The sequence below is a fragment of the Salmo salar genome, chromosome ssa01 (genome assembly GCF_905237065.1).
Source record: "Salmo salar chromosome ssa01, Ssal_v3.1, whole genome shotgun sequence".
Taxonomy (NCBI): Eukaryota; Metazoa; Chordata; class Actinopteri; order Salmoniformes; family Salmonidae; genus Salmo; species Salmo salar.
In genome coordinates, this window is record NC_059442.1 from 8,717,017 (window position 1) to 8,767,665 (window position 50,649).

Sequence of the window (50,649 nt, forward strand, 5' to 3'; positions counted from 1 at the left end):
ACAATAACCATCATGAGATACCATCACTAATACAAAAATTGGCATCCTTAGAAATCAGTCTACTGTACAATAAATCAACATATTCGTTAAAGAATCGTATTGCCTTAATCTCTCTGCACAGCACCTTAACAGAATAAGACGACCGCTGACGGTGCTCTGCGGCTGCACCTGGGTATGTTTGGCAACATGAGTGAAGGATGCTTTGTTGCAAAATAGGAAGCCGATTCTAGATTTAATTTTGGATTGGAGATGCTTAATGTGAGTCTGGAAGGCGAGTTTACAGTCTAGCCAGACACCTTGGTGTTTGTAGTTGTCCACATATTTTAAGTCAGAACCGTCCAGAGTAGTGATGCTGGACGTGTGGGCAGTGATCGGTTGAAGAGCATGCATTTAGTTTTACTTGCATATAAGTTGGAGGCCACGGAAGGAGAGTTATATGGCATTGAAGCTCGTCTGGAGGTTATTTAACACAGTGTCCAAAGAAGGGCTAGAAGTATACAGAATGGTGTCGTCTGTGTAGAGGTGGATCAGAGACTCACTAGCAGCAAGAGCGACATCATTGATGTATACAGAGAAAAGAGTCGGCCCGAGAATTGAACCCTGAGGCACCCCATAGAGACTGCCAGAGGTCCTGACAACATGCCCTCCGATTTGACACACTGAATTCTGTCTGAGAAGTAGTTGGTGAACCAGGCAAGGCAATCTTTTGAGAGACCAAGGCTGTTGAGTCTGCCGATAAGAATGTGGTGATTGACAGAGTCGAAGGCCTTGGCCAGGTCGATGAATACGGCTGCACCGTATTCATCGAAGAGGGGGATGACAGCAGCTGCTTTCCAATTTTTGGGGATCTCAGACGATACGAAAGAGAGGATGAACAGGCTAGTAATAGGGGTTGCAACGATTGCGGCAGATCATTTTAGAAAGAGAGGGTCCAGATTGTCTAGCCCAGCTGATTTGTAGGGGTCCAGATTTTGCAACTCTTTCAGAACATCAGCTATCTGGATTTGGGTGAAGGAGAAATGGGGGAGGCTTGGGCAAGTTCTCTCTTTTAATAAATATTTTTGGGATATTTGAAAACCATGGGTCTTTTAAAGCTTGGTGTGTTATGCGAAGTGAATTTTAAACTGCATGAGTAAACAGATTTTTAACATGCAGCTCAACGGCTGCGTTTAGTCAGGCAGACAAATTCTGATTTTTTTTCCCCACTGAACATAGCAAATGTGTGTCCTTCACTATTATCATGACAAACTTATGACTGTGTTTCTTTGAAGGCTTTGGTGTCTACATGGCACAGGGTCACCGAAGAGCCAACCCAAAGCCTAAACCCTGGGTAAAGAGGCTTAGTGAATTTGGCTTGGAACGTGTGCAGGAGAGTTGCTGTGTCTGAGGAGATGCTGTAAAAGGACAGAGTGCCAGCCGGCCAGTCCAGATACACTCCTACTCTGTTGGAGCAGGGGACAGGTATGAAAGTACACTTATTATTGTACAAGGCAGTGTACTTCTGATCAGAGCACAACATTCTCCAGGACTTGTCATTAAATCCAAACCCACAGTCTTTCCCCACTCCTTTCCTGCTGATTCCTTTATACGTTACTGCTATATCAACCACATCCCCGCTCCACTCTGCCTCCCAGTAGCAGCGCCCAGTCAGACCTTCTCTACAAAGCACCTGTGTCCAGTCCATAAATCTGTCCGGGTGATCAGGATACAGTTGCTCTTCTATCTCCCATGTCACCTTTCTGTTGTCCTCAGACAGAGAGAGATGTCTGTATGCTGTGTTCGGGTCCAGTGTTAGCTCACATGCAACTACTGAGGCTAATCAAGGAAGAACAGAGTATGTAAAAGTCATTATGCAATGCGCTGCAAGTATCCAGAACAATTTTCAAAACCTTAGTGAAGACGACCGACTTCATTTGTAATATGCCTGATAAATATACATGAAAAAAATGTGTTGTTCCTTCATACACTCTGCAATGAAAAATGACAAATTGAATTAAGTCATGGTTGGCCGTCCTTTACTAGTGTGCTGTTTTTTCATGCTTTTTGGATACTTAGTAATATGACCTATTCAAGATGTAAAAGCTTGATTTAACAGCAAATAACTTACATCTCTGAAACAGCAAAAACTCTTCACCGTGGCCACTGCAAGAAAAGCACAAGGACATGAAGTGACTCTGAAAACCTTATCGTATATTGTACACGTGTATACATTTGACAGATTAAAAACAGAACTGTTTTACCTGACTGTTTTGAGATGATACTGAGGATCCTCCAGGGCATCAGTGAGCAGCTCTACTCCTGGGTCTCCTAGATCTCCTGGTTGACTGTAACTCAGGTCCAGTTCTCTCAGTTGTGAGTTTGAGCTGAGAGTTGAGAAACATTCTTCCAAGTTTTTCTTTGTGATGTTACATCGGTTCAGCCTAAAAAAAAAAAAAAGAAGCTACATCTTAGTGGCTAATGTAATGAAGTGGAATTGTAATGTATTGGGGGCGGCCACTAACACTAGGGTTATCAGGAGGGTACTATTTACAGAGCTATTTGTTTTCTAAACAAATTGTTTCATATTCAGGACGATATATTTGATATTTGCTACAATTACATGTAAATAAATGTTGAACCGTAGCCAGGGAGAGCTCACTAGCCGCTACGCTAGTCAGAGAGCAAGATCGGCTACTTGATTTGATTTATTTCACCTTTATATAACCAGATAAACCAATTCACATTTGCAATAATGACCTACACTGAGAAACATACAGTGATACATATAACTACTCCTTCAACAACAGCAGCAATCACATCATGAGGTTGGAGTAAGATCTTCCATATACAGTGCCTTCAGAAAATATTCACACCCCTTGACTTTTTCCACATTTTGTTGTGTTACAAAGTGAGATTCAAATTGATATAATTGTTGTTGTTTTTTGTCAAAGGTCTACACAAAATACACACATTTCAAAGTGGAAGACAAATTCTAACATTTGTAAAAAAAATATATATATATATATATGAAAAATAAAACACTAATATATCTTGATTAGATAGTGTTCAACCCTCTGAATCAATACATATTAGAATATTGCCATAGATTTTAATTAGGCCACTCAGGAACATTCACTGTCTTATTGGTAAGGAACTCCAGTGTATATTTGACTTTGTGTTTTAGGTTATTGTACAGATGAAAAGTGAATTTTTCTCCCAGTGTCTGTCGGAAAGCAGACTGAACCAGGTTTTCCTCTAGGATTTTGCCTGTGCTTAGCTCTATTCCATTTATTTATATCCCCCCAAAAAACTCCCCAGTACTTAACAATGACATTCATACCCATAACATGAAGCAGCCACCACCATGCTTGAAAATATGATGAGTGGTACTCAGTGATGTGTTGGATTTGCCCCAAACATAACGCTTTATATTCAGAACATAAAATACATTTCTTTGCCACATGTTTTGCAGTTTTACGTTAGTGCCTTAATGCAAACATGATTATAATTCTATACAGGCTTCCTTCTTTTCACTCTGTCAATTAGGTTAGTATTGTGGAGTAACTACAATGTTGGCTGTGATAGTTTTCTCCTACAACAGTCATTAAACTCTGTAACTGTTTTAAAGTCCCCATTGGCCTCATGGTGAAATCCCTGAGCAGTTTCCTTCCTTACTGGCAACTGAGTTAGGAAGGATGCCTGTATCTTTGTAGTGACTTGGTGTATTGATACAGCATCCAAAGTGTAATTCATAACTTCACCATGGTGAAAGGGATATTCAATGTCTGTTTCTTTTCTTCTAAACCATCTACCAATAAGTGCCCTTATTTGCGATGCATTGGAAAACCTCCCTGGTCTTTGTGGTTGCTTGAAATTCACTGCTCGATTGAGGGTCCTTACAAATAATTGTATGTGTGGGGTACAGAGATGAGGTAGTCATTCAAAAATCATGTCAATGCAACTTATTATGTGACTTGTTAATCCAATTTTTACTCCTGAACTTATTTAGGCTTGCCATAACAAAGGGCTTGAATACTTATTGACTCAAGACATTTCAGCTTTTCATTTTATAGAAATGTTTTACATTTCAAGAAAAAAAAAAAAAAAACATTTTTGACATTATGGGGTATTGTATGTAGGCCGGTGACAGGAAATCTCAATTTAATCAATTTTAAATTTAGGCTGTAACACAACAAAATGTGGAAAAGTCAACCCTTTTTTAAATGTTAAGAAGAAACTTTGTATGTTTACCTAATAAAAAGATCTCCATGTGAAGCTATTTGTAAATATGTATGTATATATTATAGGTACTTAGTTGTACGAGTAGTTGCAGCAGTAGTTTAAATTAGTTGTACGAGTAGTTTCAGCAGTAGTTTATATTAGTTGTACGAGTAGTTTTAGCAGTAGTTTATATTAGTTGTACGAGTAGTTTTAGCAGTAGTTTATATTAGTTGTACGAGTAGTTTTAGCAGTAGTTTATATTAGTTGTACGAGTAGTTTTAGCAGTAGTTTATATTAGTTGTACGAGTAGTTTTAGCAGTAGTTTATATTAGTTGTACGAGTAGTTTTAGCAGTAGTTTATATTAGTTGTACGAGTAGTTTTAGCAGTAGTTTATATTAGTTGTACTAGTAGTTTTAGCAGTAGTTTATATTAGTTGTACTAGTAGTTGCAGCAGTAGTTTATATTAGTTGTACTAGTAGTTGCAGCAGTAGTTTATATTAGTTGTACTAGTAGTTGCAGCAGTAGTTTATATTAGTTGTACTAGTAGTTGCAGCAGTAGTTTATATTAGTTGTACTAGTAGTTGCAGCAGTAGTTTATATTAGTTGTACTAGTAGTTATCTTGCTCCTTTGCACCCCAGTATCTCTACTTGCACATTCATCTTCTGCACATCTACCATTCCAGTGTTTAATTGCTATATTGTAATTACTTTGCCACCATGGCCTATTTATTGCCTTAACTTACCTCATTTGCACTCACTGTATATAGACTTTTTGTTTTCTTTTGTTCTACTGTATTATTGACTGTATGTTTGTTTATTCCATGTGTAACTTTGTGTTGTTGTATGTGTCGAATTGCTATGCTTTATCTTGGCCAGGTCGCAGTTGTAAATGAGAACTTGTTCTCAACTAGCCTACCTGGTTAAATAAAGGTGAAATAAAATAAAATAAATAAGTTGTAGGTCTATTATTAGTTGTAAAATGTTTTTATGCTTTTATTTTTAAACTTTTTAGTGATATCCAAATTGGTAGGTACATTCTTGTCCCATCGATGCAACTCCGGTACGGACTCGGGAGAGGCAAAGGTCGAGAGCCATGTGTCCTACGAAACACGACCCTGCCAAGCCGCACTGCATCTTGACACACTTCTCGCTTAACCCAGAAGCCAGCCACACTAATGTGTCAGAGGAAACAACATACAACTGGCCACCGAAGTCAGCGTGCATGCGCCCGGCCCGCCACAAGCAGTCGCTAAAGCGCGAGGGGACAAGGACATCCCAGCAGGCCAAACCCTCCCCTAACCCGCCTCGTGTGTCTCCCGGTCGCGGCCATCTGCGACACAGCCTGGGATCGAACCCGGGTCTGTAGTAACGCCTCAAGCACGGCGATGCAGTGCCTTGGAACGCTACGCCACTCAGGAGAACCTTTATGCTTTAATGTAAGTTTTCATTTTTTATTATTAATATTATTTAATTGTTACTATTAGACATTGTCATGTTATGATTTAATTGTAATTAGACAGTAGTTGCCATATTATTTTATTATTATTGTTATTATTAGACAGTTGTTGCCATATTATTATTTAATAGTTATCATTATTAGACAGCAGTCACCATATTAATTGTTATTAGACATTGTCATATTATTATTTAACTGTAATTATTATTACAGTAGTTGCTATATTATTATTTAATTGTAATTAGACAGTAGTTGCCAAATTAGACAGTAGTTGCCATATTATGATCTTTTAATTGTTAGTTATTATTAGACTGTATCTACAATATTATTATTATTTAGTTGTTATTATTAGACAATAGTTGGCATATTATTATTTAATTGTTATTGTTATTAGACAGTAGTTACCATACTATTATTATTTAATTGTTATTAGACAGTAGTTACCATACTATTATTATTTAATTGTTATTAGACAGTAGTTACCATACTATTATTATTTAATTATTATTAGACAGTAGTTACCATACTATTATTATTTAATTGTTATTAGACAGTAGTTACCATACTATTATTATTTAATTGTTATTAGACAGTAGTTACCATACTATTATTATTTAATTGTTATTAGACAGTAGTTACCATACTATTATTATTTAATTGTTATTAGACAGTAGTTACCATACTATTATTATTTAATTGTTGTTAGACAGTAGTTACCATACTATTATTATTTAATTGTTATTAGACAGTAGTTACCATACTATTATTATTTAATTGTTATTAGACAGTAGTTACCATACTATTATTATTTAATTGTTATTAGACAGTAGTTACCATACTATTATTATTTAATTGTTATTGTTATTAGACAGTAGTTACCATACTATTATTATTTAATTGTTATTGTTATTAGACAGTAGTTACCATACTATTATTATTTAATTGTTATTAGACAGTAGTTACCATACTATTATTATTTAATTGTTATTAGACAGTAGTTACCATACTATTATTATTTAATTGTTATTAGACAGTAGTTACCATACTATTATTATTTAATTGTTATTAGACAGTAGTTACCATACTATTATTATTTAATTGTTATTAGACAGTAGTTACCATACTATTATTATTTAATTGTTATTGTTATTAGACAGTAGTTACCATACTATTATTATTTAATTGTTGTTAGACAGTAGTTACCATACTATTATTATTTAATTGTTATTATTATTAGACAGTAGTTACCATACTATTATTATTTAATTGTTGTTAGACAGTAGTTACCATACTATTATTATTTAATTATTATTAGACAGTAGTTACCATACTATTATTATTTAATTGTTGTTAGACAGTAGTTACCATACTATTATTATTTAATTGTTATTAGACAGTAGTTACCATACTATTATTATTTAATTGTTATTAGACAGTAGTTACCATACTATTATTATTTAATTGTTATTAGACAGTAGTTACCATACTATTATTATTTAATTGTTGTTAGACAGTAGTTACCATACTATTATTATTTAATTGTTATTAGACAGTAGTTACCATACTATTATTATTTAATTGTTATTAGACAGTAGTTACCATACTATTATTATTTAATTATTATTAGACAGTAGTTACCATACTATTATTATTTAATTGTTATTAGACAGTAGTTACCATACTATTATTATTTAATTGTTATTAGACAGTAGTTACCGTACTATTATTATTTAATTATTATTAGACAGTAGTTACCATACTATTATTATTTAATTGTTATTATTATTAGACAGTAGTTACCATACTATTATTATTTAATTGTTATTAGACAGTAGTTACCATACTATTATTATTTAATTGTTATTAGACAGTAGTTACCATACTATTATTATTTAATTGTTATTAGACAGTAGTTACCATACTATTATTATTTAATTGTTATTAGACAGTAGTTACCATACTATTATTATTTAATTGTTATTAGACAGTAGTTACCATACTATTATTATTTAATTGTTATTAGACAGTAGTTACCATACTATTATTATTTAATTGTTATTAGACAGTAGTTACCATACTATTATTATTTAATTGTTGTTAGACAGTAGTTACCATACTATTATTATTTAATTGTTGTTAGACAGTAGTTACCATACTATTATTATTTAATTGTTATTGAGACAGTAGTTACCATACTATTATTATTTAATTGTTATTAGACAGTAGTTACCATACTATTATTATTTAATTGTTATTGTTATTAGACAGTAGTTACCATACTATTATTATTTAATTGTTATTAGACAGTAGTTACCATACTATTATTATTTAATTGTTATTAGACAGTAGTTACCATACTATTATTATTTAATTGTTATTAGACAGTAGTTACCATACTATTATTATTTAATTGTTATTAGACAGTAGTTGCCATACTATTATTATTTAATTGTTATTAGACAGTAGTTACCATACTATTATTATTTAATTGTTATTGTTATTAGACAGTAGTTACCATACTATTATTATTTAATTATTATTAGACAGTAGCTACCATACTATTATTAATTGTAATTATTAGACAGTAGTTGCCATATTATTATCATTTAAATGTTATTAGACTGTAGCTACGATATTATTATTATTTAGTTAAAATTATTAGACAGTAGCTGCCATACTATTATTGTATTGTTATTAGACAGTAGTTACCATACTATTATTATTTAATTGTTATTTTTATTACAGTAGTAGCCATATAATTATCATTTAATGTTTTAAGAATCCACTGTTGTATGAACAGTAGAGCAGAAAAGATATATCAAGAGGTGACAGTAACAATTTGATATTCTATGTACAGACGTTCACTTGTTCACTAGTAAAACTGACTGTACGCACATCTCAGAGCAGACGTGGGATTCATTCGAACACACCATATGATCACGTTGATATTGATAAATACAGAATCTTGCGCGGAAATAAGCGAATGTCCATTTTACGATCAGTCACATTCATTTAATAAATGAGGGCCAAAGTTAATATATGGTTGTAAAGTCAAGTTGCTAAATAATTCACCTCAGTGACTCCAGTTTACATTGCAGACTCCCCAGTCCAGCAGACAGCAGCTCCACTCCTGAATCCTGCAGGTCATTGTCACTCAGATCCAGCTCTCTCAGGTGTGAGTTTGAGATGAGAACTGAGGCCAAATGTTCACAACATCTCTCTGTGAGTTTACATCTATTCAACCTAACAGAAAACAAGTTGGACAAAACTAATTGGATCAAAATTCACTTGTATTTGCACAGTGTAACACCAGAACTCCCTGAATATATATTTATTTCAAAAGCTTTCAAATAAATATTCTAAATTAAGGAATTCAACAAGGTTCTGCTCTTCAATAACGCCAGTAATACTGACCTCAGTGTTTGTAGTTTACAGGTTGGACTGCCCAGTCCGGCAGAGAGCAGCTTCACTCCTGAATCCTGCAGGTCATTCACACCCAAGTCCAGCTTTCTCAGGCATGAGGAATTTGAGCTAAGAACTGAGGCCAGTGCTTCACAACAATGCTCTGTGAGGTTACATCCATGTAGCCTATAATATAAATAAATTGTTGAAGTAATTACATTTTATACAGCATTTAGGCCTTGGTTTTCAATGCATTCTTCTTTTTGACAGTGTGCGGATCTCCATCTCTTCCAGAATTTGAATTTTAATAGCTACGCACCTGGAACAGACAGGATTTGGTATAAAGGACATTTAAAGAGTGCAGACGTCCTCCTATCACGTCCAGGGAAATGGGGTAGGATCATCTCATATTTAGGGGGTCTGCTAGTCTGTGAACAATTGTATTTTATTCATTGAGGAGTTGGACATACTGCATAGCTCATTCCCCGACCATGGCTGACCTCTGACCCTACTCGGAGACTTCAACCTCCCGACACCTTCGACTCAGTTCTTTCCACTTCTTTCCTTTTTTGACCTCACTCTTTCCCAGTTCCCTCCCAGGTAGGCAATGTAGTTGACCTCATCTTCACTACACTCTTAGAAAAAAGGTTATTCTGCTGTTCCCATAGGAGAACCCTTTTTAGTTTCAGGTAGAAAACTTTTTGGTTCTATGTAGAGCCCTTTCCACATTCCAATTCTCATTTACACAATAATGACCTGCATATGCTGAAAAGCAGACAGTGCCACATACTGTACAACAACATCATGGGGTGGGAGAATGATCTTTCAGATACAGTACAAAGTTTCTACTGACTGGAATCATTTACCCGTCGACATCAGGCATTAAAATAAACATAGTGAATTTAAGAAAGCCCTTTTTCTAATGTTAAGAACAAACTGTTTGTGTTTTAACTAATAAAAACATCCCTATATGAAGATACTTGTAAATATGTACAGTACCAGTCAAAAGTGTGGACACCTACTCATTCAAGGGTTTTTCTTTATTTTTACTATTTTCTACATTGTAGAATAACAGTGAAGACATCAAACTAGGAAATAACACACACGGAATCATGTAGTAATCAAAAACATGCAAAACAAAACAAATATATTTTAGAATTTAGATTCTTAAAAGTAGCCACCCTTTGCCTTGATGACAGCTTTGCACACTCTTGTCATTCTCTCAACCAGCTTCAATTGGAATGCTTTTCAACAGTCTTGAAGGAGTTCCCACATATGCTGATCACTTGTTGGATGCTTTTACTTCACTCCACGGTCCAACTCATCCCAAACCATCTCAATTGGGTTGAGGTCAGGTGATTGTGGAGACCAGGTCATCTGATGCAGCACTCCATCACTCTCCTCCTTGGTCAAGTAGCCCTTACACAGCCTGGAGGTGTGTTGGGTCATTGTCCTGTTGAAAAACAAATTATAGTCCCACTAAGCGCAAACCAGATGGGATGGCGTATCAATGCAGAATGCTGTGGTAGCCATGCTGGTTAAGTGTGCCATGAATTCTAAATAAATCCCTGACAGTGTCACCAACAAAGCACCCCCACACCATCACATCTCCTCCTCCATGCTTCACGGTGGGAACCACACATGCAGAGATCATCTGTTCGCCTACTCTGCGTCTCACAAAGACACAGCGGTTGAAACCAAAAATCTCAAATTTGATTAGCTGGTCAGGAGTCTTATGGTTTGGTGGTAGAAGTTGTTTAAGCAGCCTTTTGGACGTAGACTTACGAGCTCCGGTACTGCTTGCCATGCGGCAGCAGAGAGAACGGTTTATGACCAGGCCGGCTGGAGTCTTGATCATTTTTAGGGCCTTCCTCTGACACCACCTGGTATATAGGTCCTGGATGGCAGGAAGCTTTGCCCCAGTGATGTACTGGGCCGTACGCACTACCCTCTGTAGTGCCTTGCGGTCGGAGGCCGAGTAGTTGTCATACCAGGCAGTGATGCAACCAGTCAGGATGCTCTCGATGGTGCAGCTGTATAACTTTTTGAGGATCTGAGGACCCATGCCAAATCTTTTCAGTCTCCTGAGAGGAATAGGCTTGTCGTGCCCTCTTCATGACTGTCTTGGTGTGTTTGGACCATGATAGCTTGTTGGTGATGTGAACACCAAGGAACTTGAATCCCTCAACCTGCTCCACTATAGCCCCGTTGATGAGAATGGGGGTGTGCTCAGTCCTCCTTTTCCTGTAGTCCAATCATCTCCTTTTGTCTTGATCTCATTGAGGGAGAGGTTGTTATCCTGGTACCACACGGCCCGGTCTCTGACCTCCTCCCTATAGGTGATCAGGCCTACCACTGTTGTGTCATCTGCAAACTTAATGATGGTGTTGGAGTCGTGCCTGGCCATGCAGTCATGGGTGAACAGGGAGTACAGGAGGGGATTGAGCGTGCACCCCTGAGGGGCCCCCGTGTTGAGGATCAGCGTGGCAGATGTGTTGTTACCTAACCTTACCACCTGGGGGAGGCCCGTCAGGAAGTCCAGGATCCAGTTGCAGAGGGAGGTGTTTAGTCCCAGGATCCTTAGCTTAGTGATGAGCTTTGAGGGCACTATGGTGTTGAACGCTGAGCTGTAGTCAATAAACAGCATTCTCACGTAGGTGTTCCTTTTGTCCAGGTGGGAAAGGGCAGTGTGGGGTGCAATAGAGATTTAATCATCAATGGATCTGTTGGGGCTGTATGCAAATTGGAGTGGGTCTAGTGTTCCTGGGATAATGGTGTTGATGTGAGCCTTGACCAGCCTTTCAAAGCACTTCATGGCTACAGATGTGTGTGCTACGGGTCGGTAGACATTTAGGCAGGTTACCTTAGTGTTCTTGGGCATGGGGACTATGGTGGTCTGCTTGAAACATGTTGGTATTACAGACTCAGTTTGGGTCAGGTTGAAAATGTCAGTGAAGACACTTGCCAGTTGTCAGCGCATGCTCTGTGTACACGTCCTGGTAAACCATCTGGCCCCGCGGCATTGTGAATGTTGACCGGTTTAAAGGTCTTACTCACATCGGCTATGGAGAGCGTGATCACAAAGTTGTCCGGAACAGCTGATGCTCTCATGCATGCTTCCGTGTTGCTTGCCTTGAAGCGAGCAACATATGCCATATTATTATTATTTAATTGTTTTTTTTAAATTAGACAGTAGTTACCATATTATTATTATTATTTAATTGTTAATATTAACAAATTATTATCAGTCACATTCATTTAATAAATGAGGGCCAAAGTAAATATGGTTGTAAACTCAAGTGTTCAATAATTCACCTCAGTGTCTCCAGTTTACATTGCAGACTCCCCAGTCCAGCAGACAGCAGCTCCACTCCTGAATCCTGCAGGTCATTGTCACTCAGATCCAGCTCTCTCAGGTTTGAGTTTGAGATGAGAACTGAGGCCAAATGTTCACAACATCTCTCTGTGAGTTTACATCTATTCAACCTAAAATGAAACAAGTTGGACAGAACAAATTGGATACAAATCATCCACCACTTAGATTCTACTCATGAAACTCTTAGAAGCCAAAGTAACAGGCCATTATCACTTCAGAGGCATAACAATTGACTCATTAACCACGTTTCCATTCACAGTTTTTATGTGAATGGAATGGAAACAGGAAGTAATGGAAACAGGAAGTTTTGGTACAATTTTATAAATGCCAACAGATCATTTGTTCTCATGCTATTTTACATATTTTTCCATAAGTCTGTGAAAAAAAGTTGCTGTTTGAAAGAGGGGCCAATCAACATTTCTCTTAAGGCCTTAACACTTGTTGGACTATAATTGAAAAAATGAAAAGCCTTTTATGGTGTCTGACGAAGTTGACATAAATCCAGTTGTTTGCGTCTTATGTGTTTTATTTTTTTCTACAAAATTAGGTTGTTCCTTTACATGGTACGATAGCTGATACTTTGGTCTATCAAAATATATATTTAAAATGTTGTTAATATTGATTGTTTAATTCTAACATTAGATGATTCAAATATGTAATACAAAATTACAAACGTATATTTGTTTTGTTTTATAGTACTATTAAATGCTTCAGGGTTAATTTTGTTAGCATTTTGGCACATTTTTCAAGATTTAGAACATAATACAACATTTATAAAGCAAACACTATCTCTTAAGTCTAGCACAGAAAAGACATCAATTGTTTAAGTATATGTTGCAGAACAGTGATTTAATATTTTATTATTTTAGCAGAAAATATTCTATATATTCAATAGACCAACAAAATCAATCTGAAGGGTTAGCCATCAGTGATGGAGTTGACAAAAAGCCACTGACAGAGTAGACAACAGATACTCAAAACAAACATATTTTTTTGCATCTAAAAGTCCAATACGACCATTTGTAAAATTTGGAAAATTATTATTTTGAAAATCCCCAATAAAAAAAATAACTATTCTATCAGATCTTTCAGCACTCTTACGGAGTTGACATTAGAATAAAATCTGACTGTGTTGATGTTTTACGTAGTTGACAAAAATTGCATTTTCTTCTCATTCATGTGGTATACACAGTAGCAATTTAGTTTTTCCTCAGTTGTTTTATGACTCTTGAATCTAATTAAATGTAACATATTTGAAGCAAAACTCAAATTTGATCTTAATCCATCAGGCCAATGGAGTTGATAGTTTATGGTTGTGACCATGGGGATTCCAATATTGTTTGTTTAAATATATCAAAAGTAGAGTTAATGCACAAAATGTAATGAGGACATGAGGAAGGGGTCCTTGTGGTAAAGCTGAACTTGCTCATTCCTGATTAATCAGTTGAGTTGACCAAATCTCCTGACTCATCTTTTTGGAATCACAGTTTTTAGAGAAATATTCTGCCGCCTCAAGCAGCAGTTATTGGAAACGCGGAAAGAGTCAAAACAGGAAATGCAGTGCAAGGAGGTTGGTTGCGAGGGGCAATAGTGTGATACGCAGGACTCGTAATCCACGAGTGGCAGTGGTTCAGATCCAACAAAGGTGGGCAGCTGATTTATCAAAGTTTCGTATTTGATGGATCTGATTGTTATAGCAGAGTTCAATGTTTACCTGCATGCGACATGAAACAAACATAATTACACACCCTTACATCGCGATATTTGGGTAGGAAAATTCACTTTATGATCATATCAGCGCACCTTCATTTGATAAGGGCCAATGTACATAACTCACCTCAGTGTTTCCAGTTGACACTGTGGAATCCCCAGTCCAGCAGACAGCAGCTCCACTCCTGAATCCTGCAGGTCATTGTCACTCAGGTCCAGTTCTTTCAGTTGTGAAGAGTTTGAGCTGAGAGCGGATGCCAACTCTTTACAACATCTCTCTGTGAGTTTACATCTATTCAACCTGAATAGAACATCAATTGAAATTGAATCAACATAATGTGAACATTTTCAAACATAACTGCCAAAATATTAAGTCTAAAACACCCAGCCAAGTTATGAAACCATTATAAGTACTTACAGAGCTGTTCTGGAGGCTTTGACCACTGGCAGCAGCCTCAGAAGACCTTCCTCTGATCTGGAGAATCTATTTAGGTCAAAAACATCCAGCTCCTCTTCTGAAGTCAGCAACACAAAGATCAGAGCTGACCATTCTGTAGGTGACAATTTGGCTTCTGAGAGACTTCCTGAGTTCAAGTAGCTTTGGATCTCCCACACTAGATAGTGGTCATTCAGCTCATTCAGACAGTGGAACAGATTGATGCATTTCTCTGGTGAGGGATTCTCCCTTATCTTCTCGTTGATATATTTGACTGTTTCCACATTTGTCAGTGAGCTGCTCCCTGTTTGTGACAGTAGGCCTCGTAGGAGAGTCTGATTGGACTCAAGTGAAAGGCCCAGAAGGAAGCGAAGGAACAGATCCAGGTGTCCATTCTCGCTCTGTAAAGCTTTATCTACTGCACTGTTGTAGAAGTCGATTGTAGATTTGTGTCCGATTGATGATTCATGGTCCCTGAATGAAGATCTGTTTTTGACCAGTGGATTCTCTCTGCTTTGGTTGAATGTGAGAAACACATATAACGCAGCAAGAAACTCCTGGATGCTCAGATGCACAAAGCAGTACACATTCTTCTGGTACAGCCCACACTCCTCTCTGAAGATCTGCGTGCATACTCCTGAGTACACTGATGCTTCTCTGACATCAATGCCACACTCCCTTAGGTCTTCCTCATAGAAGATCAGATTGCCTTTTTCCAGTTGTTTGAGGGCCAGTTTTCCCAGAGAGAGAATTATCGTTTTATCCCAGTGTGGATCTCGGTCATGGTCTTCAAGATACTTCTGAATCCCTTGTTTGGTCTGAAATACCAGGAAGTGTGTGTACATTTGAGTCTGATTCCTGGGCATCTCTCCACTCTCTGCCTGACACAACAGTCTCTCTAGAACAGTGGCCGTAATCCAACTGAAGACTGGTATGTGGCACATGATGTGGAGGCTCCTTGATGACTTAATGTGTGTGATGATTCTGCTGGCCAGGTTCTCATCACTGATTCTATTCTTGAAGTACTCCTCCTTCTGTGGGTCGTTGAAACCTTGTACCTCTGTCACCTGGTCAACACACTCTGGAGGAATCTGATTGGCTGCTGCTGGTCGGGATGTTATCCAAACAAGAGCAGAGGGGAGCAGATTCCCCTTGATGAGATTTGTTAGCAGCACATCCACAGAGGTTGACTCTGTGACATCACAGCAGCTCTCGTTGTTCTTGAAGTCTAGAGGAAGTCGAAACTCATCCAGACCATCAAGGACAAACATAACTTTGTAGCTGTCAAAGTTGGATATTCCAGATTCTTTAATCTCAATGAAATAGTGATCTATAAGTTCATTCAAACAGATTTGTTTATTTTTCATGAAATTCAGCTCCCGAAAAGGAAGTGGAAATATGAACTGGACATCCTGATTAGCTTTTCCTTCAGCCCAGTCCAGAATGAACTTCTGCACAGAGACTGTTTTTCCAATGCCAGCAACTCCCTTTGTCAGCACAGTTTTGATAGGTTTGTCTTGTCCAGGTGAGGGTTTAAAGATGTCGTTACATTTGATTTTTGTCCCTTGTGCTGCTGATTTCCTGGAAGCTGTTTCAATCTGTCTCACCTCATGTTCGTTATTGACATCTCCGCTTCCACCCTCTGTGATGTAGAGCTCTGTGTAGATCTTATTGAGAAGGGTTGAGTGGCCTTGTTTAGCTATTCCCTCAAATATGCATTCATGTCTCTTCTTCAGGGTAGATTTGAGTCGGTACACCAGAGGAAGTTCATCTATTTGATGAAACAAGTATTATAAATAGCAAAATCCTTAACTTTACAAATGTAGTTTGACAGATATTCCAATGTTCCCTGATAATTACTAAAGTGTAGTGTACCCCTCAATTTAAGAATGCAAATTACAAATACATTTTCCATAATCCTGAAACCATTCTTTTCACAGTTACATTCATCATTTTCAGCATCAGTGGTCAAATAAATGTATTAGGAGGAATAACATAAGGACTCTCAACATTAGAAACACTGATATGAAGGATGATAACTCCTCATTTTGATTTGTTAGCTCTAGCAGTATAGAGGTTAATTAAAGGGATCGTCCACTCAAAATGTAATCTCTTATGATTTGTCCACTGACCTTGGCTATTTTTGCTTTTGGATAAGTATTTTGTTCACAGAGGTGGTTGAGCACAAAATCTGATTTGTCAAAGTTTTCTATTTGACTGATCTGATCGTCGTAAACAAGTTCACTGCATAAATACATTTTACATGATCATTTGCTTGCGCGCAAACATACATTCACATAATTACATATCCCTACATTGGCCTGATATGAGCAGAATATTCTGCTCCATACTTGAGGAATTCACTTCAGTTTGCAGAATGCTGGGTGACAGTAGAGTAGAGCGCGAAAGTCAAGCAGCACCCAGGAGTCGGGACGAGAGAAAATATAGGAGAGGAGACGTCATCAGACTACAGTAATATAGGAGAGGAGACGTCATCAGACTACAGTAATACAGGAGAGGAGTCGTCATCAGACTACAGTAATACAGGAGAGGAGACGTCATCAGACTACAGTAATACAGGAGAGGAGACGTCATCAGACTACAGTAATACAGGAGAGGAGACGTCATCAGACTACAGTAATACAGGAGAGGAGACGTCATCAGACTACAGTAATACAGGAGAGGAGACGTCGTCAGACTACAGTAATACAGGAGAGGAGACGTCGTCAGACTACAGTAATACAGGAGAGGAGACGTCATCAGACTACAGTAATATAGGAGAGGAGACGTCATCAGACTACAGTAATACAGGAGAGGAGTCGTCATCAGACTACAGTAATACAGGAGAGGAGTCGTCATCAGACTACAGTAATACAGGAGAGGAGACGTCATCAGACTACAGTAATACAGGAGAGGAGACGTCATCAGACTACAGTAATACAGGAGAGGAGACGTCATCAGACTACAGTAATACAGGAGAGGAGACGTCATCAGACTACAGTAATACAGGAGAGGAGACGTCATCAGACTACAGTAATACAGGAGAGGAGACGTCATCAGACTACAGTAATACAGGAGAGGAGACGTCATCAGACTACAGTAATACAGGAGAGGAGACGTCATCAGACTACAGTAATACAGGAGAGGAGACGTCATCAGACTACAGTAATACAGGAGAGGAGACGTCATCAGACTACAGTAATATAGGAGAGGAGACGTCATCAGACTACAGTAATACAGGAGAGGAGACGTCGTCAGACTACAGTAATATAGGAGAGGAGACGTCGTCAGACTACAGTAATAGAGGAGAGGAGACGTCGTCAGACTACAGTAATACAGGAGAGGAGACGTCAGACTACAGTAATACAGGAGAGGAGACGTCATCAGACTACAGTAATACAGGAGAGGAGACGTCATCAGACTACAGTAATACAGGAGAGGAGACGTCATCAGACTACAGTAATACAGGAGAGGAGACGTCATCAGACTACAGTAATACAGGAGAGGAGACGTCATCAGACTACAGTAATACAGGAGAGGAGACGTCGTCAGACTACAGTAATACAGGAGAGGAGACGTCATCAGACTACAGTAATACAGGAGAGGAGACGTCATCAGACTACAGTAATACAGGAGAGGAGACGTCATCAGACTACAGTAATACAGGAGAGGAGACGTCATCAGACTACAGTAATACAGGAGAGGAGACGTCATCAGACTACAGTAATACAGGAGAGGAGACGTCATCAGACTACAGTAATACAGGAGAGGAGACGTCATCAGACTACAGTAATACAGGAGAGGAGACGTCATCAGTCTACAGTAATACAGGAGAGGAGACGTCATCAGACTACAGTAATACAGGAGAGGAGACGTCATCAGACTACAGTAATACAGGAGAGGAGACGTCATCAGACTACAGTAATACAGGAGAGGAGACGTCATCAGACTACAGTAATAGAGGAGAGGAGACGTCATCAGACTACAGTAATAGAGGAGAGGAGTCGTCAGACTACAGTAATAGAGGAGAGGAGACGTCATCAGACTACAGTAATAGAGGAGAGGAGACGTCATCAGACTACAGTAATAGAGGAGAGGAGACGTCATCAGACTACAGTAATACAGGAGAGGAGACGTCATCAGACTACAGTAATACAGGAGAGGAGACGTCATCAGACTACAGTAATAGAGGAGAGGAGACGTCATCAGACTACAGTAATAGAGGAGAGGAGACGACATCAGACTACAGTAATACAGGAGAGGAGACGTCGTCAGACTACAGTAATACAGGAGAGGAGACGTCGTCAGACTACAGTAATATAGGAGAGGAGACGTCATCAGACTACAGTAATAGAGGAGAGGAGACGTCATCAGACTACAGTAATATAGGAGAGGAGACGTCAGACTACAGTAATACAGGAGAGGAGACGTCATCAGACTACAGTAATACAGGAGAGGAGACGTCATCAGACTACAGTAATACAGGAGAGGAGACGTCATCAGACTACAGTAATACAGGAGAGGAGACGTCATCAGACTACAGTAATACAGGAGAGGAGACGTCATCAGACTACAGTAATAGGAGAGGAGACATCAGACTACAGTAATACAGGAGAGGAGACGTCATCAGACTACAGTAATACAGGAGAGGAGACGTCATCAGACTACAGTAATACAGGAGAGGAGACGTCATCAGACTACAGTAATACAGGAGAGGAGACGTCATCAGACTACAGTAATACAGGAGAGGAGACGTCATCAGACTACAGTAATACAGGAGAGGAGACGTCATCAGACTACAGTAATAGAGGAGAGGAGTCGTCATCAGACTACAGTAATATAGGAGAGGAGACGTCATCAGACTACAGTAACATAGGAGAGGAGACGTCATCAGACTACAGTAATACAGGAGAGGAGACGTCATCAGACTACAGTAATATAGGAGAGGAGACGTCATCAGACTACAGTAATATAGGAGAGGAGACGTCGTCAGACTACAGTAATACAGGAGAGGAGACGTCATCAGACTACAGTAATACAGGAGAGGAGACGTCATCAGACTACAGTAATACAGGAGAGGAGACGTCATCAGACTACAGTAATACAGGAGAGGAGACGTCATCAGACTACAGTAATAGAGGAGAGGAGACGTCATCAGACTACAGTAATACAGGAGAGGAGACGTCATCAGACTACAGTAATACAGGAGAGGAGACGTCATCAGACTACACTAATACAGGAGAGGAGACGTCATCAGACTACAGTAATACAGGAGAGGAGACGTCATCAGACTACAGTAATACAGGAGAGGAGACATCAGACTACAGTAATAGAGGAGACGACATCAGACTACAGTAATACAGGAGAGGAGACGTCATCAGACTACAGTAATACAGGAGAGGAGACGTCATCAGACTACAGTAATACAGGAGAGGAGACGTCATCAGACTACAGTAATACAGGAGAGGAGACGTCATCAGACTACAGTAATACAGGAGAGGAGACGTCATCAGTCTACAGTAATACAGGAGAGGAGACGTCATCAGTCTACAGTAATACAGGAGAGGAGACGTCATCAGACTACAGTAATACAGGAGAGGAGACGTCATCAGACTACAGTAATACAGGAGAGGAGACGTCATCAGTCTACAGTAATACAGGAGAGGAGACGTCATCAGACTACAGTAATACAGGAGAGGAGACGTCATCAGACTACAGTAATACAGGAGAGGAGACGTCATCAGTCTACAGTAATACAGGAGAGGAGACGTCATCAGACTACAGTAATACAGGAGAGGGCGTCGCGACAAGAGTAGGTTTTAAGCTGCTACACTGTGTCGTAGCTTTGCCGGCGTGAAGAGCGCGAGACACTATCAAGTGTTATCGAAATACACACAACAACTTTCCTGGGGATTCGACTACAGCCAAGACAAGTAGGAATAAAATCATTAAGCTGTATTTTGAGAGAAACATCCCTTTAAAACAATGTATTATTTATGAATTATTTAATTTAAACAATCCTCATGAATTGATACCAGGAAAGGACTAAAGCTGGCCAATCAGTGAACAAGTGTACTGACCACTCGGAGTCTCTGACTCTAACCTCTGCTCTTGGTCACCTATTGTTCTGAAAAAGAAGAAGAAGCAAATCAGGTTTTTTTAGCAGGACATTTTTAGCGTTCAGTTGTTTAGAAAAATATATGTTTTCATTTGACTCTTATCATGAAAACAAATGCCAGGCAACCATGGCCTATTATACAGTACATATGGAGTGGCTGTGAGACCTGTGTTCAGGATACCCTTTCCTGTGCACTAAACAACCCTACGCTCTGCACATGTAGGTCTTTCTTGAATTATGGTGGCATTTAGGCATGGCAATTTGGAAGAAAAACAATGTACTTCATTTTTCAAGATTTTGTGGAAGCTTAATTACTTTAAATAGTTTTTAACCAATATGATAACATTGTGCCATCAGTAGGAGTAGTAACACCAACGATGGAAACACCAATGAGACATTTTAGGTAAATTAGGATTTTCTGAAATGGAGGCCACAAATGCAAAAATCTAAGGTCATCAATGCTTAAAAAATTATTTACTCAACGTTATATGATTAATCATTTTGCTCAAATTGTTATTTCCGTTTATTTGAATCCTGTCTCGGAGCTCTACAGTCAATTCCTTCGACCTCGTGGCTTGGTTTTTGCTTTGACATGCACTGTCATCTGTGGGATGTTATATAGACAGGTGTGTGCCTTTCCAAAACATGTCTAATCATTTGAATTTACCACAGGGGAACTCCAATCAAGTTGTAGAAACATCTCTATATTTTTTATATATTAGCAACAATTTCAAGAAAACTGTCTTTGCTTCGTCATTATGGGGCATGGTCTGTAGACTGATGAGATTTTTGTTGTTGTTGAAACATTGGATTTGGCCTTAATGCTATTAGCCTATGGAAACACATTGGATAACACATTCATACATGGAAAAACAGTTTTTTTAATATGGATGCTGTTTTGTGGTATGTTAAACTGCGATTTAAGGAATACCACTTTACTGTAGAGAAACATTTCTCTCTAAAATCACATTGTCAGATGTTTCCAGCCGGGCTGGTGTCAATTCAAATTGTAAGCAGTCAATTCAGGAAGTGATTTTAATAAAATAAAGTATAAAACGTTAAAATATATAGATTCTATTCCTCAGTCATTGAAAATATATAGGCTTTTTTCTAATGTTGAATTGTTACTTAAGTTAACTTCCTGATTTGACTGCCTTCAACTCAAATTGACCCCAGTCCTCCCACTGGGTACCCTACATCATGTTAACGTGGATAGTTGAGTAATATTTAGTTGAAACATTGATCAATGACATTACAAGCTACATTCACCCACCCAAAAAGTTAGTTGAATTTCCAATGTGTCATCACCATGCTTCAACCATCTAAAGCACAACCATATTCCAATGCACAAACAATGTCCGATTTTTGGTTTAATTGTCACCCACATTTTTATCACTGAGCTTTCAACCATTTAAAAGCACAGCAAAGTTAAAATGGGAATACAATGTCAGATATTTTGTTTATTTATACATCAGATTAATGTGTTATCACTGTGCTTCATCTAATAGCGGAACAAAACAACCTGGAAGGCAGTTGAGATTACATTAAAAGTACATGGTGCAGGTGATCAATGGCGTTCGAGATTCTGACAGATTATTACAGCAATGTGAAGATCTCCACTGACCTGCGGCGACCTTTGCATGCTATCTAGAACATGCTATGATTATATGATTACATAAGAAGACATTTATAGTAACAGTAACCTCAAAATGTGGCCGTGGATGTGATACTCATTTTAAGGTTGAATGTTACATTAGTTTGTAAAACAGCCTTAATTTTAGGCTATTTACTGTCTTACAAAAGTAATATTAAATTGTGTTTGGTTGAGAACGCAAACAAATATCAACATTTGAAGGAGATTTATCTTCTGCTTGGATAATTCCATCTGAGACACTAATTTACTGTGGCTTTAATTCCAGTTTGTCTACAAATTAATAATGGATATGTTGGATTCTTGTCTCCATCTTTACCAAAAATCGATGTTATAGAATAGGAGTAAATCAAATAAATGTTTTAATGCACTTTAAATAAAATTTTGATTTAATTTTAGTCCTATTCTTTAACTTAGATTTTTGGCGAAGTGAATGCAACATATCAATTATTAATTTGTAGATAAACTGGCATTAAAGCCAGACTAAGTCAGTGGTACAGATGGGAACTATCCAAGCAGAAGATACATATCCTTCAAATGTTGATATCTGGTTGCGTTGAAAAAAAATCAAACAATTCAATATCACTAAATATCATTCCGTTTTAAAATCAACCAGAGCTTGAAACCCTAGGCTTACGCTATCGACAATTTTTGTTGTTGAATTCTGGGTTGAATTTAAACAATTGCTGTTGATGGCTTTACAAATGCTATATTGGCCTAAATGGCATCATTGATGATTGATAAAGCATGGTCACATTTCATTTGCTCTGTTAAACCTACCATTTGAGATTACTTCTATAGCAACAGTGAATCTATTTTGTTTTTAAGTGGAGCTCTCTCAACAGTAATTCTCACGATAGCACGTCGGTATTAGTCAGGGACAAATATCATAGCTAAGCAGGGCTGGGAATGGCTAAAGCCTTGGGTGGGAGATCAAACTGGAGCTATAGATCAATTCTCCCCTAGGAGGTGCAGCCCAACCTACTGTTTTTTTTTGTCTGATAGTAGATATAATGTTGAAAATATGACATTGTTTTAAAGGTACACATTCAACATATTTTATGTAAGGTTTGTCTATGTTGAAATTTGGTTACCCTGATGACATAATCCTGTGGTTGAAATTTCACCCTCAAAACAACAGTTGATTACTTTTTTCAAATCCAATATATTTTCCACGTAGATTCCATGTCACAATATGTTGACAAATTAGGTTGAAACAATGTTGATTGAACCAGCTTGTGCCCAGTGGTCTGGTTTTCAGAATCTATGTCAAGTTGAGTCCATTTGTTTTGCAGTGGTGTAAAGTACTTAAGTAAGTACTTGAAGAACATCTCAAGATGTTTTTGGGGGGCATTTTAGACAACTTTTACTTCACTACATTCCTATAGAAAATTATATAATTTTTACCTGACACCCAAATGTCCGCTTTACATTTTGAATGCTTAGCAGGAAAGGAAATTGGTCCAATTCATGCACTTATAAAGAGAACATCCCTGGTCATCCCTACTGCCTCTGATCTGGCGGACTCACTAAACAGAGAACATCCCTGGCCATCCCTACTGCCTCTGATCTGGAGGACTCACTAAACAGAGAACATCCCTGGTCATCCCTACTGCCTCTGATCTGGCAGACTCACTAAACAGAGAACATCCCATGTCGTTTACTGCCTCTGATCTGGCAGACTGACTAAACACACATGCTGAATTTAGAAAAGATGTCTGAGTGTTGGAGTGTGCCCCCTGGCTAAAAAACAAGAAAATAGCGAAGTCTGGTTTGCTTTATGTAAGGAATTTGAAATGATTTATACTTTTACTTTTGATACTTAAGTATATTTTAGCAATTACATTTACTTTTGATACTGAAGTATATATATTAGACTTTTACTCAAGTGGTATTTTACTAGGAGACTTTCACTTGAGTCATATTCTATTATGGTATCTTCACTTATACTGAAGTATGACAATTGGGTACTTTTCCCACCACTGCTGTTTTGTACAACGGATTACTAAAAAATCTGACTATGTGACTTCGATTTTAGTGTAATTCATTCATTGCAAATATATAGTCATATATAGATATATTGTTTTACTGTACCTTTGTTCATGGGTAAAGTCTCCACCACTGAAGTCTATCGGCAGATATAGAGAATTTTCACTCTTCATAGATACACAGCTGGGTACAGGGGAGCCGGGTCTCTCCTGATGGACCCTGATCAAAACAAAGACACTAGGTTCATTCCATTTGAAGTTGACACAGTGGAGACATTTTCCATCTGGATTCTGTTTTGTGCTATGTCGAATTGCAATTTGAGGAATACCACTTCAAGTTAAAAAGGCACATTACACTACAAAATCACATTCTGCAATGTTGTGGTTGATATTTATTGTCATGAATCTTGTCCTGGAGGCAAAACTGAGCGATTTCCGCTAAATGGGCCAGCTGCAATGTCAAAATTGGCTACATGGTACATTTTAAGTTATGGTTAAGCATTAGGGTTAGCAGTGTGGTTAAGGTTAGGGTAAGGTTTAAAAATCAGATTGTGTGCCAGTTAGTGACCACTCTGCAGCACGGCCACCAGGGAAAGATTCATGACAATAAATGCCAACCTGCACATTTTGAGACCTGAGTTTTGTACATCAAGAGGTCTGAAAACATCTGACAATGTGATTTTGGAGTGTAATGCAACATATATTTTTGGTTATTATATGTAAATGAATAAATACAATGTAATGAGTACTATAATGAAAAGGGACATTGATGTGCATTTTTTTTTTAAACAAAATTCCTACATCCAACATGTCTCCTTGCCCCTAACCACAACACCATCACACAATAAATAGCTATAGCCCTGATTTAATCATCATACTGATAGTGGCCGGCTGGTATTATATTAAACACACACACAGGCCCTCATTTAGAAACAAGCATGGATTTGAGCACAGAAACGGCAGTGTGCAAAAAGTCTGATTTATCAAAATGTCAGATTTATCACAGTTTCGTATTTTGCTGATCTGGCCATATGTTTAATTAAAGCTGCAATATGTGACTTTTTGGGCGACCTGACCAAATTCAAATAGACATTTTCATTATAAAGTATATTTGTCATTCTTATTAGGGCTCCCGAGTGGCGCAGCGGTCGAAGGCACTGCATCTCAGTGTCAGAGGTGTCGCTACAGACACCCTGGTTTGAATCCAGGCTGCATCACAACCGGCCATGATTGGGAGTCTCATAGAACGGCGCACTATTGGCCCAGCGAAACCCGGAGTAGACCTTCATTGTAAATAATAATTTGTTCTTAACTGACTTGCCTAGTTAATTAAAAATTTGTTAAATAAAACAAATGATTGAAAACAAGTCTAAGAAGCGGTAGATCTGTTTTATCGCGCAATTTTTATGCTTCCTGTTAAGTTTCGTTTTTGTATCTTTTATTTTAGGTTTTGTACACCAGCTTCAAACAGTTGAAAATAAAGTATTTTTGGTTATGGAAAATATATTCAAAAGCGGTTTAGATGGTACAATGATTACCTACACGATAATTGCTTGTTTGTCACAAACTGAAATTAAGCAAACTATTCGAAGTTCAGCAACAAGTAAATGGCGGAGTGATTTCTGCATAGTGTACCTTTAATGAATCAGACTGATATTGTGTCTGCATGCTACTTGAAATGACTTTCAGATACGAGTAGACAATTCATGATCCATTCCTTAAATAAAAATAAAAAATGTAGTTTGGAGATTGACACAGTAGAGCAGAGCTTGTGATATGGTATTTTTCATAATCTTGACTTGCCAAAAGTCTGACCAAGATTGTATTTCTTGATTTTACTTACACACACACACACACACACACACACACACACACACACACACACACACACACACACACACACACACTTACAGTGGAGATCTATGGCCACAACCCCCTTCTCTCTTCCTCTCCATCTGGCTCCTCTGGTGAAGTGAAAGGAAAAAGACAAAGATGTCACTGGAAGACCTCCACCTTTTTGGGGGGGGGCATTTTCTAATTTTCCTGAGCATAGCGCAGCTATTTGGCAACACACTTCCCAAAATCTACCCATTTTGGATTGGCGAGCGCATCTCCAAAAGTAGGTGATCCAGATTTCATACACTGTGGATAGCACACCCCTCTTTACAAAAATCACAACCCTCTGGTGGACTACAGAAACAAATGCAGGGTTCAAATTAAGATACCCTTTTGAAAGGAGTCCCTGTACCCTTTTTCTCAAGTAGTAAAAGCTACATTAACCAGCTTCAAGACGGCTCACTCAACTGAGATAGCTCTCCTCTGCGTCAGAGGCTCTCCACTCTGCCAAAGCTGACTCTCGCACCCCTGTTCTCATCCTCCTAGATGAGATTGCATCCTACCAGGCAGGCCGCTCCTACCAGATGTTGTGGAGACGATCTGAGCACGTACTCTCACTACTAATGTCTACCAGGGCTCGGCCTTCTCTTCTCTCTATACACCAAGTTACTCAGCTCCATCATATCCTCGCATGGTCTCTCCTATCATCGCTATGCGGATGACACTCAACTACTTTTCTCCTTCCTCCTTTCTGACACCTAGGTGGCGACATGCATCTTTCTGTGCATGACAACTTGGAAGTCGGCCCACCACCTCAAGCTCAACCTTGACAAGACTGAGCTCCTCTTCCTCTACGTCATGTTTGACATAGTGTCCCCCTCAGTGGAGGCTGCTTAGGGGACAACGACTCATAATAATGGCCCGAACAGAGCAAATGGAACGGCATCAAATACCCGGAAACCATGTGTTGGATATATTTGATACCATTCCACTGATTCCGCTCCAGTCATTACCACGAGCCCATTCTCCCCAACCATTACAAGACCGTGGTGCTTGCTACTGAGCAGCAAGGGGAACTGCCCCTCTTGTATCCCTACCTTCAGGCTATGCTTAAAATCTACACCCCAGCCACTTCTGGATTCTTGGCCATCCCACCCCTACAGGGGGTCAGCTCCCTCTCAGCCCAGTCAAAGCTTTTAGTTGTTTGAAGAATCTTTGTATACGATGCTTGTTTTCTATCATTAACAAATATATTGGCAACTTGGTATTTGTAGTCAACTTTGTTCTGAAGATATCATGGTCACATAGAATCACACGGTTTATCCGTCTCTATGTTGAGATCTGTGTATAAAGTGACGCAGAAGGGCAAAAAAGCGACACACTTAGCTTTTCTACGAGTGGTCTGAGGTAGGTGCTAGATTACGAGCATTTCAAGTGCAACGCTAATAACAATGCTTCTGGGAAACTGCTCGGAGATTTAACGTTACTCCTACGAAGGTTCTAACGAAGAACTTAGCCTTAAGATGCTTTGGGAAACCGGGCTCAGGATGAGAATATTCTGGTTCCCAGCCGAATTGGAGTTGATGACAAAGCAAAGACCGTCAGTAACCTACAGAACTTGAGACAAACACATGCAGAATTAAGCCATGGAACTAATTGATTGGCCAGTGAGTGGCCAAGCCTTCCTCACACATACAACTTGCTAATTCATCAAAACCCAGCTCTTTCACGCCTCCGCCAGCTATTGCACTCATAATTCCGGCTGTAAAAATAGCAAATATATTTCTGACACACCCCCTAGACCTATAGCACTACCACAAAACAGAACTACTTTCATTTTCAGATCTCCTACATCCATACCATGAATACACAGGATGTTGCCATCATGTGCTCATCTAGAAGTGCTTCGAACACGATTAAAACCAACGCAGAGTCATGCAGCCTTTTGGGGCGCCGATAACTAGGACATTGTCTGCATAAATATCAGATGAGAATATGCGCCGCAATGGAACTATTGAGACAACCCCCTGAACCAACCTCATATCCAAGTGTTCAGACACACCAATAGCGTTTGCTGGCCGAGAGTACTTAGCACCTCTGAACAGAGTACAGTGCTGGCTATAATTTGCTAACCGAGTGCTCAAAGATTTTACATGTAGAATCGGGTGAAAATGTAGGCAGTCAGATTTCTACTGCGGATGGTCCCTAAAACACGGTTTGGTGAGGAATCACAAAATATTAATGCTTGAGATCACGAAACACCATAGTGCTGATTCAAATCACATAGCAACAGTGATGTTCAGGTTAAATGGGTGTGTTTATCCGATAACTGGGTAAACAGTATGTAAGAGAGCGGGACAGAATGTAAGCAAACAAGGGTTCACATATTCCTCACACCGGGTTCCCCTCTTATTACCAAGAACAGATACACCACAGCAGCCACCAAAACAATCAGGAACATCAATAAAACATTAAAAATAGTATAATGGGACTGTAAAAATTCGGATAAAAAAAGACTTACAGGTTTGGTGTATTTACTGTTTGTCTTAGAACCACCCCATTGCATTTGACACAGAAAATGGCGGTCTGGTTATTAAGTAGCTTTAAACCAGAGAGGTAGAGGTAAGCGAGAGGTTTCACTCCAGCCAAAATCTGTCCACAAAATAATCGCACAAAGTGAGGAATTTTTGTACGGAGGCAAATGAGAGAGTTGAATTTGGTAACAGAAAAATGTATTGCTAATTTGCTACGTGAGGCTTATTTTATCGAATATACATTTTGTAATGGTTGGTTGTTACGAATACACTGATAAAAGTAGAGGCAAGTGGCATTTCGGCAACTTTAAAAAAAAAGAGAGAGGACTGGTCATGGATATAATCTGTTTTAGCATGGACATTGCCATTGAGGGCTTCCACCATTTTAAAGCAGTACACTGAGTGGGGATTTCATGAGTTGGGAGCAATCAGCCAATGAAGAAGAACAACATTTACAACTTTAAACTGGAGATAGCCTCAATGGCGCTGCCCATATTGTCAGACACTATAATGGCACAGATATAAAGATGAGTCCTCTATCAACTCAATGTTACATTTAAGGGGCTTTATTGGCATGGGAAACATATGTTTACATTGCCAAAGCAAGTGAAATAGATGATAAACAAAAGTGAAATAAAAACAAAAATGAACATTACACTCACAAAAGTTACAAAAAATAATAAATATATTTCAAATGTCCTATTATGTCTATATACACGGCCTGCTGTTCACACGCGTATCTGTCCTCTCATTGGCTAGAATAGTCCCACCTGATCTTGCCTTCTCCTGCCTGTCTTCCATCTGAGGACATGCATTTCCACATTTAGAGCGGCCACTTGACTATCTTGTCAATTTAATAGACAATCTTTGATTAAACTGGTTTCCTATAAGTCTAGTTTCCTGTTAAACATCAAAAACAGGAAGTGGTAAAATGCGGTGAGATCACGGGTTCGTGATCCCTTTTACGGGTTCGTTCTAGGTCAGGCGCAGGCACAGTTGCATGCTGCATGCCTCACTTCGGACAACTTTAGAGATTCCTGTTTGTCAACAGCCAAAAGACTACAATAGCCAAAAGGCTGTTGACAATCAATTGGCAACCATGACTGCAATTGTTTAAAGCTATAACAGCTGCCGATGTCTTGGGAACATATTTAAAATGTTAATATCTTTACAATTTTAAAGTCATGTCCACCTCTGTCCTTGACATTTTTCTAAATAAGTCTCTCAGTGGCATCCACAGTTTCACAGGCCCCCCAGAAGGTCTGAGCAACAACTGTCCCATCAAAACTGCCCATCTATGGCCCATCATCATCATCATCATAATAATAATAATAGATGTAGCCTAAAGACAATATTAAATTGACAATAGTCTGATGGGTGACAATATTATACATTTACATTTTAGAAGACACTCTTATCCAGAGGGACTTACAGTAGTGAATGCATACTTTTTTTTCTTTTCGTACTGGCCCCTCGTGGGAATCAAACCCACAACCCTGGCGTTGCAAACACCATGCTGGCGTTGCAAACACCATGCTCTACCAACTGAGCCAGCGGTGTGTAATTGACAAAGAACTAAGAAGGGAACGAGCTTACCAACATTTACGTCATTTAGCAGACGCTCTTATCCAGAGCGATTTACAAATTGGTGCATTCGGAGCTGTCTCTATAAATTCATCCTACAGAGGTTCACGCAGGTCAGATGTTTTGATTTCTTTGTTTTGAACCTAACCTAATATACAGGTTGTGTAGGTTGGGTGGTCTTGATGAGTTAACGTAAAGGCAGACGGGGAGATCTTGAATTTTCTCTAACAGGCCGGGTGCCTATCATGATTGGCAGTTAGCGTCAGGGCAGATAGAGCTGACAACCTGCTGTAAAATAATTTATGTCATTATTTCATAACGCATTTAAAGTTGTTTAAAAAATTGCGAAATTGAAAGCTGTGATTTTTTTTTTTTTATCGAACTGAAACCTGAAGAGACCTCAAAAAGCACTAATCGCTCAGCACTAGTGTGGGTGACCTTGAGACTGTGTGCGCGTTGTTAGTGCGGGTGAGAAGGCACTCGCTGTCTCACACTGAACCGACAAGAAAGCGGCTCTCTACACACTCATGTGTCAAACTTGTGTTCAGGGGTATTATCAGGGGTACTGCGGGAGCAGACGTGACAGGACACCCCCACCCCCCTCTTAGGGCACCACCCGGCCTCCCACCTGGGCGAACCAGCCGAGACATGGGCGCTGGGCAAGCCGGTTGGGGCGTGGAAGCGTGGAAGGAGCGTGATGAGGGATGGGAAGCCGCGGAGCCTACCAAGGCAAGGAAACCTCTCGAGCCAGCCAGAGCGTGGAAGCCCGACAGGCTGGCTAGGCACCCCCGGTTCCATCGGTGGCGACCCAGAGCCGATGTCACCACTAACCGGAACGCCAGTACTCCCCGATGCTTCGTATGTTGGCTTCTGCATTCTGTCACATGGAATGACGCTGGAGAGACGAAGCAGGTACGGGGAGTCAAACATTTAATAAATAACGGACATGACGCGAGACAGGAACAGCGTCAAAGTCAAAAGACAATCAATACAGAGCTGGGGAACTGACAAATATAGGGAAGGAAATAAACAGATGATGAGTGGGTCAAATAACGCTGATGTGCGTGACAAGGGAAGGCAGGTGTGCGTAATGGATAGCAGGAGTGCGTGATGCAGGGCAGCCTGGGGGGGATACGTGACAAACGGGTTGGTTTTCATTTGAATGATAGCTTAAACCTAGGCCAGAGACATTCATAGGAGGAGCCCTAAAAAAAATGATTGCCACCATGGTCTGAATATCACAGCGGAGTTCAAAGTCCATCTACAGACAGGTGCTTATGAGAAGAACACTGGTACTAAACCAAAGATATTGATCTGTTTTAAGCAATCGATTTTGTGAGATTGTGACGATTGTAAACTTTTATACAAACATCACTTATCTGAAGAAAAAAGGACATGTATTTCCTGTAATTATTATGTGGTGAAAACATTAGTCAGTGTAATGTAGCAACACGTTCTGTCCACCATAGGGAAATGAGCTTAAAATAAACAATGTCAAAATAGTTCAGTATTTCTTTTTAAGATTACAGTAAATTAAGCACAATCCCCAAAAATAGAACAATGACATCTATTTCTTACTATTTTTACCATGGAAAAGCACTCCTAAACACGATTTAACCGGGTGCTCTGAAGAGCTGTTATGGTGGAATGTCGTTTAAGAATGACAACTACTCCTGTGTCTTGAGTTACTGCAAATCTCCCTTAGGTAACCATCTCCAACCAGGCCAGACAAGGATTGGTCACAGACAAACCAGCTGTCACTACTCAGGTGGCCTGTGGTAGCTGTGCTACTGTCTCTCCTCTCTCTTTGTGTTTCCAGGCAAGTGTTTCCAGGCATTGGTTCATGTGAGAGTGCCAGCAGCTCCATCAGACACAGTCACAGCAAGATAGCCGAGTCACACGTTATTTACACCATTGTACCCCAGAACTCTGTATTAAAACATTTACTTCTACCGGATCCTTCAAGTCAAGTCTCCTCTTTTACCTTTTCAAAGTCATCTTGCTACAGTACTACAAAATAACACACTTACACACTCAACTGGCATTTGAAGGGATACTGGTGTCAGATTCCAAACCGACTGCCGCTGTGCCCTTGAACAAGGCAATAATCCTGTTGGGTTGTGTCTAGAAAGCCAAAGAAAAAACGAAATACGAGTGCATAGAAAATGACAATGGTTGTAAACAAACCACAAACCAGAAGTTTCATATTGAGAACCTAAAGAACACATTAATGCTATTATACATTGCTGGGTTTTATTCTACTGGTGTTTGGTTTCCTTTCATCTTCATAGATAAGAACTACACATTCATTTCAATGCCTTAATTAGAAAACAAATAGACATAGCTGTCACGTCCTGACCAGTAAAAGGGGTTGTTTGTCATTATAGTATGGTCAGGGCAGGGGTTGTTTGTTTTGTGTGTTTTGATGTTTTGGGGTTTTGTTCTGTTTTATATTTCTATGTTTATTCTAGGTTGTCTATTTCTATGTTGGAATTGTTTGGGGTTGGTCTCTAATTGGAGGCAGCTGAATCTCATTGCCTCTGATTAGAGACCATATTTAAGTAGGGGTTTTTTCATTGTGTTTTGTGGGTGGTTGTTCCTGGTATAGTCTGCACCTTACGGAACTGGTTTACGTCGTGTGTTTATTTTTATTTAAGTGTTTTTCTTTAAATAAAGAAGAAGATGAGCACTTTACCCGCTGCGTTTTGGTTCCCCTTCAACGACGCTTGTGACAGAACCACCCACCACCAAAGGACCAAGCAGCGGGGAAGGGAGCAGCAGGAAAAGTGGACTTGGGAGGAGGTATTGGACGGAAAAGGATCTTGGACATGGGAGGAGATCCAGGCGGGATGGGATCGCCTTCCATGAAAACAGGTGGAGATAGCGAGGGAGGAACGGCGACAGTACAAGGAGCTAGCCCAACGACTGAAGCACGAGAGGCATCCCCCAAAAATGTTTTGGGGGGGGCACACGGGTAGTTTGGCTGGGCCAGGGGTGAGCCCTGAGCCAACTCCCTGTGCTTACCGCGGGGAGCGGGTGACGTGGAGAGCGCCGTGCTATGCGGAAGTGCGCACGGTGTCGCCCATACGCACGCACAGTCCGGTGCGGTCAGTACGGGCTCCGCAGCGTTGCCGGGCGAGAGTTGGCCGGCAGCCAGGGAGAAGTGCGCCGGCGCAGCACATCTGGCCACCAGTACGTCTCCTCGGTCCAGCTTACCCTGCGCCTGCTCTACGCACGGCAGCCCTCATTCCCCAGCACAGCCCAGTTCGCCCTGTGCCAGTGCTCCGCCCGTGCCGGGCTGCAGTGACCATCCAGCCAGGACGGTGTGTGCCAGCCCTTAGCTCCAGATCTCCGGTGCGCCTCCATAGCCCAGTGCGTCCTGTTCCTGCTCCCCGCACTAGCCTTGAGGTGCGTGTTACTATTCTGGCGCCTCCAATGCCAGTCCCACGCATCAGGCCTCCAGTGCGCATTCCCAGTCCAGAGCTTCCGGCGACAGTTCCCAGTCCAGAGCTTCCGGCGACAGTTCCCAGTCCAGAGCTTCCGGCGACAGTTCCCAGTCCAGAGCTTCCGGCGACAGTTCCCAGTCCAGAGCTTCCGGCGACAGTTCCCCGTCCAGAGCTTCCGGCGACAGTTCCCCGTCCAGAGCTTCCGGCGACAGTTCCCCGTCCAGAGCTTCCGGCGACAGTTTACAGTCCGGAGCCTGCTGAGACGGCCTACAGTCCGGAGCCTGCTGAGACGGCCTACAGTCCGGAGCCTCCAGCGACGCTCCTCAGCCCTGAACCGCCAGCGACGCTCCTCAGCCCTGAACCTCCAGCGACGCTCCTCAGCCAGGAGCCTCCAGCGACGCTCCTCAGTCCGAGGCCTCCAGCGACGCCTCTCAACCCAGAGCCTTCAGCGGTGGTCTGCAACCCAGAGCCTTCAGCGGTGGTCTGCAACCCAGAGCCTTCAGCGGTGGTCTGCAACCCAGAGCCTTCAGCGGTGGTCTGCAACCCAGTGCCTTCAGCGGTGGTCTGCAGCCTAGAGGTTGCTGAACGGGAGCTACGGCAAGAGCCAGAGCCACCTCCATGGGGTGAGGATTAGGAAGGGGGGTGTAGCACAGGAACCGTCGTTGACAGGGTTTTGCCTTTAGGTTTGGGGTTGTTTTGTGTTTTTTTATTTTTTTTATTTTTTTGAGGTGCATTCGGGGTCTGCACCTTTGGGGGGGGGGTACTGTCACGTCCTGACAAGTAAAAGGGGTTATTTGTCATTATAGTATGGTCAGGGCGTGGCAGGGTTGTTTATTTTGTGTGTTTTGGGGTTTTGTTCTATGTTTTATATTTCTGTTTATTCTAGGTTGTCTTTCTATGTTGGTATTGTTTGGGGTAGGTCTCTAATTGGAGGCAGCTGAATCTCATTGCCTCTGATTAGAGACCATATTTAAGTAGGGGTTGTTTCATTGTGTTTTGTGGGTGGTTGTTCCTGGTATAGGCTGTGCACCTTACTTGACAGTTTTACGTTGTGTGTTTATTTTTGTGTGTTTTTCTTTAAATGAAGAAGATGAGCACTTTACCCGCTGCGTTTTGGTTCCCCTTCAATGACGCTTGTGACAATAGCTGTTACTCTGAATTCTGTAGTCTGTATGCAAATATTCAAACTTCCTCTGTCATATAGAGGAATAGACAGGGAGTGACACAGAGTTATCACACAGACAGGACCTCAGAGCCTGTCTACAGTAAATACACAATGTGGGTCTTGTTGCTCTTAATTGTGACTGTAACCTCAATAGTCTCGGAACCTTCTTGTTCAGTCAACAACAATCCTCGTCATATTTTTGTCCCTGGGGACGTTGTTGTGGGTGGACTTTTTCCTGTTTACCTGCAGGTGGAAACTAATGGATCCAAGATTCCTCCTCAAAAGACTTGCATTGAGTGAGTATACAGCCGTATGTGAACATCAATGAGCGTCATCAATAAGTGCTGTGTCTTTGTAGCTAATTTGTACCTTTGCTTTCAAAACTAGAATGCTATGTAACTAGAATTCCATGTAACTAGAAGACTGCAACCAGAACGTACAGTACACTATTCCCTAACCGTTCTAATTGTATAATGTTTGTAGTTACGACGTGCAGATGTTCCTCCGATCGCAAGTGATGATTTATGCCATCCAAGAGATAAACAGGTCTCAGATGTTGCCCAATGTGAGTGTGGGATATGAAATATACGACACCTGCGGGGATGTAACTAATACCATCAGAGCAACACTGAGCATGATGGAGGACATCCAGGGGCAGGGGGTGAAGCCTAATGTAACCAAACCACATGTTAAAGTGGTAATTGGGGAGAGGTATTCAGAGAAGTCAATTGCTGTTGCCCGTCTACTAGCTCTACCTTCAGTGGCTCAGGTATGCTAACCCTAACCCTTTAGGTAGTGACTAACCCTAACCCTTTATGTAGTGACTAACCCTAACCCTTTATGTAGTGACTAACCCTAACCCTTGATGTCTTGACTAACCCTAACCCTTTATGTAGTGACTAACCCTAACCCTTGATGTCTTGACTAACCCTAACCCTTGATGTCTTGACTAACCCTAACCCTTGATGTCTTGACTAACCCTTTATGTAGTGACTAACCATAACCCTGTATGTCTTGACTAACCATAACCCTTGATGTCTTGACTAACCCTAACCCTGTATGTCTTGACTAACCCTAACCCTGTATGTCTTGACTAACCCTAACCCTGTATGTAGTGACTAACCCTAACCCTTTATACAGTGACTAACCCTTGATGTAGTGACTAACCCTTTATACAGTGACTAACCCTTGATGTAGTGACTAACCCTTGATGTAGTGACTAACCCTAACCCTTTATACAGTGACTAACCCTTTATATAGTGACTAACCCTTGACGTAGTGACTAACCTTAACCCTTTATATAGTGACTAAGCCTTTATATAGTGACTAACCCTTGATGTAGTGACTAACCCTAACCCTTTATATAGTGACTAACCCTTTATATAGTGACTAACCCTGTATGTAGTGACTAACCCTTGATGTAGTGACTAACCCTTGATGTAGTGACTAACCCTTGATGTAGTGACTAACCCTTGATGTAGTGACTAACCCTTGATGTAGTGACTAACCCTTGATGTAGTGACTAACCCTAACCCTTTATGTACAGACTAATCCTTTATGTAGTGACTAACCCTTATCTAGTGACTAACCCTTTATGTACTGACTAACCCTAACCCTGTATGTCTTGACTAACCCTAACCCTTGATGTCTTGACTAACACTAACCCTTGATGTAGTGACTAACCCTTGATGTAGTGACTAACCCTTGATGTAGTGACTAACCCTAACCCTTGATGTAGTGACTAACCCTTATCTAGTGACTAACCCTAAACATTTATGTAGTATGACTTTGCTTATAAATTATTTATGAAGAGTCTGTTGTGCTTATGAAAACGTAAATACTCTTAATAGCCTTTATGAGTGCTCTATAAAGTCTTTATTAATGCTCTATAAATCCTTTATTAATGCTCTATAAATCCTTTATTAATGCTCAATAAAGCCTTTAATGCTCTATAAAGCCTTTATTAATGCTCTATAGAGCCTTTAATGCTCAATAAAGCCTTTACTAAGCGCTATAAAGCCTTTAATGCTCTATAAAGCCTTTAATGCGCTATAAAGCATTCAATGCTCTATAAAGGCATTGTGAATGCTCTATAAAGCCTTTATAATTTAGGTTTCATTTGAAGTGGGAATACATAATGACCAATTGTCACTGTAACTTCTGCTCTAGCGCTGTTCAACGCTTTGTTCCTCATATTTGCAGATCAGTTATTCATCAACAAGTGAGTTGCTCAGTAGGAAGTGCAAGTTCCCCTCGTTTCTGCGAACGGTCTCCAGTGATGAGCATCAGACCATAGCGATCGCTGAGTTGGTGAGGCATCTCAACTGGGAGAGCGTGGGAGTGATAGGCAGTGACGATGAGTACGGCAAGTATGGCGCCGAGAGGCTGATTGATCTCTTCAATGACAGGAAACTGTGTGTGGACTTCAAGGAGATCCTATCAGCAAACTTTTTACTCAACGGGACCAGAATGCAAACAGAATTGGCCATGCTCATGTCAAAGATTCGCAGTTCGTCTGCCGAGGCTATTGTCATTTTCACAGCTGAATTGAATGTTAGGATCATCCTCAAAGAGGTCGTTAGAATGGGGATCAGCAGAATTTGGATCGCATGTGACACTTGGTCCACCAACAAGGAGTTTTCCAAAATGCCCGATATTCAAAAGGTTGGGAGGGTATTTGGATTCATTCCTAAGAGAAACAAGGTGCCGGGCTTTCATGACTACGTCCGTGACTCTATGTTCCAAAGTAAAGCCCATAACAGCTTTATCCATGAATTTATGTGTCATTATCCTCCATGTCCCGATTCCTTGGTAGATGAAAGTGTGCTGAACTGTACATTACCCGACCCCAAATCCCAGTCAGAGGGTGGTGGAAGGACATGCCTGGACAGAAGGTGCTTATTGAAGTACATTGACGAGGATGAGTCTTATTACATCTATCTAGCGGTCAAAGTCGTTGCTCAGGGGCTGAGAAGCCTGCTGAACTGCAACAATGTAAGGTGTAAACGAAATGCCAGTTTTGCTGTTTGGGAGGTAAGCCACTGTGTGGGTTGACGTAATCACTAACACTTTAAAATCACTTAATTCCAAAATCAGTTCCAAAAAAACGTGTTGGTTTTCAGACCTCTAAAGATCCTATACTATCTGTAGGCTAGTGTAAATGCTGCTATGTGCCTCAACCCCAAATTAATGGAAAAGATAGACACCGAATACAACGAGGAAATTAGTGCCAATCTTTCCCATTAATTTCAGATTGAATCATATATAAAATAATCTACACAACAGATGACGTGGGACATGGACTCCTCTCGATATTAGTCTACTTTGTGGATCTGGAAATGTACATTTTCTACCATAAGATATCTTTTTGTTATTCTAGAAAAATAATATAATATTTGAATGGACCGTTATTGTGATACTGTTGTTAATTAGGATTGATTCATAGGGTTGGCTGTATTTTAGCTGTATTTTAGACATACAATCTCTCCAACATAACACCACAGAGTAAACTATAAGATGCTGCTCGCTGTTCATATTTAGCTGGTTGTGTCCACAGCTTCTTGAGGAACTCAAGCGGGTTAACTTCATAGTGGACAATACCACACACATAGCTTTCGATGAACATGGTGACCCTACTACAGGATATGACATCGTAGAGTGGAACATGTCAGTTTCAGAAAATCGGATAATAACCGTTGGAGAGTATAGGCCTAATGAACCCATCCACATCAGAGAGCATCTCATCAGAGAGTTCGAAAATGTTACGGTAAGCCTTCCTATCTTAAATCAGTATTCTTAACTTTACAGTAAGCCTTCCCATATTAAATCATCATTTAAAATGTTACAGTAAGCCTTCCCATCTTAAATCAGTATTCTTGGATGGGGGTTCACTTAGCCTCCTATTAATTTGAGATTGGGGCAAAGAGCTCGATCTACAGTACACAATAGATAGCATTGGACATGAAGTCTACTTGACATTAGTTTTTACTCTACTACTACCATATTATTACCACTTTATTCCATGCTGCAATGTAATGTGCTACCTTAAATCTTCTCTCTTTTTAGGTGACTTTTGCCAACTGCTATAAAACATGTAATCCGGGATATGAGTTAACTTCAACGATAAACTCATGCTGCAAGGCGTGTTTACTTTGCGGTCATGGACACATTTCTACCGGAGGTGGTAAGTACAGTAAAATATCAAGATGCTTATTGATTTTATGTAAATTGAAAAGTCATCAGACAATATCCAAAGCAGGTCAGTTTCCATACCACGGGGATTTGTCTGAGGGGATTTTTGCAACTAATCTGATTACAGTTCTATATGGCCACAATTGATTTGTACTTTAGGTCTGTAACTGATCTGAGGGCATATTGTGTCTATTGTCTAAATGTTTAGTCTGTATTGTTTTGAATGTTTTGTATACACTGAGTATACAAACATTAAGGACACCTGGTCTTTCCTTGATATAGACTGACCAGGTGAATCCAGGTGAGAGCTATGATCCCTTATTGATGTCACTTGTTAAATACACTTCAATCAGTGTAGATGAAGGGGAGGGGACAGATTAAACAAGGATTTTTAAGCCTTGAGACAATTGAGACATGAATTGTGTATGTGTGCCATTCAGAGGGTGAATGGGCAAGACAAAATATTTAAGTGCCTTTGAACAGGGTATTGTAGTAGGTGCCAGTCGCACCGGTTTGTGACAAGAACTGCAACGCTGCCTGGTTTTTCACGTTCAACAGTTTTCTGTGTGTATCAAGAATGGTCCACCACCCAAAGGACATCCAGCCAACTTGACACAACTGTGTGAAGCATTAGAGTCAACATGGGCCAGCATCCCTGTGGAATGCTTTCGACACCTTGTAGAGTTCATGGCCTGACGAACTGAGGAAGTTCTGAGGGCAAATGGGGTGTCTAAGCAAATAATTCATTTACATAAGTGTGGTTACTGTGGACTGCTTCAAACAGTGTCATTATACCAGACAACACCTGTTTCTCATACAACTCTATTCAAAGCCAAACGTCCTCATGTAAATATATCCTGCATACTCCTCAAAACAACATATTGTAGGCTAGCCTACAAGTACATGATTAATTTCACAAATATCACATACTGTCATATTTGGTTCAACCCTCAGGTAAGAAGTGCATGGCCTGTCATCCAGAGAGTGAGTACACATCCTCAGACATGGACAGATGTTTGATGAAAACCATTGACAACCTGGGGTGGACTGACGCTTTCACCATTGTTCTGGTCTCATTTGATGTCTTGGGGATTGTTGTCAGCCTTCTGGTGACCATTTTGTTTGCCGTGGATCGAAGAACACCCATAGTGAAATCCACTGGAGGCAACCTCAGCTTCCTGGAGCTGCTGTCCCTGCTGACCTGCTTCTGCTGTATCAGTATGTTCCTGGGAGGGCCAACAAAGACCACCTGCCTTGCGGGTCTCCCACTCTTTGGTATGGCCTTCACTGTCTGCGTGTCCTGCATCCTGGCCAACCTGCTCCAGATCTTCGTGGGCTTCACTTTCGATCTGAGGGTTACAGTCGGCGACAAACTGAAGCGCCTCAACCGACCCATCGCCGTGGTAACGTGCTGCTCGGCGGTCCAGGTGGCCGTGTGCGTGCTGTGGCTGACCTACGCCCCACCGTTCATTGTCAAAAGCAGCAGGTTCGACGAGGCCACCATCCTTCTGGAGTGCAACAAAGGTTCCAAAACACTCTTTGGCGCCATGTTGACTTACATTGCCCTGCTGGCAGTGGTCTGCTTCCTGTTTGCGTTCAAAGGGAAGCAGTTGCCAGATTTGTATAAGAACGCCAGTTTTGTCTCCATCAGCATGATGATTTTCCTGGTGGTTTGGATCGTCTTCATCCCTGTCTACATCAACATGTCGGGGAAGTACCAGCAGGCCATCGAGGCGGCGGCCATATTGGTGTCCAATTACAGCGTCCTCTGCTGTCACTTTGCTCCCAAGTGCTACATCATGCTGTTCAGGAAGGAGCTCAACAATGAGAACGCCATCACAAATTACATCCGGAAACACTATGAACAGAAGGGCATGGCTGTTGTCAACAAATAGTTTGTTGACAGTAGCGATACGAGGTATTTGAGGTAGATATGTACATGAAGGTAGGGTAAAGTGACTAGGCATCAGGATAGATAATGAGGTATTTTAGGTAGATATGTACATGGAGGTAGGGTAAAGTGAATAGGCATCAGCATCACCTCTTTAAGGAATACCTGGGATAGGATTAAGTAATCCTTCTAACCCCCCCCCACCCTCCCCCCCCCAAAAAAAGATATAGATGTGCTATTGTAAAGTCGTTGTTCCACTGGATATCATAAGGTGAATGCACCAATTTGTAAGCCGCTCTGGATAAGAGCGTCTGCTAAATGACGTAAATGTAAATGATAGATAATAATGAGGAATTTGAGGTAGATATGTACATGAAGGCAGGGTAAAGTAACTAGGCATAAGGATAGAAAATAATAAGGTATTTGAGCTAGATATGTACATGAAGGTAGGGTAAAGTGACTAGGCTGTCACGTCCTGACCAGTAAAGGGGTTGTTTGTTATTGTAGTTTGGTCAGGGCGTGGCAGGGGGTGTTTGTTTAGAGTGTTTCGGGGTTTGTTGGGTTATGTTCATATTTAAGAAGGGTGTTTGTTTAGAATGTTTCGGGGTTTGTTGGGCTATGTTCTATGTTAGTATATTTCTATGTTTATCTAGTATGTCTAGTTCTAGGTTTAGTTAATGGGGTTGACCTTCAATTGGAAGCAGCTGTTCCTAGTTGCTTCTAATTGAAGGTCCTATTTAAGAGGGGTGTTTTTCTATGGGATTTTGTGGGTAGTTGTTCCGTATGTGTAGCTGTGTGCCTCACAGGACTCGTTCTCGGCGTCGTTTTTGTTTAAGTGTTTGTTTTGGTTTTCTTCATTAATAAAAGAAGACGAGCATTCATATTCCCGCTGCGCCTTGGTCCCATTTTTATGACGATGCTGACATAGGCATCAGGATAGATAATAATGAGGTATTTGAGGTAGATATATACATGAAGGCAGGGTAAACTGACTAGGCATCAGGATAGATAATAATGAGGTATTTGAGGTAGATATGTACATGAAGGTAGGGTAAAGTGACTAGGCATCAGGATATATAATGAGATATTTGAGGTAGATATGTACATGAAGGCAGGGTAAAGTGACTAGGCATCAGGATATATAATGATAAGGTGTTTGAGGTAGATATGTACATGAAGGCAGGGTAAAGTGACTAGGCATCAGGATAGATAATAATAAGGTATTTGAGGTAGATATGTACATGAAGGTAGGGTGAAGTGACTAGGCATCAGGATAGATAATAATGAGGTATTTGAGGTAGATATGTACATGAAGGCAGGATAAAGTGACTAGGCATTAGGATAGATAATAAGGTATTTTAGGTAGATATGTACATGACTAGAGGGTAAAGTGACTAGGATCAGGATAGATAATAAAAATAAGAGCCTCTACAGATGGACAATCTGAATTTTTCAAAGTGTGACTCATGATAAGAATATCGAGCACCAGTGATAGTTATTGGAAGCATGGAACTTGGCATAAACCTATTTGCATTATGGAAACATGAACCCAAGCATTATAGAGGAACCATTTTTCTCCAGAATACAGTACAATTCATTATGTCCCCCTAGCTATTCTATACAGTAATGCTATACCGATTAGTAGTTGTTTATCATTTATTTCAAATCAAATCAAAGTTTATTTTTCACCTGTGCCGAATACAACAGGTGTAGACTTTACAGTGAAATGCTTACTTACAGGCTCTAACCAATAGTGCAAAAAAAGGTATTAGGTGAACAATAGTTAAGTAAAGAAATAAAAACAACAGTAAAATGACAGTGAAAAACAGTAGCGAGGCTATATACAGTAGCGAGGCTATAAAAGTAGCGAGGCTACATACAGACACCGGTTAGTCCGGCTGATTGAGGTAGTATGTACATGTAGATATGCTTAAAGTGACTATATATGATGAACAGAGAGTAGCAGCAGCGTAAAGATGGGTTGGTGGGTGGTGGGTGGCGGGACACAATGCAGATAGCCCGGTTAGCCAATGTGCGGGAGCACTGGTTGGTCAGGCTAATTGAGGTAGTATGAACATATGTACATGAATGTATAGTTAAAGTGACTCTGCATATATGATAAACAGAGAGCAGCAGCAGCGTAAAAGAAGGGTGGGGGGGGGGCACACAATGCAAATAGTCCGGGTAGCCATTTGATTACCTGTTCAGGAGTCTTATGGCTTGGGGGTAAAAACTGTCGAGAAGCGTTTTTGTCCTAGACTTGGCACTTCGGTACTGCTTGCCATGCGGTAGTAGAGAGAACAGTCTATGACTGGGGTGTCTGGGGTCTTTGACAATTTTTAGGGCCTTCCTCTGACACCGCCTGGTGTAGAGGTCCTGGATGGCAGGCAGCTTAGCCCCAGTGATGTACTGGGCTGTACGCACTACCTTCTGTAGTGCCTTGCGGTCGGAGGCCGAGCAATTGCCGTACCAGGCAGTGATGCAACAAGTCAGGATGCTCTCGACGTTGCAGCTGTAGAACCTTTTGAGGATCTCAGGACCCATGCCAAAATGTTTTTGTTTCCTGAGGGGGAATAGGCTTTGTCGTGCCCTCTTCACGACTGTCCTGGTGTGTTTGGATCATTCTAGTTTGTTGTTGATGTGGACACCAAGGAACTTGAAGCTCTCAACCTTCTCCTCTACAGCCCCGTCGATGAGAATGGTGGCTTACTCGGTCCTCCTTTTCCTGTAGTCCACAATCATCTCCTTAGTCTTGGTTACGTTAAGGGATAGGTTGTTATTCTGGCACCACCCGGCCAGGTCTCTGACCTCCTCCCTATAGGCTGTCTCATCGTTGTCGGTGATCAGGCCTACCACTGTTGTGTCATCTGCAAACTTAATGATGGTGTAGGAGTCGTGCCTGGCCATTCAGTCATGGGTGAACAGGGAGTACAGGAGGAGATTGAGCATGCACCCCTGGGGGGCTCCAGTGTTGAGGATCAGCATGGCAGATGTGTTGCTACCTACCCTCACCACAATGGGGTCGGCCCGTCAGGAAGTCCAGGATCCAGTTGCAGAGGGAGGTGTTTAATCCCAGGATCCTGAGCTTAGTGATGAGCTTTGAGGGTACTATGGTGTTGAACGCTGAGCTGTAGTCAATGAATAGCATTCTCACATAAGTGTTCCTTTTGTCCAGGTGGGAAAGGGCAGTGTGGAGTGCAATAGAGATTGCATCATCTGTGGATCTGTTTGGGTGGAATGCAAATTGAAGTGGGTCTAGGGTTTCTGGGATAATGGTGTTGATGTGAGTCATTACCAGCCTTTCAAAGTACTTCATGGCTACAGACGTGAGTGCTACAGGTCTGTAGACATTTAGGCAGGTTGCCATTGTATTCTTGGGCACAGGGACTATGGTGGTCTGCTTGAAAAATGTTGGTATTACAGACTCAATCAGGGACATGTTGAAAAATCCAGTGAAGGCACCTGCCAGTAGGTCAGCACATGCCTGTAGCACACGTCCTGGTAATCCATCTGGCCCTGCATCCTTGTGTATGTTGACGTGTTTAAAGGTCAGCTACGGAGAGCGTGATCACACAGTCGTCAGGAACAGCTGATGCTCTCATGCATGCCTCAGTGTTGCTTGCCTCGAAGCGAGCATAGAAGTGATTTAGCTCGTCTTGTTGGCTCGTGTCACTGGGCACTCGCGGCTGTGCTTCCCTTTGTAGTCTGTAATAGTTTGCAAGCCCTGCCACGTAAGACGAGCATCGGAGCCGGTGTAGTATGATTCAATCTTAGCCCTGTATTAAAGCTTTGCCTGTTTGATGGTTCGTCACAGAGCATAGCAGGATTTCTTGTAAGCTTCCGGGTAAGACCTTGAAGCGGCAGCTCTGCCCTTTAGCTCAGTGCGAATGTTGGCTTCTGGTTGGGGTATGTAAGTACAGTCACTGTGGGGACGACGTCCCCGACGCACTTATTGATAAAGCCAGTGACTGGTGGTGTACTCCTGAATGCCATCGGAAGAATCCCGAAACATATTCTAGTCTGTGATAGCAAAATAGCCCTGTAGTTTAGCATTTGCTTCATCTGACCACTTTTTTTATAGGCCGAGTCACTGGTGCTTCCTGCTTTATTTTTTGCTTGTAAGCAGGAATCAGGAGGATAGAGTTGTGGTCGGATTTACCAAATGGAGGGTGAGGGAGAGCTTTGTATGCGTCTCTGTGTGTGGAGTACAGGTGATCCAGAATTATTTTCCCTCTGGTTGCACATTTAACATGTTGATAGATATTTGGTAGAACTGATTTAAGTTTCCCTGCATTCCCTGCATTTAACCAAATTCCAGTGGCTTCTATTGTTTGTTTTCTTGCACAAGAGTTTGTTAATAACAGATTTTTACTAATAATATCTACTGAACAAAAATATAAACGCAACATGCGACAATTTCAAAGATTTGACTGAGTTACTGTTCGTATAAGGAAATCAGTCAATTTACATAAGTAGGCGCTAATCTATGGAATTCACATGACTGGGAATACAGATATGCATCTGTTGGTCACAGGTACCTTAAAAAAAATGTAGGGGGGCGTGGAACAGAAGACCAGTCAGTATCTGGATATTTGCAGGAACTGGAACAGGTTGTCGTACACGTCGATCAAGAGCATCCCAAACATGTTCAATGGCTGACATCTCTTGTGAGTATGCAGGCAATAGAAGAACTGCCACATTTTCAGCTTTCAGGAATTGTGTACAAATCCTTGTGACATGGGGCTGTGCATTATCATCAGTGGCGACCCGTCATTCAGGGCAGGTGGTGCTCTGTTTTGAGCCCCAGATTTTTAGCAAAAAAATAAACAAAAACTCTTTTTGTTTTGGGGATTGCCTGTTTTGCATGTTATTTTGTCATTAATACGTGTCACGTATTAGTTTGCAAACAATGATGATTTATATAATTGAGTTAATAAAGCTGCATACAAACATGGTCTCAATTTTTTTTTCCTGAGTAAGGCAGCTCCAAAATGCGGATGTCTTAGCCTAGCTCAGTCCTTTCTGTGGTGGTGGGGCAAGCCAGCAGAAAATACAGAGCATTGCACTGTGATTGGCTCAGTGTTCTGTCACTTATGGGGACACCACGTCACCTCCAAGTCTAAGGGCAGAGCTAGAAAATTCTAGCCCCTTGGGTGCTGCCATAGAGTTACAGTAGAAGTGCCCATCCAAGAAGGCTCAAGGTCATTTGCCACAGATAAAATGATGTCAAATCACATTATATGTACAGTAGCTTTGATTGGACTGATCATGTCAACATCCTACTTTCAAAATCTTAGCTAGCAGTCATCAATAATCCTTGTCATACGAAGAGAAAGAATGAAGAGAAAATATAGAAAAAACGATAAACATTACACAACAAGTTGGAAATCGTCCCTTAAGTAGCTCAGTTGGTAGTGCATGGTGCTTGCAATGCCAGGGTTGTGGGTTCGATTCCCATGGGGGATCAGTATTTAAAATGTATGCACTCTACTGTAAGTCGCTCTGGATAAGAACGTCTGCTAAATGACTTAAATGTAAATCGCAAATTCAACAATGAGTGGTTTGGAAGGATCATTGACAGTGGCCAACTGCAAGCATTGCAATGTAATCAGTAGCCTGTTATTCAGTGAAGTGGCTATGTGGTCCCAAATCTGGGGTTAAATCCTTTTAAGGATCTGACCCTTCTTTTAAATTTTCGTATAAAATGACATACCCAAACCTAACTGCGTGTAGCTCAAGACCTGAAGCAAGGATATGCATATTCTTGATTCCATTTGAAAGGAAACACTTTGAATATCATTTGTTATATCATCTTTGAAATGCAAGAGAAAGGCCACAATTTATTATTGCAGTTCAGGCACAATGTAGATTCTGGCCACTAGATGGCAGCAGTGTATGTGCAAAGTTTTAGACAGATCCAATGAACCATTTCATTACTGTTAAAAATGTCTGCCCAATTGTGCCTAATTGGTTTATTGATACATTTTCAAGTACATAACTGTGCACGCTCCTCAAACAATAGCATGGTGTTATTTCACTGTAATAGCAGGTGCTTAGCAGGACAGTAAAATGGTCTGATTCAAACACTTATCAAGAGAACATCTCTGGTCATCCCTACTGCCTCTGATCTGGCGGACTCACTAAACAAATGCTTCGTTTGTAAATTATGTCTGAATGTTGGCGATTGCCCCTGGCAATGCGTAAAAAACAATACACATGAAAATGGTGCCGTCTGCTTTATTTAATATAAGGAATTTGAAATTATTTATACTTTTACTTTTGATACTCAAGTATATTTAAAACCAAATACTTTTAGACAAGTAGAATTTTACTGCGGGACTTTCACTTTTACTTGAGTCATTTTCTATTAAGGTATCTTTACTTTTACTCAAGTATGACAATTGGGTACTTTTTCCACCACTGTGTAATAGCTACTGTAAATTGGACAGTGCAGTTAGTTTAACAAGAATTTAAGCTTTCTGCCCATATAAGACATGTCTATATCCTGGGAAATGTTCTTGTTACTTACAATGTCATGCTAATCACATTAGCGCACGTTAACCGTCCCATGGGAGGGGACACCGATCCCGTAGAGGTTTTAAGGGGTTCTTTTCCAAGTTTTAAATAATAAACATTCAACATTGGCCACATTTTGAACAGTCATTCAACTCGGAATTCCAAGTTGGGAACTCGGGCCTCCTCCTAGAGCTCCAAACTGAAGATCAATGACGTCATGATTCAACCATGTTTTTTTCAGAGTTCCCAGTTGTCTTGAAAGCACCATCAATCCACAGAATGCCAGACTTTGATGACAAAGTTTGATGACAAAATTTTCCCACCTTCCTGTTCAAGTCAGCACAGCACAATAAGGTGAGTCCATAAATGTCTTGGAAGCTGCTGCATAAATGATGTAACATGCCAGGGAGATATGTATATTGTAGGTAAGAAAGTAAAACTAAGTGTATGTTGTCTAGTAGCTCATGTGCCTCACCCTAATAATTTAGTCCCTTTTCCTCTCCTAACTTAGCCTACTGTTCTGACTTACTGGTGCATATGTAGCCTTTAGCCTGTTTTAGAGAAATGTCGTCATTGAATATCGTAAGAGCTTTCATTGTCTGCTTTTATGCCCCCTTTATTTATCCTATGGTTCTAACTTTGTGTACAGTGTTGAACACGATGAAGTAAAACTTTACTTTACTCCTCTGTTTGGCCTGAAATACCAGGAGGTGTGAGTACATTTGTGTCAGAGTCTTGGGCATCTCTCCACCCTCTGTTTCAACCAACAGTTTCTCTAGAACACTGGCTAAAATCCAACTGAAGACTGATATGTGGCACATGATGTAGAGTCTTCTTGATGACTTAATGTGTGTGATGATGGCCAGGTTCTCATCGCTGATTCTATTCTTGAAGTACTCCTCTTTCTGTGGGTCGTTGAAACCTCGTACCTCTGTCACCTGGTCCAAATACTCTGAAGGGATCTGAATGGCTGCTGCAGGTCGGAAAGTTATCCAGAGGAGAGCAGAGGGGAGCAGATTCCCCTTGATGAGGTTTGTCAGCAACATGTCCACTGAGGTTGACTGTGTGACATTACAGCAGCTATCGTTTTTCTTGAAGTCTATGGGGCAGTCGGCACTCATCCAGACCATCAAGGACAAACATAACTTTGTACTTGTCAAAGTTGGAGATTCCAGAATGCTTCACGTACACAAAACAGTTTTCCACAACTTGAATCAAACTGTGTTTTTTCTCTATCATCATGTTCAGCTCCCGAACAGGATGTGGATATCCTGATTAGCTCTTCCTTCGGCCCAGTCCAGAATGAACTTCTGCGCAGAGACTGTTATTCCAATGCCAGTGACTCCCTTTGTCAGCACAGTTCTGATAGGGTTGTCTTGTCCAGGTAAAGGCTTGAAGGTGTCATTGCATTTGATTGGCGTCTCTTGCGTAGTTTGGTTTTTGCATGCCATCTCAATCTGTCTCACCTCATGTTCATTACTGAACTCTCCACTTCCACCCTCTGTGATGTACAGCTCTGTAAAGATCTTATTGAGAAGACTTGGGCTTCCTTGGACAGCTATTCCTTCAACTACTCAACTACTCCTTCAAACACACACTGAAACTTCTTCTTCAGGTTGGATTTGAGTTTATGTTGTCAAGAAGCACATCTAAAGACAAAATCGCGTATAAAAAAAAAATCAATAAACAGACTTCTGTTTTATGTTCCTCAGGAAGTGAAGTGTGATCCCCCTCTCTGGACCTGCTTCTCATCTTCAGCATCCACCACTTCCTCATCCTCTCTCTGACTCTCTAAGCATTCTGGGAGATCTGGACTCAGAATCCTTTTGAAACTCTTCAGTTCTTTCTTCACTAAAGTGATGACAGTCTCTTCAACTGGCTGAGAAAGAGATGTTAAGATAACTGTTCATTTTTTTTTTTACATTTAGGTGTAATTCATTCTGCACAAGCAACTGAATCCAAACAATACAAAAACATGTTAATTAAAATCATATTTGGCCTTCTTTTCAGCAGTTTTTATGTTTAGGAAAACCCATTGGGAATTCAGAGTAAAGATTTCAGTTCAATTCTATGTAAGACAGCTCACTGAGACTTTTTTTATTTCACCTTTACTTAACTAGGCAAGTCGGTTAAGAACAATTTCTTATTTTCAATGATGACCTAGGAACAGTGGGTTAACTGCCTTGTTCAGGGGCAGAATTACAGATTTTTACCTTGTCAGCTCCAGGATTTGATCTTGCAACCTTTCAGTTACTAGTCCACTAGGCTACCTGCCGCCCCATGAGGAATACCGAGTCCAGGTCTGTTGTATGACTTTGGGAAGACTGACCACTGGAAATATCTGCTTCTGATCTCTCCTGTTGGTCTCTGTAAGAAAAAGAAGTTGACTACAACTGACCAACCAGCTTCCTCCCAGAACAATGACACAATATTTCTTCCCCCTGTTTAGTAGAGAAGTCTCCCTCTCTGATGTTTATTGGTTTTCCCATAGACTGTTCACTCTTCATCAACAGACAGCTGGGTACAGGGGAGTCTGGTCTCTTGTGTCTGTGCATCAAAGCTGGGACCGAGAGACTGAAAAACAGCTTCTATCTCGAGGCCATCAGACTGTTAAACAGCCATCACTAACATTGAGTGGCTGCTGCCAACATACTGACTCAACTCTAGCCACTTTAATAATGGAAAAATGGATGTAATAAATGTATCCCTAGTCACTTTAAACAATGCCACGTTATATAATGTTTACATACCCTACATTACTCATCTCACATGTATATACCGTACTCTATACCATCTAATGCATCTTGCCTATGACGTTCGGCATCTTGCCCATGCCGCTCATCCATATACTTATATGTACATATTCTTATTCATTCCTTTGTTGTTGTGAAATTGTTAGATTACTTGTTAGATATTACTGCATGGTCGGAACTAGAAGCACAAGCATTTCGCTACACTTGCATTAACATCTGCTAACCATGTGTATGTGACCAATAAGAGTTGATTTGTTCTTGTCTAATGTTGTTGTCATTCTGTATTATGTTTAATGTTTTGTGTGGACCCCAGGTAGAGTAGCTGCTGCTTTTGCAACAGCTAATGGGGATAATAAAATACCAAAGTCTGTAACGGGCGTCGTATAGAGGGGACC

At 40.6% G+C, this 50,649-nt stretch overlaps 2 protein-coding genes and 1 long non-coding RNA gene across 7 annotated transcripts; 2 read left to right on the forward strand and 1 right to left on the reverse strand.

Moving 5' to 3' along the window:
• Positions 1-807: 807 nt before the first annotated feature.
• On the reverse strand, positions 808-28,776 carry LOC106607310 (NACHT, LRR and PYD domains-containing protein 12). 5 transcript variants are annotated; one of them, XM_014204280.2, is made up of 12 exons: positions 28,696-28,776; positions 26,250-26,302; positions 24,445-24,558; positions 20,662-20,708; positions 14,564-16,352; positions 14,273-14,446; positions 12,375-12,545; positions 9,072-9,245; positions 8,730-8,900; positions 2,241-2,363; positions 2,108-2,142; positions 809-1,815 (listed from the first exon to the last, which is right to left on the reverse strand). In XM_014204280.2, the coding sequence occupies exons 1-12, from the start codon at positions 28,738-28,740 to the stop codon at positions 1,250-1,252; spliced, it is 3,462 nt and encodes a 1,153-aa protein (XP_014059755.2). In that variant the 5' UTR covers positions 28,741-28,776; the 3' UTR covers positions 809-1,249. The 5 variants fall into 5 exon arrangements, with proteins under 5 accessions (XP_045568861.1, XP_014059755.2, XP_014059667.2 ...); XM_014204192.2 differs by having other exon boundaries at positions 2,241-2,420; XM_014204487.2 differs by having other exon boundaries at positions 1,538-1,968; positions 2,241-2,420.
• A 1,614-nt stretch (positions 28,777-30,390) lies between these two features.
• On the forward strand, positions 30,391-32,249 carry LOC106607596 (uncharacterized). The gene is made up of 2 exons (XR_001329237.2): positions 30,391-31,204; positions 32,112-32,249. It is a non-coding gene; the product is annotated as an uncharacterized lncRNA (long non-coding RNA).
• A 2,307-nt stretch (positions 32,250-34,556) lies between these two features.
• On the forward strand, positions 34,557-41,239 carry LOC106607535 (G-protein coupled receptor family C group 6 member A). Its single transcript, XM_014204606.2, has 6 exons — positions 34,557-35,199; positions 35,387-35,672; positions 37,106-37,936; positions 38,460-38,669; positions 38,969-39,086; positions 40,049-41,239. The coding sequence occupies exons 1-6, from the start codon at positions 35,015-35,017 to the stop codon at positions 40,987-40,989; spliced, it is 2,571 nt and encodes an 856-aa protein (XP_014060081.1). The 5' UTR covers positions 34,557-35,014; the 3' UTR covers positions 40,990-41,239.
• The last annotated feature ends 9,410 nt before the right edge of the window (positions 41,240-50,649 follow it).

Excerpts from the sequence above, each read along its gene's own strand:
- LOC106607310 (XM_014204192.2), bottom strand. The coding sequence starts at position 28,740 with ATGCAATGGGGTGGTTCTAAGACAAACAGTAAATACACCAAACCT. Across the intron at positions 26,303-28,695 it reads ACAGTAAATACACCAAACCT|AGGAGCCAGATGGAGAGGAA; the intron begins GTAAGTCTTTTT and ends TCACTTCACCAG. Across the intron at positions 20,709-24,444 it reads GACTTTACCCATGAACAAAG|AACAATAGGTGACCAAGAGC; the intron begins GTACAGTAAAAC and ends CTTCTTTTTCAG.
- LOC106607535 (XM_014204606.2), top strand. The coding sequence starts at position 35,015 with ATGTGGGTCTTGTTGCTCTTAATTGTGACTGTAACCTCAATAGTCTCG. Across the intron at positions 35,673-37,105 it reads CTCTACCTTCAGTGGCTCAG|ATCAGTTATTCATCAACAAG; the intron begins GTATGCTAACCC and ends TCATATTTGCAG. Across the intron at positions 37,937-38,459 it reads CCAGTTTTGCTGTTTGGGAG|CTTCTTGAGGAACTCAAGCG; the intron begins GTAAGCCACTGT and ends TTGTGTCCACAG.